This window comes from the organism of the source record quoted next, unplaced genomic scaffold (genome assembly GCF_019419815.1).
Source record: "Pyrus x bretschneideri cultivar Hongxiangsu unplaced genomic scaffold, Pyrus_bretschneideri_v1 Contig1, whole genome shotgun sequence".
In the NCBI taxonomy this organism is placed as follows: domain Eukaryota; kingdom Viridiplantae; phylum Streptophyta; class Magnoliopsida; order Rosales; family Rosaceae; genus Pyrus; species Pyrus x bretschneideri.
The window spans coordinates 15,581,337-15,642,284 of NW_025999390.1; the positions used below are offsets into that span (position 1 = coordinate 15,581,337).

The window sequence follows — 60,948 nt, forward strand, 5'->3', positions numbered from 1 at the left end:
TAAATCTATATATTGCTAACTTATGGGAACTTGTATTGATATTAACACGACTATGAGATCATTAAAGACCAACAGAAAATTAAGGAGGCAGTTGCATCTCTCTCTTTTTTCATTGGATAACTATTTTAATCTTGTCATTCATTCTCATTTTATTAGAAAGTTTTCAATACTTTACAACCCAACAAGAAGAAACTCTACATCTTTCTCCTTTCTAAACTTTTGGCCAAATGGGCAAATGGAAGCATTAGTTTTACACTTAACTTGTACGTCTTTATAGTTATATTGATAGAAATCGAACCCTTAATCTATCACATTGCTAACCTATGAGAGCTTGTATTGATGTTAGTACTGCATCTCCTTTTTTCCTTGGTTCACTAGTTTAAACTTGTTCAAGCTAATCGTATGTTATTTAAGAAGTCCAATACTTTACAAACCAACAAGAAGCAAGTTTACATATTTTATCCTTTTACACACAACTTTTCTTTTTTGATGAATTTTACCCAATATTTTGGCCAAATTGAAGCATTCTTTCTTGAATTCAACCAGTCCCAGTCCCTTTCTCAGTAATCCTTACTGACGTTGTACATGCCTATCTCTCTTCCTCCTCCGTCTCTCTCACATTTCAATTTTTACAGATTGCATAATATGTTTGATTTTGACAGTACTATCATCATGAGATTTCCTTTCCTTATCATGCATTTACATGGAGGGTTTAGGACTCTGAGCCTCTCTCTCTTTCTCTCTCTCTCTCTCCAATTAGCCAAAGCCAATAGGAGGAGAAGATAGTCAGTCTTGCAATTCTTTGGTGATCAACTTTTAGACTTGATTTACCAGTGAAGTTGTATATCTGTCCCCCTTGTTATCCAAAATTCTGAACTGCTTACCTAATAATTGACTGGCCTTAGTGTGCTGTGCATAGCCGCTGTGAGTACACTCCCTTTTCTTTCGGGTAATCATCTTCGGATGTCATTTTCTTCCCATATCTCTCTCAAGATACATCTCAATAATATCACCCCAGATCTCTCTCTCTCTCTCTCTCTCTCTCTCTCTCTCTCTAGACTGCCATAGTAAGTAGTCTCATTCTCTTTTTTATTCCTTTTTTTAAGTCTAAGACAAAGACTTGCAACTACAGTTCTAGACTAAACCCTAGCCACAAGTTTCTCTCTTAATTCATATTCTTGTCCTTGAAATATTCATTCATAATAAGGATCCATATATATACCAAAATTATATTGTACTCCAGTCTAAGTATCTGATGAATGGAGATTTAGATGTACAGTTAATAATCCAACAGTCAAGATTCAAACAAATATAGATGTATGTAGATGTATACACCGATGCATGTACACTACAAAATCCTATACAAATAAGTGCAATAGTGCATTTCATTTTAAATACCTTGTTTTTTTTTTTTTTTTTTACTATGTTGAATATATGCAAGCCAAGAAACTTGCTTAGTATGGTTAGAATCTCTCACTTATTATATGAATGCTATTTGCCTAGTAGCAGCCTGGCTAGGTACACAGGCTGCTACTGCATGCTAGAGCTTCTGAAGTTTGATGGCAGCTGAGCGCAGTTTACCTTTTCATGTGGTTTAATATGCTTTGTTTCTACAGAACACTAGGGTAGTAGGTATGGGACCATGAAAGCTAGAGTGGACCCCACGCATATATATATATATAATTGATTTGGCATTTAAATTGAGTATTTGTGGTTTTATTGGACCACAGCATCAGACACTGTTACGTTCAAACCTCTCTGTGTTGAGGTGTTTTCAATTTTCTTTTTTTTTAATTGAGAAATAAATATACGGTGGTAGTATTCGCATACTTTTTTTTTTTAATTTATTCATTCTAATTGAAAATTAAGATAAATGTGTGAAAAATAAATGAAGTATGTGGATAATACATTTTGTAATATAATGAGGTCTTGTGGTTTGACTAACTCTAAATGGTAGGAGGAGGACAAGAAATTTCAAAGTTTGAACTTGAGTCCCGGTTGATCGAGAAAAAATGAAAGAGCAGAATTAATGCCATATAGATTTTGTGGGGTAAACGTGTTAGATCTAACCCAACATACAATCAAATCATATCATATCATATGTATGTAGTATTAATGTATACAATCCTCAAATATATAAGGTTGAATAAACACCTCGATCGAGCCATATTATGGTAGGGTGAAAAGCTACATAAATCCCACGATTAGTGAAATTTTACTTTGTTGGAGGACCTCATGAGTTAAAATTACATTGATGACATTTGTTAATAAATTAAAAAAAAAAACATCTATGCACAGAATGTTTGGAAACAACTATAACGCTACATATATATATATATATATATATATTTATTTTTTTTTTTTGGGTCAAATTTTGTTAAATTAAATGTTAAATTAGTCACCGATGAAATTTGAACTCATAACGTCATGCAAAACTCAATACATTTTCACAATTGTGATAAAAAACTATTTGCATAAGGCGATAGTACTTGAGTAGTAATATAAACACCAATTTTTATGACAGTAAATGCAGTGTTTTCTGTGATTAATATTATAAAAGATAGTACATGCGTGTATTGGAAGTTAAAAAGAACGAAAAAGAAGCAGGGTATGTAAAATGGGAGGTGGATTGTCTCCCGTTCCATTTCCATACTCTTTCATGCTCTCTTGTGATGTATGATCACGGTTAAGCCATATCAATATTTTATATTAATTTTTTATAGAAATAATAAAACAAAAAATAATAGAATATAAAATGTTGACGTAGCTTAATCGCGACTACACAAATAGGAGGGCATGGAAAGAGTATGGAAATGGGAAGGCAGACAATCCATCTCCTGTAAAATGAGGGATTGATTGAAAATATGAGACAAAGTGAAAGACCAATAAAAAAGTCTCATTAGTATCAAATCTGTTATTTAAGATGGAAAAGAGGATAAATGGGTATATTTAATGGAAAAGGATACTCGTCGGATCCTTTTCCTGAGGATCTTAGGCATTCCATGATCGTGACTGTTCATCATACATTGTGCGATCATAAATTATTTCATTTTCCATATTTAATATTATGTGAATGGTTGACAAGAAGAAGAGATTTTTTAGTGTGCGGAAATACATCCCGCTTTACAAGGAGAGATTATTGAGAAACTTGAAGAAAAGAATTTCAACTTGTATTATAATACTTGTGTACCAAACCGTGTTCCCGGCACACTAAAAAAATTCTCACAGAAAGAGTTCTCTTGCGTATAGATAAACACATTGCAACCTTATTTATTCACAACAAAAAAGAGCTAGCCACATTAATTAGTGACCAGAATGCAAGTTTTTGTTGGATGCAAAATTTGGTGCAAGTTAGCGTCTCCAGTATCCATAAAATTTTCTTTTTAATAAAATTCTGAGAGTTTAACACTTCAAACTAGTCACCAAAGCTCCTCCCATATTTTCCAAGTAACGACTTTTTTAGAATGTTAATAACTCGTAAAATTATTTGCACCGCGTTGTAATGGAGATGAGAACTCGAAATCATGGCCGAAGGGAGTATGAAATATGAATAAAGGCATTCTTTGTAAATGTACAGAAGGAAAAAGTAAATACAAATTTACCATACCAACAGCGTCTGTAACGAAAAGAGAGAAGGAAAAAGTAAACCAACACCGATTTACCAATCTGCATTTCATTCTCGTCTCAACAATGCAAATATACGGCTGAAACCGGCCAGAAATTCTGGACGTTCAAATACTAGTAAACTTGAGCATGCATAAAGAAATCCGGTTCACAAACGTAAAACCGAGGAAGGATACAATACCACACTCAATAGATTGCAATCCAATTACTGGGACATATGAGCAGCAATATGCTACAACCAACCAGCTTCAAGTTGATTTATCCACTATATAGTACAACTCACCCATATGCTTTAAACTCACAAAGCCGATAGCGCTACGCGATGAGCCTTATAAGCTATAGAAAAACAATCCCAAGAGAACTGTGGTGGCATTCCAGCAAGTTGCATTTATGTCCACTGCCTTCGCCGCATGAGTCTGAACTTCCATCTATACTCAAACAGGCATATTGCTTTTGTTAAAGGATAAACCAAAGCACAGTTGACATGCCTAAAGTAGATGTAGAAAGATACAAATCCAATCAATATGTTTCCTATATCTCTTTCAGAAATTAAGTGCAAGAACCTTGACGAAAGGTTGGAAGGGGCCAACAGCAACACTTGTACTGGCAACGAAGTTAGCCATCATCAACTAGCTCTCAAAATTCACATTGGCCCTTCCCCGGTTCCACCTATTTCCGGATCCACGTCGACTCCATCCCGAGTCGCGGGGCGCTGAGTGGAACTCACGTCTGTCAGCAGATACCCTAATTTCGGAGTTACCCGCTCTTCTAATTGGCTGCCTCCTCATTCCACGTTCGCTCCTAGGTGAATGTAATCCAGTTTTCTTGTCCTGTTCAAAGGATAGTGGTTGAATACCCTGTAGATCAGGTTCTGGAACATAACCATTCGGCCGTTTGGTTTCATCCATTCTTCTAAATGTGATTGATATCCTACGATATACAATAACGAGCAGGTAAATATCCTGAAGACAAATAATTAATACAAGCAACCACAAAAAGACAAAATTATATTGCAGAGTTTTAACTCTTACCGTTTTGTAGGTACTGCAGGCACACAATGCTTAGCTACATCAGCCCCCTTTCCGTTTAAAACCAGAACAGATCTGCATGGAAAAATGCTGACTATTAAGTAAAACGGTTGATGCATATATCAAAATACATAGATGTAATGACAAACAATAGGTAGAATCTAAACAAGGGCAGAGAATGTGCAGGGACGAATCTGGATGGGATACTTACCCAACTGGCAAGGGAATGGCAAATGAACCTTCAAACTCGCCAGGACCAATGATCTTTAAGTTTGACCCAAAAACTATGTTGCACTCACTAAGAAAGGACACGGTGCAGAAAGGTCGAACAAAATCATGGTTGTCAACATGCGGAGGTATACAGTCCCCTTCATCATATATATTGACGATGCAACTATCAGGTACACAGGTCGGGGGAAGCACATGCCATTTTACCAGCCTCCTAATGATCACCTTAAAAAGATTAGGTATGGGATCAACAACATCATCGCGGAGGATACCAGGTGGATTACCATACTTATCCTGCAACCAACATAGCACAACAGATGCAAGTGCAACACATTAAAATCAGTAGGACATATAGTTCCTTGAGCAAAGTTCAGAAATTATGCCCACGAGAATAATAATGTAGCTGATTTCTACCAAATGTTAGTCAAATAATAAATTGAAATTAAATCTAAATGCCATAGCAAAAGGCATACCACTGCATAATTGTAGCAACAGCCAAACTGAATGGTTACTCGTCCCTTGCCCCTCATCCACTTTTGAGGTGCTGTATACGTACGTGCTGCAAGAATTCCAGAATAGGTTATCCAAAGTGGTATAATACCTATCCTAATAAGAAATAAATAAACATCAATACAATAGAATGCAACTAGAAAATCCAAAAACACTTTAGTAAGTTCCATGTAACAGAATTAACTCACATAAAAACAAGTTTGAGCTAAATAATAGATTTTGCATATTTTCAGTATAATAAAATATAACTTACAACTCAACAAGAAAAGACGGGGAATCTTAAAGTTGGCATATACATACCACTGAAAAGTTCTTTGGCAACTTACAACTAAACCGATTACAAAATAAATCTGAGGAACACAATAGATGTAAATTCATAAAAGAAAACCAAACACATTATGTGCATTCCAGACAACTTACATTCTAGCTAGGCAATAAAAGGGTTACCATAAAGCCTATGTCTCAAGTCATCGTAAATAGATAAACATGTTATTGGAAACATTACAGATATATATACCTCATGTATGTAAACAAGAAGAAATATCAACACGAAGATCCAGCACTGTATTGGCATTCCAAAAGCAAAGAACTAACCTTTTAATTCACCCTTCCAGCCCATCTCTTGAAGCTCATAAACATAATCAACAATCCTCTTCTGTTCCGCTGCACTGAAGATACCGGTGTGGAGCTCAAGGCCGTCGAGAATGTTAACGAATTTCCCATTAACCCTCTCCAAACAAATATAATCTTTCTTCCTCTTAACATTCATAAACCTAATGTGTTCCCTCTGCTCCCTGGACAATGTAGACTTTGTAATCCTCAACTCTCCAGTCGTGTCATTCACATTCACCACCCGCTTATTCAATTCACACTCTTCCTCTTCCTCCTCTTCCTCTTCCTCCAGCTCATCTTCCTGTGCCATATCGGCCCATGACATCCGATGGCTTGGAGTCTCTAATAAGGGGGATTCAGGACACAATCCACTTTTAGAAGCTTCAGGGTCGGGCTCCGATAGCCCCTGAGCTCCGTCTTTCCAACCTAGTGAACTTGTGTCATCATCATGATTATCTTCACCAATATCATTATCACTACGCACCTGCAACTCCTTGCTCTCCGGTTTCAAATCACTCGAATTCTCATCCGGGTTAACAGGTATCGAATCGCCACCAAGTTCTACAATTCCCATATCACAAAATCCCAATAAGGGTATGCCGAAACACAAATTCAAAATTCAAAATTCAATTTATCTGTGTACAGTACAGCATAAAGATAGAGACCTTTTTTACTTTCTACACACTTTCTAGCCCTAAATTTTCCCAGGAAACAAACAGAAAGTGAAAGAATTCGTACCTGGGCCGAGAGAGCGGACGCGATCGGTGAGTTTTGCGGAACAGAGCTGGCAGAGATCTCTGGTGAGAAAGGGGAGCCAGATGGAGAGAAACTCCGAGGCGATTTGGAGCTCCGAGGGATGATAACCGTCGAGGACCGGGTCGACCGGTTCGACCCGGTAGTTATCGGAGGTGTCGTCAGTCATGAACTTGTGGGGCTGGGTTGTTCCGGCGAGTTGACTCGGTGAGTGGATGTTTTTGCTTGGAGTCTATTTTTTCTGATGGATTTTTGCTTGGAGTTAAAAGACAGACAGAGGATATATAGCGGGTTGGACAAAACCTTTTTCTTTTTGTGACTATAAAACCTTCGGCAAGGGGTAGTAATTATGGTGAGGGTGGAGGGGTGGTTTTGGTATTTAAAGGGGTGGGGAAAAAGTTGGATCCATCCGGGTGGGATTTGGAATTTGAAATCCTCTGTGAGAATATTGGACACGTGTGGAGATCTGGCAGCCCCTGATCGGTGTTTAATCCTTCTAATTTATTTAATCTATTAATTAGGAAAAAAAAGATATGTAGAAGAAAATTAGATGAGAAACTCGTTCGTTTTTATCTTAGTGATTACTTGCAATGTTGTTTGATTAATTATACTAGTGATTACATATTATAATGTTTGATTAATTTGAAATGTCATGTATTTTGTTTTATAGAGTTTTATGGATTTTCATAGAGATGAATAGATGGATTTTGAGAGAGTTTACTTGGTTTTTATATGGATTTTAATGGAATTCTACGTGGATTTTAATGGAGCTTGTGAGACTTTTTTCAAGGATTCAAATAGAATTAGGTGGATTATCATGGAAAATTTTATTAACATGCATTTCTATTTTCAAATTTTCATTATTTGAAATGGTGATTCTGAGATGGTGGTGGCAATGATGGTAGTAGAAATGTCATGTGATCATTGTTGCTAAGATGGTGATAGTGGAAATGTTAAGGTATTTAAGATTGTGGTCGTAGAGGCGGCGGTCATGGTGTTGGTGTAAAAAGGTTGTTGCAGGAGGTTGTCAGATAGTGGTGATTGTTGTGACAGGTTTTGTGGTGGTGGTGATCGAGATGATGCTTATGCTAGTGGCATGGTGGCAACGATAGTGACAGTGGTAGCGGTAGGAGCAGTTGGGATGGTCATGGTAAGTGGTAGTGGCCATACGATGGTGAAAGTGATGGTAGTGGTAATTATTGTATTATGGTGGGTGCTGGAGTAGATCATTCTAAGTGGGAGAAATGAAATCCATCAAATTTTTAGGGTTAGGTTGGATTTGCAATGACCCAAAACTTACCATAAAAGCACAAAGTCTATCAAAATCCTTTTTTATTTAATTTTTTATAAAATCATTTAAAATCAGTGAAATTTTAAATACACGTGAATTTTTATAGACTCACCAAAAGATCATAATTAAATACTACAAGATTTTAGACTTTTAAAAGTCATAAACAATCTTTATTCAATACAGGGTGACTTTTATCTCCAAATGAGATGTCAAAATGTTTACATAAATGATAACACTAAAAAAAGATAGCCACTAATTGTTTCCAATCGAAATATCAAATCCTATGAGACATGACATGGATTGGAGCAAATGGGATTGCTGTCAAATTTGAGAGCAGCTTCAAATGTTTTTTAATTAATTATTAAATGTTTTTATTGATTTTTTATTAGTTTAATCATTTATTGTAATAAATATTGATTGTTGAACGTTCAATCTGTTCATATCCCTCTTTCTTTTTTGTTAATCAGCGATAGAGAACGAAGGCCTCCTGGGATTGCTTCTGAAGCTACGGAGAGGTAAAACAGGGGATCTGAAAGTCCATTAAACACCGTATACAAGCCACCCCTAAGTTTCTTTCTTAGTTGTTAAAATAAAAGTCATAACTCTTATCATAAATTACCACTCAGTATTACGGTTTGGTGGTATTCCTCTTCACTTGAAAATGAGAATTCAATTCTCGTGAATGACGAATTTGATACCAAATTAGGCTACCCATTATGTGGTTTAGCTGAACTCCTCCTTTATTTAGTATAAAAATATCGATGTACTAAAAAAAAAAAAAACTCATCATAAATTAATAAAAATACTAAAATACCTTAACATTTGCACAAATAATCCTAGTACCTTAAAATTCTTATAGCATTTTGCAAGTAACATGATCCATTGTTGTGTTCCTATCGCTTGCATTAAAACGAAATCAAAAGAATTTGTTAAGGCCCACTTGAAGTTGAAGCCCAACCAAACTATTCTTTAAGCAAATTGGAAGAAAATGAGTGAAAAGATAAAGAAAGTGATAAAAGCAACGTCCATCCACTCTCTCACTTGGAGTTGGCTGCACCTACAAACTTCAACAACAATGGACGCCAAACTCCTCCACCTCCTCAGCTCAACGCCAGCCTCCCCAACCCACCTCGCCCTCAAAAAATCTTCACTAACAAAACATAACCATATCTTCTCCCCCGCTGCTCGTCCCCGGCCTCTTAGAATCAGCACACTAGTTTACAACACCACTGGCAGTGATGGTGGTGGCAACACTAGCAGTCTGGACACTGACGGCAACAGCGTGGCAGCCCCAGATGCCACGGGAGTGCGGTTTAAAAAGAGGTCGAGAAGGCGGACGAAGCAGCAGCGAGAGGAGGGTGGTGAGAGGGACAGCGGACGGGTCATGAAGGCTCAAGCTAGTGCTGCTCCAAAGAAGTGGGAGGATATGAGCCTGGGAGAAAAGGCATTGGAGCTTTATGTGGGGGAGAAGGGTGCTTTGTTTTGGTTAAATAAGTTTGCTTATGCTTCAATTTACATAGTGATTGGGGCTTGGATTCTCTTCAGGTTTGTTGGACCAGCTCTTAACCTGTACCAGTTGGATGCACCTCCTCTCTCTCCCACTTCCATCCTCAAGGGTTCCTGACTGATTCAATCATTCTCTTCTCCCAGAGATTTTCTACTTCTCGTTTTGATTTCGATGATTTTATAGTAGACTTCGTTCACATACAATCTACAACTTCACGATTCTACGTACCAAATATTTATCGTTAGCGGTAGGGAAAGGTCTGTAGCTCAACTAGTCAAAAGCATTCCCCTACATCCGAGATTCTGGTGTCCAATTCCTCAACCACGATATTGTTTGTATTACGAAGAAAACATGCACCTTTATTGTTAGCATAAATTAGCACTCCTAGACAATCCAATGAAAAAATTCGAGGGAAAAAACATAGTTTCGAGCATGTAATATTACTGATCAATAAACCGTACACAGCCATGTTTTCTCTGTGACACGAAACTACGGAGCTGTAAATTACATTATTGCAGTGCAACGATTCAAAGTGAATATCAATATACTATCGGAATAATGTGAGATAACCCGGCGCTTATAGCAAAAGGTTCATCTTCACCTCAACATAGTACACAATGAAAGGCTAAATCAAAACTTGAATGAGCACCAAGCATACAACTTTATGAATTTGAATGGCTACATGGTGTTGACTGGCTGAGCGGTTGCATCTCTTTCAGTCTTGCACCTGCAGATAATAAGGGTTCCAACATTCAGAGCAAATTACTACGTATAACGCAGATCATTTACACGCCTCAACTCGGAGCATAATTGATGCACAAAATTTGAAATTATTGTTCCATCAGGATATATCAAGAAAGAGGTTTCACTGCTCCATCAGGATATATTCCATACCATATGGGAAAACAGTTTACTATGCCATTGGTAAAGTTGGGATTAAAACCCAAGGAAAAGGATGAAGTAACGAATGTTAAGCAAAAGAGGAATCAATGCTTAGTTTAGAAACTAACCTATTGCAGTTTAATCGAGATGCATAATTATGATTGTTGCAATTTGTGCACATCCAATCCCCATTACGCCATTGCTTTGCTCTGCGAAGTCAATAAAATATAAGCAAGAAAATCCTTATCAAAGAAGCTAATCTTACAATAGCTGATTTTGTGCTAAAAAATATAGGCTCATCATAAGTGACGTTTATAGGGGCCATATTTAATTAGGGATATTATCCACGTTTAAAAAGGTGTGGAAGCAAACTGAAAATGGTTAAATAAACATGAATAATACACTGCAAGAACAAATATGCATATAATAACAAAGACTCAAAGACCAAAACTGTTATCTAACCAACCGAATGTGGTACGTAAGCATGCATATGTAAAAGGAAAAGCTGATTCCAAACTCACCCTTTTCCAAGAAGTGTAGGTGTCATTGCTTGCTGTGTGAATGGCATGGGTACTTGCAAATTCGAAGCCACCCTGAGCTTACATTGGGATGATAAGGAGCGTAAGGTCCAGTTGCAGGGTTACCACTGATCCCTACCACTTGCTCAAATCCAGGATAGGATAGCTGCTGCCCAACTGTCTGCACATTTAGTGAAAAGAATAAGAGAATGAGGAGGAGAGGAAGAAAGCAAAGGATACTGTATGAAACAATATTATAAAGTTTTATAATCTAAAATTCCATAGAAAAGATAGATCATCCTTACATGTCCTACATTCAGTCTCTTGTTATCCCAGTCATGAACAAGCTCTTCGGATGCTAATCGCTTCATTCCAAGAGCTTTATATGAAAAAAGAGGAATGGAAATAAATGAGCATGAGTTACAATATGATACCAGTGCTTAATAATGGAACCCAATAACTGTAGCTCAGGTGCTTCTAAAACATAAATCCATCATACGACAATTGCAATGCTGATGAAGAAAGGGCATACATGGTGGAAAAGCATCGCATTTTTTGCACTGCAGATAAATCAAAGTTTGATCAGAAATCAACAGTTAGGTAAGGAAAACTCTTTGCTTCGAATGCTCATGTAGCATCATCATACCTGTGTTCGAGACGAATAATTATGGAAACCGCAACTGCATAACCAATCACCACTGCGCCATCCTTTTGGAACTGAAAGAAGCTGATTAGTAGAATTTGCATGTGGAAGTCCAGCATTATGGTTTCCACCTACAGGCCAAGTAGAAGCCGGCTGAACTCCAAACTTATCAGCCCCTGGTATAGACCAGTTCAGAGGAAGCGAATGTGGGGGAGCACCATTGCCCATCATCATCCTTTGGTCCCGTCCTCCTTGGGCCCTGGCAAAATAATGTGAATAAGTTGGGAGAGAAGCTCCGGGGATTGCAACCGCTGGCATTGCCGCTACCTCCTTTGGTTGCCCGCACTTTTTGCACTTTTCTCTTGATGCATAATTGTTGTTAGTGCAACCTATTGATCCATTGCCACACACACCCAACCCACAATCCAGCCAAGTACGCACACCAACAAGTCCACCCCACACCAAAATACCCATACAAGAAACAGAAACCACTCAACCTAATTGATAGCGAGTTGCTAACCATTTTTTTTTCAACTTGATAAAAAGATGAAAAGCAAAGAAAAATACAAGCTGCAATAACAATTATGCATTCACAGTGAATAAACAAGGTCAAGGAAATGTGTCATTAGGCTACGAATGTGCAAGAATGTGCAAGTAAGATACTCTTTCTGTAATTGAAATCGAAGGCACCCAAAGAAAAAAGATCGTATATTTGTTCAACTGGGAAATTAAACTTCAAAGTTGTACTTCATTCATTTCCTATATTCTTATACACCAAACAAAGCATGTACCCTAACTGCCATACTCAACCTCTCTCTCTATCAACAAAACCAATAAACGATTTGTAAAATGACCGTCTTTCCCTTTGAATCCAACTTACAGAAAGGCAACTGAAAATGGGTAATTGGAATGAACTGAGAAGACAGCACTCCCCAAGATTTAATTCTCAATTATAAACAAGAAAGAAGAGTGTGAGATGTTTTATGTCAATTAGGCTTATTACCGTCAATGCAAACTAAAAACTGAAAGAAAAATGGTTATCAACGGCCATAAGCTTCTAAGTTTCTAACCGTTAATGAATAATAAGAAAGGGGACTGTTTACATCTCTAGAAACACCAAACCCGTTGAAGTAACCATTATTATATGTGCAGTACAATTCAATCAAAACCCCCATATAAATACCCTTAAACCCTACAACTCCCAAAACCCATATCCATACATAACTCAAAATTAACCCTATTATAATTCTAGCAATCTTAGAGAGAGAAGGTTAGAGAGAGAGACAGAGAGGGGGTGTGAGGTCTAACCGGTGCAGATCCAATCGCCGATGCGAGGGAGCCACTTAGAGTCGGCGGGGGTTTTGGTGTCGACGAGAAGGCGAGGCTGCTTGCAGCGATTGCAGAAGGATCTGAAGGCGTAGTTTCTGTTCCTGCATCCACTGCACTCCCAATCCCCTTCTCTTCCTTCCGCCATTGTTTGATTAGACTACAGTTCTCACTCTTACTCCGCTCCTTCGTCTTCCGCCTATATATCTGTGTGTCTGCTAAGCTCGGAGGGTCGACGAGCAAGCAAGCGAGACGCAGGGATCGTACCAACTACGGAACTCTCGAGTTGCCGGGCGAGCTCATACCTCTCGCGCCCTTGTCCTGTTGACCTTGAAAAAAACAGGATAATATGGGCCGTCACTAGTTGATTAGGGTCGTGGCCCAATAGGCCCAGCACAAGTGTGATGTGTTTTTTTTTTTCTTTTTACCGCGCAACAAACAAAGCAAAAATCCTTCAAAGCAACGGACAAGCCGCCCCCTGCCCTTTTTGCAATTTATAAGGTTGTCCCGACGGTCATAACGGCATCATTCTCCGGCCACGTCTATCCACCTTCGACGCAGACACCCGGTCGCGATCGGCATCACACAATCTGTCTCTGAATCCATCAAATAAAACAAAAGACCGACTGTTTTTCCGCTGTTTTTTCTTCTTCTGGGTCGGAAATCACAATGGGAATAGGTATTTACGGATCAAAAGCTCGGATCTTGTAGAAAAATGGTTCGGAGAACTATCGCTTTGAATCGGATGTGAAACATGGAACTGAAAGCTGGGAAAGAAGCTGATTGCAGCACAGAGTCGAAGTCGAAGACGGAGAGATGGTGTTGGCGGTTACTTCTGTTATTAACCCTCTCTCTGCTAGCAGCAATGGTTTCACTTACTCTTGTACAGTATTTCAAGCACTGGAAATCAAGCAGGGGCTCGGGTCACCATGGCGCCATCGTACCAAAATACTCCGAAGCTCTTCAGATCTCCATGCAGTTCTTCGATGCCCAGAAATGTAACATAAACCCAATTCTACGTTTCTTGTTTTGCGGTCTTTTTGGGACTGCTTCTGGAAAGGCTAAAAGTGGTTTTCTGTCAACTAGAAGCACATTTCTGCTTATGTTTGTCAGAAAAACTTAAAAACGTTGTGCTTTCTGCAGAAACAGTCTCAATGATCCCTGGATTTGATTTGTAAGTTATAAACCAAACATGTTATGATCCTGTGTTACTTCTTCTTCTTGTTGCAGCTGGTAAGCTGGTGGATAACCCCATTCCGTGGCGAGGGGATTCGGGCCTCCAAGACGGGAGTGAGGAAGATTTGGATTTGTCAAAGGGACTGTATGATGCAGGTGATCTCATCAAGTTTGGCTTTCCCATGGCTTTCACTGCAACTGTGTTGTCTTGGGCGATTCTTGAATACGGAGACCGAATGAAAGCTGTGAAGCAGTTGGATCATGCCCATGACTCACTTAAGTGGATCACTGATTACCTAATCAATGCACATCCTTCTCCAAATGTGCTTTATGTTCAGGTTAGTTACATTATTTAGGTTGATTACTTCAAATTTTCAATGATATCCTATTAAACTCTTTGATACATGGATGGCAATGCTCAAGTTGTTAGACTGTGAATCGGGACAATTCATTAGATCGATTATTGTCTGAATTTGTGGTCTAGAACCAGTCTCGCAAATCGTAGCATAAAAACGTCTGTCTTGCAATATAAGTTTGTTTAGAGAACATTACTCCTAGTATCATGTTAGTACCTTGTTTGAATACACTAGGGTTGCTAAATCGTGAATGGGGACAATTCATTAGGTTTATTCTTGCCTTAATTTGATCGCATTCACAGTCAGGCATATAAGAGTGTGTCTTGCGATACAAGTTTCGTAAGAGAACATCATTTACTGAACGAATTTTGGTGACCTAGTAGTGCCCTAATCTCTCAGATTTTTCTTGCCTACAACTGATAGTATATAATTGTCTATCTCTATCATCATGTGATAAGATTGCTTTGTTCTTAATCTCTCTCTCTTTCTCTCAATTTTTTTTTGTTAATTTGTTAACTTTTATGTGATTGAAGGTGGGTGATCCCGAGTTGGATCACAGGTGTTGGCAGAGACCGGAAGTAATGACAGAGAAAAGGCCTCTGATTCAAATCAACACATCCTTCCCAGGAACAGATGTTGCAGCAGAAACTGCAGCTGCCATGGCATCGGCATCTCTGGTGTTCAGGAAAATCAACTCCTCTTACTCTAAGTTGCTCCTGACGCACGCCGAGCAGCTGTTTTCTTTTGCTGATACTTATAGAGGTGCTTATAGTGTCAGCATTCCCCAAGTGCAAATCTACTACAACTCTACAGGATATGGAGACGAACTCTTATGGGCAGCTACCTGGCTCTATCATGCAACTAAAGACCCAACCTACTTCAAATATGCAACCGAACAGAACGGGCCAGCGTTTGCAAATTGGGGAAGTCCGTCTTGGTTTAGCTGGGATGACAAGCATGCTGCAACTCAGGTAGATAGTATATAACAATGCTTTACCATTGTGTAGTTTATAGGCCAAGATTAACTATTGCAACTACGCATTTTTGTTGTTAACTATCCTGAAGATACGTTAAGCCCTTTTTGTTTAAGTAAAACAGGTTGTGAACCAGCATTTAGTTGCTTCTAATCATTTTTAAGTCATATACGCAGTTGCGAAAATTATTTGTCAAAAGTCTCTTGAAGAATACATACAATTTGTGTCATGTTGGAGCAGGTTCTGATGTCTAGGATAAGTTTCTTTGGCACAAAAGACATGTCATCTGCAGAGAACATTGATCTTCAGGAATACAGGGAAACCGCAGAGGTTTTCATGTGTTCACTTCTACCCGATTCCCCCATGGCGACATCCAGCAGAACATCCAGTAAGATTCGTTTTGCTGTCACTATTTCGCACGAATTAGCATCTTCGCACTCACTAATCTCATCACATATATTCATCATTGTTGCCTGACTATAAGAAACCCAAGTGCAGAACATGTTTGCTTATGCCTCATTATCTAATGGACAACAATCGTTTTTTTTTTCTTTTTTTTTCTTTGATATATGCTAATTGAATACACATGCACGTTACATCGTGTGTGCTAAGACTAAATTGATGAGTGCGTGTCATGCGATGTAGGCGGTCTGATTTGGGTGATAAAATGGAACTGTCTACAGTATGCTGTGGCTTCAGCATTTTTAGCCATTCTCTATAGTGACTACATGCTCACATCTAAAACCGAAATGCTGTATTGCGATGGAAAATCCTACAATCCTGTTGATCTTCGCAAGTTTGCCATCTCTCAGGTATTCGATGAGGCTAGTTCATCATTTATAAGTTGATTTTTCTTGCATGTTTTCGTCAAACTAAGGTAAATGCAAACAAAAACCCTTGCAGGCAGATTATGTGCTAGGCGAAAACCCAATGAGGATGAGCTACCTTGTAGGGTACGGAAGCAGCTACCCTCAATATGTTCACCACAGGGGAGCTTCAATTCCAGTGGATGCAGAAACCGGCTGCAGTGACGGGTTTAAGTGGCTGGACTCACCCAATCCCAACCCAAATGTAGCTGTTGGTGCCCTAGTTGGTGGCCCATTCATGAATGAGACCTACATTGATTCCAGGAACAATTCAATGCAAGGTGAGCCAAGCACTTACAATAGTGCCCTTATTGTGGCACTCCTATCAGGCTTAGTTACCACTTCTCCAGTGGCCAAGAGTTTCTCATAGACACACAAGATTTTGTGTGGCCCCTCTTGATGCGGGGCTCTAGGTGGTTGTTTCTTATGGTTACACTCAAGGCCGGCCCTTTTTTTGTATAATATGTAGCATGTAGGTTTGATTATATATGTTCGAGTGATATTGTAATATAGTTCAAACTAGGGGAGGAGATCCGAATTGGAGTGCAAAAGAAGGCACTGCTCTAGCCGGCCAACTTGGTTACGCCGGGTTTGCGCTCGTACGGTATCTTTTTAGTAATTCAGGGGGAGATATAGGTGATTGATCTCATGCTGGTTTTAGCTAGCAGGAACACCAGACTGGGATTTGCCCATTTCCCTGATGTGAAAATATTGAGTTGTGACTTGATTTATCATTGTTGTCAGATGTTCTCTTTGTAATTGTTGATTAAAAATTGTCACAAGAACGAATAATTCACTCAACACAATTTCACCCTCGTTCATTTTTTTCGAAGAGAGTTTTATTAATTTGAGTTCAACCCATTTTAGGCTACGCGCCTATTAATTATAGCCCTTCTTTTAAGAAAGGAATACCCTTTGATTCTAACATGAAAAATATGAAATTTGAGGATTTGGGTGTTTGTTTGATTTTGCGATTGCACCTAGGTCGAGCCCTAGATTGCTTACGTACCCCCTTGAGGGATCAAGTCACTCGTAGTTCTTTTGATATGGGTTTGGGGGTTTCAATGAGTGAATGACCCACTAAAAGGATTTTGGTGTTTGGTTTTGTTAGCTTTTGACGTTTCTAATCTTTGTATTATGTTAATCGTATTGAGAACAAACACAAGTTACAAATATATAGAGGAGTTTAAGTGAGTTGCAAACTATACTCAACACTCAAGAACCTATCCTAGATCTTCTTGAATCACGTTATGTAGCCGGTATGGGAGACATAACTAAACTCCTTGGATTAAGGAGATGACAACAAGATAAGACCCTTATACAAGTTGAGAAGTACCAAAAGAAAACAAACGGTTATTAACTAGGTAAAACACTAATAGGGTTGACACAAACCCTATTACCCAGATAATACCGAGAAACCCTAATCCAGAGAAACCCTAAATACCCAGAGGTCTTTCAATACTCCCCCTCAAGCTGGATCCAGAAGGTTGATGGATCCAAGCTTGCCGATAAGCCGTTAAAATTGAGGAGAGGCTAATGGTTTAGTGAATAGGTCTACGAGTTGATCGTAGCTCTTGACAAAATGAGTTTTGATAACCTGTGATTGTACTTGTGCACGAACATAGTGGCAGTCAACTTCAATGTGCTTGGTTTTCTCGTGAAAGACGGGGTTGGAAGCAATGTGCATGGCTGCCTGATTGTCACAGAAAAGATACATGGACTGAGGAGTGAAGACACCTAAGTTGCATAGTAGACCCTTAAGCCATATTAGTTCACATGCAGTATATGTCATGGCTTGATATTCAGCCTCAGTACTGGATCTTGCAACAACTGCTTGCTTTTTACTTTTTCAGGTAACAAGGTTGCCTCCCACAAATGTGCAATACCCCGTTGTAGACTTACGATCAATAGAGTTACCAGCCCAATCAGCATCACAATAACCTGTGATCTGAGTGCTCTCATTCTTCTTCATGATGATGCCACGACACACTGAACCTTTTAGGTACCGAAGTAGTCTTTTGACAAGATTAAAATGCTCCATAGTGGGAGAGTGCATAAATTGGCTAGCAATGCTTACTGAATAGGCTATGTTAGGCCTTGTAATAGTCAAGTATATCAGTTTACCAACAAGACGTTGATAATAGCTTATGTTTGGAAGTGGTTGCCCCTCCAAGCTAAGTTTGAGCTTTGTGTCAAGAGGTGTATGGATAGGTTTAGCATCACTCATGTTTGCTTCCTTGAGAAGGTCCAGAACATATTTCCGTTGGCTGAGAAAGAAACCCTTATGAAAGGTAGCCATTTCGATGCCAAGAAAATATTTGAGTATTCTAAGATCTTTGATTGCAAAACGTAGTTGTAGTGAATGCTTGAGCTCAATTATTTCATCATGGTTATCTCCTGTAATGATCAAATCATCTACATATACAAGGACGACCAATGTCCCAGCAATGCCAATGCGTACGAATAATAAGGAGTCTGCGTTGCTTCTTTTAAAACCAACAGTTGTGAGGACTGAACTGAGCTTGGTATACCAAGCTCTCGGTGACTGTTTAAGACCATAAATTGATTTGTGCAATCTGCACACAATATCAGGTTCATGACTTTGAGGATGACCTGGGGGTAACCTCATGTAGACTTCTTCTTCAAGCTCACCATGTAAAAAGGCGTTCTTTACATCCATTTGATACATAGGCCACCCTTTGTTAACAACAACTGAAATGAGTACTCTTACTGAGTTCATCTTTGCAACAGGAGCAAATGTTTCTTTGTAATCCACATCAAATGTTTAAGTAAAACCACGAGCCACTAATCTTGCCTTATGTCTTTTTATGGACCCATCTGAGTTGAATTTAACCTTGTATATCCACCTGCAACCTACTGTCTTCTTTCTCTTAGGCAGTGTCACAATGCTCCAGGTTTTATGTTAATCAAGAGCATGCAATTCATGTAGTATAGCTTGCTGCCAAACCTGTGATTGATTTGCTTCTTGAAATGACTAAGGCTCAACATGCTCAGATATATTACAAAGAAAAGCAGTGTGTTTAGGTGACAGTTTTTGATAAGACACGTAGTTGGACAGTGGATGCCTTGGCTTGTAAGTGACAAAGTCTTGCAGTCTTGCTGGAGGATGTCTTTCACGAATGGGGTTGCGTCGAGGCGCAGTAGAATGAGACTCGTATGAAGATTCCTCAGGAGCAATACTGTGGAGAGATTCATTTTCAACAGAAGTGTTAGTTTCATCACTTGAAGCTGGGTTGTCAATTTCAGCGAGGAAGTTTGTGTGATGTACATGCACCATTACATTAGGTTGAGTGACTTTAGTGACAAGGGTCTCAGTTATTGGCAATGGAAACAGATCCAAGCAATACTCCCCCTCACTTGTACTATCCAGAGATTTGTTGTAATAAGGGTTAGTTTCATGAAATCTAACATCCTTGGAAACAATTAATCTCTTAAGTTATGGATTGTAACATTTGTATCTTTTTTGTGTGGATGAGTAACCAAGGAAAATGCATTTGGTTGCCCTAGGGTCAAGTTTGTCTCGATGCAAGGACTGAACATGGACAAAACAAATGCATCCAAAGACCTTAAGGTGTGACAAGTCTACTTTTTTGTTTTTGACAATTTCCAATGGTGATTTGAACCCTTACACCCTACTAGGTAACCTGTTGATCAAGTAAGTTGCCGCCATAACACTTTGAGACCAAAAACGTTTAGGTACATTCATTTGGAACATCAATGACCTAGTTTTTTCAAGAAGATCTAGATTTTTTCTCTTGGCAATACCATTTTGTTGAGGTGTGCCAACACAACTAGTGTGATGCATAATGCCATTGTTGCTCAAATATTGAGTCATGACTTGGGACATGTATTCGGTGCCATTATCAGACCTTAGAGTTTTGATTTGAGAGGAAAAGTGATTTTTAACAAGACTATGAAAGTCTTTAAACACTTCCATCACTTGACTCTTTGATTTTAACAAATATAGCCAAGTTGCTCTTGAATAGTCATCAACAAACGTTATGAAATATTTGTAACCATCAAAAGACTCACTAGTTGGTCCCCATATAGCTGAGTGTACAAGTTCAAAAATATGAAAAACTCTAGACAAAGATGAACCGAGGGGTAGTTTAGTTGCCTTTGACATATGGCAAGTTTCACAATGAATTGGTTCTTTGCCTAAGTCAGGAAACAAGGTGGACAAAACATGTTGAGAAGGGTGAGCTAGTCGCTGGTGCCACAAAAAATGATCTTGAATGGAGGCATAGATGGATATAGACTTGGCTTGTAATCCACTGAGAGAGCTTTTTGAAATGTAATAGAGACCATCTAGGTAAAATCCCTCACCAATCTTCCTCTTGGTGACACGATCCTGAAAAATGACATTTTCTGGTGAAAAAATGGCTAAACAGTTTAAGGAATATGTGATTTGTCCCACTGAGAGAAGTTGGAATAGAAATGAAGGAAAATATAAGGCCATAGACTCTATTTGGTTTGATATCAAGTGAATTTTTCCCTTTCCTACAATCCTAGCACCTTCACCATCAGCTACAGACACACGTGATGATTTATGAAGTTTCTCAAATTTATGCAATTTTGACACTTGATTAGTCATATGATATGTGGCACCTGAATCTACAACCCAAAAGTCATGCAACTCATTAATTTTAAGAGCAGTTTTGAAAGCATTCACGATACCTTTCATGTCTTGTTGAGGTAAGCAATTAGCATCGGCTAGAAACCCTGCAAACTTGCTAAGCAATGCAATTGCACTTCCATCTTCATGGTCAACAGCTTATTCCTCCCTACCCTTCTTCTGATGGAGATAGGCTGCGAACTCATTTATAAGAGTAGCAGGATTTGCAGTGAACTGTTTGTATGGATCAGAACTGTTGAAAGATGAAGATGATGTAGTGTTGGCACGAGGATATGCTCGACTTGTCTTATGCGTAGTTTTATCCTTCATGAAATCCGGCTTGAGTTCTGGATGCAGGATCCAGCACTTATCTCTCACATGCCCAATGTTGTCACAGTGTAGGCACTTCAGATGAGGGTTTTTTCCTTTGTATCTTTTTTCATTTGTCAGATAAGCCCTAGCTTCAGTCACAATGGTTTTTGTACCACTGTTCATGACTTTTCTTCTTACTTACTCACATTGGATAGTTGCACAAATGCTAATGAATGATGGTAGCTCAGGATTCATGAGGATATGGCTTCTCAAATCCTCATATTCTGAGCTCAAGCTAGACAGCAATTGAAATATCTTATCTTCTTCAGCTCTTTTAAGAAGCACAGTGGGATCAGTGGTGTGAGGTCTATAGACATCCAGCTCATTCCACATGCTTCTCAGAGAACTAAGATGTTGAACAAAGGTTTTACCTTCTTATTAAATGTTGGAGATATCTTTCTTGAGTTGAAAGATGCGTGCATAATTGTTTTGATCACTATAAATCTCCTTCACAGTTGTCCAGAGAGTGAGAGATGACTCGAAATAACTGAAGATTTCAGCAATCTTCATTTCCATGGAATTAAGCAGCCATGACAGGACCAGTTGATCTTTACAAAGCCACCCTCCATATTAAGGAGAAGTAACTCTAAGAGCAGGATGACTGCCATCGATGAAACCAAGTTTGGATCTTCCACCAAGTGCAAGACTAACTGCTCTTGCCCACGTCAAATAATTAAACTCATTCAGTAAAACTGAACTAAGTCATTGATTTGGATTGATATCCATTTCAGAGATGTGAGCAGAAGGATAAGCAATGGTGCTTTCATCATCTGAATTCTCATCAGCCATATTCTTGCTGAAGGAAAATCACAACAAGTGAGATATACAAAGACAGGCTCAGAAGGATGCCTGCTCTGATACCATGTTGGCTTTTGAAGTTTCTAATCTTTGTATTATGTTAATCGTATTGAGAACAAACACAAGTTACAAATATATGGAGGAGTTTGAGTGAGTTGCAAACTACACTCAACACTCAAGAACCTATCCTAGATCTCCTTGAATCACGTTATGTAGCCGGCATGGGAAACATAACTAAGCTCCTTGGATTAAGGAGATGACAACAAGATAAGACCCTTATACAAGTTGAGAAGAACAAAAAGAAAACAAACGGCTATTAACTAGGTAAAACACTAATAGGGTTGACACAAACCCTATTACCAAGATAATACCAAGAAACCCTAATCCAGAGAAACCCTAAATACCCAGAGGTCTTTCAATAGGTTTATTTGGGTGAATTTGGTTGGATGAACTAGGATTCGATTTTGGATTTGTGGTGAATTTGGTCGAATGGACCAGGGATTTGATTTGGATTTGTGGTGAATTTGGCTGTGGTGAACCATGGATTCAATTTTGTATTTGGGCTTTGTGGTTGCGTCTAGATGTGGTACTAGACTGTCTGCGTATCCTTGATGGAATCAAATCGACGTAGTTCATTATATTTGGTATTTTGGTTTCAATTTGGTGCCTGGGCAGTTTCAATTCGTGCAGGCAAGGAGCATTTGATGCCTTGTGCAGTTTCAACTCGTACAGGCGAGGACTTTGAGCCATTGGAGCGGAACGCGCGGCTTCGTGCCATTTGGTTTTTGATACAACTTTGTGCCATTTGAGACTTGACTTGGTATTGTGTCATTTGAGACTTGTCGCGGCTTTGTACCATTTGGGGTTTGATGTGGCTTTGTGCCATTTGGTGTTTCATGCAGTTTCGTGCCATTTGATATTTGATATGGCTTCATGCCATTTGAAGTGGTTTTGTGTCGTTTGTAGCGGCTTTGTGCCATTTGTAATTTAAATCTGCTTTATGCCATTTGAAGTTTGACGTGGTTTTGTACCACTTTGTTGTCAAATGAAATTAACGGGTATATTTGTAATAAACCCACTAATATTTAGTTTTGGCATTTGACTTTGGCTTGGTGCCGCATCTTTTGTATCCACATTTTTAGCTTCATGAATAATTTTAACTTGATGGAAGCCATATCCAAAAAGCCTACGTAAGAGGTATTTTATTTTTCCTCTTCCCTTGCTGCTTCTTTCTCTTTGTTTGTCTTCTAATGCATGGATGAACATGTCTTCTTTTCTTTTGAGTTTTAAACTTGTTTCTTCCTTTTTTTGTGGGGAGGAATTTATTTGGAAGACATTTGCCCTTTTTTTTTTAAGGTTACCACGTGCATGATTTTGAGAAAAAAGGCCGTCTTTGCAGTCACAAATATGATTGGTGACGGTGCACTTTTTTTGCTTCAGATGGATATATATATAGCTTCAAAGTCATCAAGTTCTTTGTAACTTGCATTTGTTTCGTCTTATATACTGCGGCTTTAATTGCAACTTTAGATCATCTCCGATTCACCTCACGTGCTGGCTTTGGGTCGAGAGCAACCACATCATATTTTGGTATGTCTTTGTGATTTGCATGGACTCTCTCTTGCAAAGCTCAGGGGAATGGTCCAGAAGCGGTCCAAGGAATCCGATGGCGGCATTCTTCCTCAGCGTAGGTGAATTTTGAGGCCTTGGGGAATCGGCACTTTGACTTCGTGGGTTCCGTTCTGTGCGTTTTGCTACCCCATTCTGAGAGCTTGCAAGGGAGAGCGACAGCGAGCATGGCTTAAGAGATGACATCGTTGGAAGGTGAATGCCAATGTTTGGGCAAAGGCAATGAACTTGCAGGCCATTGAAGAAGGACCAGCCTGAACCATGGGTTTCTGTCGGTGTACACTGCAGCTGAGGTTAGTTGCTGCAGTAATGCAGCCACCTTGCCGCTGCCGTTTTGGGCTTGCTGCGTTTTGGTGGAGTATCCTGCAGAGAGAGAAAGATCTCTGGCCGGTCAAACAGTCCATCCAGAGAGCTTCTTTTCTTCACCTTTTTTTTCGGAGGAAGATGAGCAATGGCGGGTTGTTGTCGAGGTCCACGCCGAGAGGAAAGTGGTGTCCGTGGAGAAGAAGGATCCCGGGGTACATTTTTGTACTCCCGTTTGAGGTAGGCTCACCGACGAGCATTGTAGCAGGCGGAGGGGCCGGGCTTCAAAACAATGCCCCTTGTCAAAAGGGTGGGTTGTTCCGTTTGCCTGCTGTCAGTGGAGAGGCAGCGGCGGCGAAGGACATTTCCCGATCCCTTTTTTTCTTTCTTCGTTTTTCTTATAAGGGGAGTTAAAGGGGAAATGAAGATGCTTTGTTGCTCCTTGTTGCTGTTAAGAATAAGGTTGAGAATTTGACAGAAAAAATGACTTTGAGGCACATTAATACGTTTTCTTTAAAATGATATTTGCCCCCACTTTAATATGAGTTTGCTAACGGGTCTAAAACAAATCACTTTCAGGATACAACAAAGTTTGAAATTTTAGTTTAGCAAGAACTGAAATTCCCTTAAAATCTTCTAAAAGGAAACTGTATGATTTTGATGGAGAGAAAGAGGATAAGAAACTATTGTTTGAAGAATTGTATCTCTGATTATGAAGCCAACGTGGGCTATATATATTTTTTATATGGTACCAGTTGGACTTATTCCAAAGTGTGCATATAAAAGTCACATCCTTCAATTGAAAGTGTGTAAAGATCAAATTCATCTTTCCAGCATTCTTTCGTTTCCACCGAATGGATGCAAGTCTGCTGTCTTTTCATACATGTGCCTTTTGCCAAAGACACGGCACTGCAACCCATTAGTTGTGCTTTTTCACAAACGGCACTGTAGTCCATTAGTTGTGTTTTTTCAATCCAAGAGACACGACACTGCAGCCAATCTCTCATCATACACGCAAAGACTATTTGATGGAACATGCATCAACTCCCAAAGTTGTGGACGAGACATCATGGCAGCTACACATTTATACATACATAAATATATATATATATATATATTAATGAAATATACCAACTATCCTTCCCTGTTTCAATAATATATATATAGCTCATATACTTGGAAACATCTAACAATTCTCCTCTATCTCAAAATATATAAAACTAGAAATATTATAATGAATCAAGCTTTCTATCATTAACTTTAATCATACACATATGTTCATGCATACAAAAAGGTATCTCTCGATTTTAACCTTCAATTAGTGTAAGTATCTCAAGGTTCTTACAAATACAATAGTGACCTTTCCATACCTTAAACTATGTATTTATCAGTCAAAACCGGAAAATACTACACACATGATCATATTATAGCTTCCTAGGCGGCTACCTTGATCGTGTTTTAGAACATTGGTTCAAACAAAGGAATCACACCAAATGCTTATCAAATATGAATTCAGAATATCAAAAATAGCTTAAAAAGACGACATCGGCTCACTGGTTAGGCGCCGTCGCAGGTGGTTGTCGGGCGTCCCGACTCGCCAGAAAATTCAACTATCTCCAAAAATTACCAAATTTTAAAAAATGTAGAGCAAGTTAAGGGGAACAACTTTTATACCTAGGCCGAAATCCAATTCGGCCGGGAAAAGCCTCAAATCGCCATGAACCCATAGAAACCCTAGAATTTAGGTGTCCTCAATTTGACTCCTTAACAGCACCACCACCCCCAAACTTGTTTAGGCTTTATTCTAGGCCTCAAGAGAATGCTATAGGTGATGGTGATCAATGGAATTTATTTCAGATTCGGTAGATTGTCATCTATGAACTCGCGCACCCATTGGTGCGGTTTGCACAATTTCAAGGCCAATTTTCATCTAATTTATGGTGGAATAGGTAGAGGGAAAGTCATGGAATGTTTTTCAGGTGGTGAGGGGTTTTAATTCGTCGAAATTTGACCAGGAAATGGTTGGAGTTCATGGCCTCCGCCGATCGGGTCGCACGGGTCAAGAGACCCGGTTTTCCCCCCTTTTCTCTTTTTCTCATTTCCCTCCTTTTCCTTCCCTTTGATTGGTCCCTCTCTCTCCCTTTCTCTCATTCCCTTTCCATCACAGCTGTCTATCTCTTTCCTTTCTCTTTTTTTCTTCTCATATCAACTATCCACGTGGCATAATCTCAGTGCTGCAGAAAATCTAGAGTCTTCTAAAGGGGATTAAATTTACAAAAATATCCGTAACTTTAAATGCTAATAACTCATTCGTTATAACTCCGTTTCACGAATGGTTTTTGCTTACTCACTCATAGGATCATCCTCTATCCAAATATGTCAAGAAATCCGATAAAATATATAAAGATAAATATATAATTATGTTAAGCCAACTATGAGCATTTCTGGCTTTTCAACCTAACAATAAATTTCACAACATAATTTATAATAATTTCCGGCTTTTCTCCGCATATTCATATATTTAAATTTTCAGGGTATTACAAGTATGCACTAACATTCTGGAATAGGCTATATAAATTGTTCAGTGCTTATTCAAACCATTTATCAGTAACTTGTTATTACCCATTGAACTTTGGTCTAGTGATGTTCTAGGCAATGTTGGGCTACTATTACTGGTGAATTATAGTAAAGGTTTTCAGCCCCATTCCACTAGATGTACTTTGTACCATATCTCTCGAGAGTCCCTTCGTAAAAGGATCTGCCAAATTTTTATTTGACCTTACATAAGTTATGTTAACAACTCCTTGTGTTATTAACTGTATGACAAATTCATGTCTAAAGCTAATACGTCTAGATTTGCCATTATATACTTTGCTATAAGCTCTAGACAACGTAGCTTGATTATCGCAATACAAAGAAATAGATGGCATTGGTCCGCAACTCTTTGTTGAACAATAAATCTCTCAACCATTCTGCTTCTTTGCATGCGGCTGCTAATGCTATAAACTCAGATTCCATAGTGGAGTGTGATATAACAGTTTGTTTCTTTGATACCCAAGAAACAACACCTCCCCCAATAATGAATATTCATCCTGTTGTGGATTTATTATCGCTTGCGCTAGTAATCCAACTAGCATCTGAGTACCTTTCTAGTACTGCTAGAAATCTTGAATAAAATAGACCCAAATTAGTAGTCTTCTTAAGATAACCAAAAACTCTACAAATTGCTTTCCAATGTAAAGTGCTAAGGTTACTAGTGTATCTTGAAAGTTTACAAACAGCAAATGCTATATCTGGCCTTGTGCTATGCGAAGCATACATCAATCCTCCAATTGCACTAGCATACTTAAGCTGTGCAACTGATATGCCAGAATTTACTAGCATGTTGATCTTAGAGTCATAAGGGGTTAGTGCTTCTTTTATTTGCAAATGATTATGCTTTTGCAATATTTTTTCAATATAGTGTGACTCGCACAATGCAAAACACCCATCATGTCTGTTTACTTTAATCCCTAGGATAGTATCCACTTCATTTAAATCCTTCATTTTGAAATTTGAATTTAGATACATATAAGCATATGACAACACCGTATTCATTAGTGAATTTAGAATAAAGACACTTATCGACATTATTATTTCTAAAACCATTTGATAAAATGACAAAGTCAAAATTTTCATGCCATTGTTTTGGCGCTTGTTTTAGATCATATAGTGATTTCACTAATTTACAAACCTTCTTTTCATTACTAGGAAGAACAAATCCTTCCGGTTGCTCCTTATATATATCTTCATCCAAATCCCCATTTAAAAGGCTATTTTCACGTCCATTTGATGTACATATAGATTATATACAGATGCCAAAGTAAACGACACTCTAATAGAGGTAATTCTTGCAACTAGTGCATAGGTGTCAAGGTAGTTAGCTTCCTTTTTCTGTTTAAAACCTTTGGCTACCAATCGGGCTTTGAAGGTTTACAAAGAACCATCAATATTATTTTTCCTTCTAAACACCCACTTACAACCAATTGGTTTAGATTCATGTGGTAAGTCAACCAAAGTCCATGTTTGGTTGGATAACAATGAGTTCATCTCATCATCTATAGCTTCTTTCAAGAAAGCAGCATCTCTATAAGTCATTGCTTCTTTTAAAGTTACATGATCTCCTTCTACATTTAAAATGAAGGGTATTTTATGTAGAACCTTTTCTCTATTTCCTTCCACAAAAAATAAAATGGCTTCTGAAGATATAAAATTAGGACCTAAATTCTTTTCTTTTCTGACCCTTTGACTTTTCCTACTTTCTAGAACCTCTTCCGGTTCCTTTCTCTTTTTGGTGCCGGAAATTGAACTGGGATTTTCTTTCGACACTAATTGTTGATTATGTTCTTCAATTAAACTAGGACTAGGGTCATTATAGAATTTATCCTCAAGGAACTCTACATCTCTAGACTCAAGAATGACATTTGAGTTCACATCAAGCAATTTGTATGCTTTAAAGGTTTGGGCATATCCCACAAAAACACTTTTTATGCCTCTAGGACTTAATTTGGATCTTTTAAAAGGAAAAATACCCCCCAAACTCTTAAATATTCCAAATTTGGCTTTCTGCCTTTCCATACTTCATATGGTGACATGTGAGTTTTCTTAGAGGTAATATTGTTCTGTATATGGCAGGCTGCAAGAAGAGCTTCTGTAACATCCCACATCGCCCAGGGGAGTGGATCATGTAAGCCTTATATGTATATTTCCATCTCTACCTAGCACGAGGCCTTTTGGGAGCTCACTGGTTTCAAGTTCCATCGGAACTCCGAAGTTAAGTGAGTTCAGGTTAGAGCATTCTCAGGATGGGTGACCCACTGGGAAGTTCTCGTGTGAGTTCCTAGAAACAAAACCATGAGGGCGTGGTCGGGGCCCAAAGCGGACAATATTATGCTACGGTGGAGTTGAGCCCTGGATGTGGTGGGGGCCCGGGGCGAGATGTGACAGCTTCACCCCATAAATATGTAGGAACATTTGCACTTATGATCATTGAATTAATCATATCTGTGAGTGTCTTATTCTTTCTTTCTGCTAAGCCATTTTGTTGTGGAGTGTAAGGTGCAATTTTCTGATGACTGATTCCATGTTCTTCACAAAACAAAGAGAATTCGTTTGAAAAATATTCACCACCTCTATCACTCTGAAGGATTTTAATTTTCCTTTCCTTTTAGTTTTCAACCTCAGCCTTATATCGTTTGAAAAACTCAAAGGCTTCATCATTATTAAACATTAAATAAACATAAGTAAATCTAGAACAATCATCAATGAAAGTAATAAAATAGCGTTTTCCTCCTCTAGTTAAAACACTATTAAACTCACATATATCGGAATGGACTAAATTTAATATTTCAACATTTCTTTCTACTTTTTGAAAAGGTTTCTTTGTAATTTTAGTTAGTGTGCAGATTTCACAATTTTTAAATGAAACATCTGTTTAGACAAATATTTTAAAGATCTATAATTCAAATATGCTAAACGAGAATGCCATAAAGTAGAAGAAGAGTCAACAATATAAATAGAAGAATTCACTTTATTGATACTGAACATTTCATCAAATGAATAACCCTTGTCAACAAATACACCATTCTTTGACAGTATAAATTTGTCGGCTTCCAACACCACTTTAATACCACTTTTACACAGTAAATTTGCACATACAAAATTTTTCTTAATGTCTGGGACATGAAAAACATTTGTCAGAGTCATTGTTTTTCTAGAAGTGAATTGTAGTTCAACAATCCATTTTCCAAGAACCTTAGCATCATTGTGATTGCCCATTAGTACTTCTTGACCATCCTCTTCGGTTTTGTAGATCTTGAATTGTGCTCTATCATTGCAAACATGTATGGTAGCACCAGAATCAAGCCACCAGTCAGAAGATTTAACAGCTGCAGTCATGTTCAATTCAGTGATCATCCAATTTGCATTTTAGACACCATAGCAATTATATCTTCAGTATGAGTTTCCTCTACCATATTTGTTTTGTTTAATTTGGCGTCCTCATTTTTCTTGAACCTGCAATCACGAATAAAGTGGCATTTCTTTCCACAATGGTGGCAAGTTGCATTTTTCTCGCCACTATTGGTGCCAAAAGATGTATTTTTGAACTTTCCTAGGTTATTCACTTTCAAGTTCTTTTTGAACTTGCTATTGCTCATTTCAAAATAATTAGTCTTAGTGAAGTCTTGTGAGGAAAAATGTTTTTCTTGTTTCCGAGCTTCCTCTTCAATTTGGATCCCCTTCAAGAGATCTTGGAGACTTATATCTTTTGCCATATGCAAAAGCTTCTTTCTATAATTGTTCCAACCAGGGGGTAATTTTGACATGATAGCCCTTACTTGTAATGCATCCAGAACAATTATTTTGACTTCACGAAGCTTTGTGACCAAAAGTAATAAATCTTGAACTTGGTCCATAATGGATTTGCCATCAGTCATAGTGAATTCATAGAACTTAAACATGATAAATTTATCGATACCTTTGTTCTTCGATATATACTTTTCTTCAAGAGCATTCCAGAATTCCCTTGGAGATTGAGTTGTAGAAAATAAATTGTAGAGCCGATCCGACAAAGTATTCAAGATATGTCCTCTGCACATCAATTCATCGTCTTCACACTTATTTCTGTTAGCAATAATTTGTTTAGTATCTGTATCATTAGGTTCAAGAATTGGCTACAAATTTTGATCAAGAACATAGGCAATTTTCAGGGCTGTCAGCATCCAGTGTATTTTGGCATTCTAGCGCATGAAATTGGTTCCATCAAACTTGTCGAGTTTCCAGAAAGCACCGTTGTTCATTGCAGACAAAGCCATAGTTTCGGACATCTTCTCCATTGTGAATATCACTTTAAGATTGTTAGAATAAGGTTGAGAATTTAACAGAAAAATGACTTTGAGGCACGTTAATACGTTTTCCTTAAAGTGATATTTGCCCTCACTCTAATATGAGTTTGCTAACAGGTCTAAAGCAAATCACTTTCAGGATGCAACAAAATTTGGAATTTTAGTTTAGCAAGAACTGAAATTCCCTTAAAATATTCTAAAAGGAAACTGTATGATTTTGATGGAGAGAAAGAGGATAAGAAACTATTGTTTGAAGAATTGTATGTTTGATTATGTAGCCAACGTGGGCTATATATGGTTTATATGGTATCCATTGGACTTATTCCATAGTGTGCATAGAAAAGTCATATCCTTCAACTCCCAAAGACTGTTTGATGGAACATGCATCAACTCCCATCATACATGCAAAGACTATTTGATGGAACATGCATCAACTCCCAAAGTTGTGGACGAGACATCATGGCAGCTACACATTTATACATATATAAATATATATATATATATATATATTACTGAAATATATCAACAATCCTTCCCTATTTCAATAATATATATAACTCATATACTTGGAAACATCTAACAATTCTCCTCTATCTCAAAATATATAAAACTAGAAATATTATAATGAGTCAATCTTTCTAGCATTAACTTTAAGGGTAAATGACAAAAAACTACCTCAACTATTGGTCTCATGATACTTTCATACCTCATCCTTTTAAAATGACAATGTCATACCACATTTTACGAATTTGTGCCAATGTCATACCTCCGTCAGTTTTTCTGTTAATTTCTATGTTAAGTGCTGATGTGGCTAGAGGCGGGACCCACTCATTAATCCAACTGGACTAAAAAATTATTAAATATATTTTTAATAATTAAAAATTAAAAATAATTTTTTTTTAATATTAAATCTCTCTCTCTCTCTCGTTTCTCTTTCTTCTATACATCCCCAAAACCCCTTCCCACCCGTCCCCACAACCTTCCTCCACCACCCTTCCTCCACCACCCTCTCTATTTCCTTTCTCTCTCTCTTTCTCTCTCTTTATCTCGCCTCTCTCTTCTCTCTCTCTTTGGGCAAGTATGGGGGATCCACCCCTAACCTACCCAAAGTTTACTTCCTCCTCACTTCTCTCTCTCGCCGTGCCCAGAACCCCCCAAACCCAACTAAATTTTTTCATCTGCCCTCCTTTCTCGGATCTACCTGCAAACTCCGACCCGCTTCCCTTTCCTACTCCATTGCCCACCGCCAATCCGACGTCGTTGGCATTTCCGAAGCTGTCAAGGAGAAAGGGAAAGAGGGAGAACTGTCAAGGTCGGGGCCGACGAGGCTGCTGTTGCAGCATGAAAGGGAGAAATGGAGAGAGAATACAGGAGGAAAGATGATGGCGGATGAAAAAACCCAGGTGGGTTTGGGGGGTTCTGGGCACGACGAGAAAGAAGTGGGGAGGAATGAGACAATGGTGGAAAGGAGAGGGCAATGCAAGAGAGAGGGTGGTGAAGGAAGATTGGGCGAGGGGTACAGGTGGGAAGGGGTTTTGGGGATGCAGAGAAGAGGGAGGCGAGAGAGAAGGGGATGGAGAGAGAGGAAAGAGAGAGAGATTTAATACAAAAAAAATTATTTTTAATTTTTAATTATTAAAAATATATTTAATAATTTTTTAATCCCGTTGGATTAGTGAGTGGGCCCCGACTCTAGCTGCGTCAGCACTTAACAGAGAAATTAACAGAAAAACTGATGAAGGTATGACATTGATACGAATTCGTAAGATGAGGTATGACATTGTTATTTTAAAAAGATGAGGTATGAAAGTGTCTCGAGACCAATAGTTGAGGTAGTTTTGTGTAATTTACCCTAACTTTAATCATACACATATGTTCATTCATACAAAAAGGTATCTTTCGATTTTAACCTTCAATTAGTGTAAGTATCTCAAGGTTCTTACAAATACAATAGTGGCATTTCCATACCTTAAACTATAAATTTATTAGTCAAAACCATAAAATACTACACACATGATCATATTATAGCTTCCTTGGAGAAAATTTTGTATCTAATTAGCACTATTATGGCTATGTGTTACATCCTGGTTTCACAAACATTTACAAGAGAAAACCCAGAAAACCCAAAAAACCCTTAGTAGAAGTGGCACCCCTCCTTATATTTATATAGGTGAGGTTACTAGCATATGTTCCATCTATTCGAACATCTTAAATTATTATGCCTCATTAAGAATTTAAATTTCATCCTCTATATCATAGCAGTATGCACTGACATTCTAGAATAAGCTATATAAATTATTTAGTGCTTATTCAAACCACTTATCAGTAACTTGTTATTACCCATTGAACTTTGGTCTAGTGATGTTCTAGGCAAAGTTGGGTTACTATTACTAGTGACTTATAGTAAAGGGTTTCAGCCCCATTCCACTAGATGTACTTTGTACCATATCTCTCAAAAGTCCCTTTGTAAAAGGATCTGCCAAATTTTTATTTGACCTTACATAAGCTATGTTAACAACTCATTGTGTTATTAACTGTTTGACAAATTCATGTCTAAAGCTAATATGTCTAGATTTGCCATTATATACTTTGCTATAAGCTCTAGACAATGTAGCTTCATTATCACAATACAAAGAAATATATGGCATTGATTGTGGTAACAACTCTATGACGAACAATAGTTGCTGCCATGGGGAATTGGTGAACTTTACGAAGTCCCCACCTCCATTTTGCTTCTGGGTGCACCTGCAACTTCTGCAAAAATAGAGAAACAAAAGCCAAAGCCAAGAAAAGACCAAAAAGAGTTTATACCTTTGAGTATTTTGCTCATTTTTTCTTTTGGGTTTCTTTCCTCCTTGCCATGAATCCCTTTGTGCACCTTTTTTCTTTTTTTCATTTTTTATTATTTATTTATTTAATTAATTAATTAATTTTTTTTTTGGTTCTTGCTGTGCTCTGCCGTCCACTTCTCTACCTATTTTTCTTGATAAAGACAAGTCTTTTATAGACTTTCTCTTGACAGTCTGGATGAAAGAAAGTGGGTGTGGGTAGTGGAATTGGAACCACCTCGACCATCCGTTGCAGTTTTCAGAGATGAGAAGAGCCAACTCCTATTTCAGTTTTCTTTTTGCGTAATGCTATGGATACTAAATTTTTTAAATAAAATAATATGTCATCAATAAGAAATAAGCACGTTAAGCGACACTTAATTAATAATTCAATAATCTACAACCACATCATTTAATTTACAAATTTAATTTAAAAAATTTAATCTCCTTAACATTACTTTTTATTTTCGGCAACGTGGAGCAACTGCTCTTATTTTCTTGTTTAATTCATATTTTTTAAATGAATGAAGCAGATTTCTTTGGTTTTAATCTCCACCGTTAATCTTTATCGCCACTGTCATCTTCACTATCCTTGAATTAATGCAGGGACCATTTTCATCAATTTTTTTATTCATTTTGGTATACATTTTTTATCCTCAGCAGTAATATAGGCAGGTTTTTGGTTTGAAATGTTGGGTTCTTCTCATCGTGGTATAAGCATATTAAGCTCCACTCGTCGTTCCAGTCTTGCTAAGATTCTTAGTCATTTTTTATTGTTATCGGCTTGATAGGAGAAAAGTCATAAGAGGATATATACAAACGGCTAGAAAACATATCATCTCAATCTAATGTTAAAATGGCGACATGAAAAAAATTAATAATTTTTGCGAACAAATGCCAAAAATCGATACGGTCAATTATTTGCAAAGATCGGTTTTGACATTGATCGTATAAATGATTAGATTTTAGTATATGAATGACACAACGATGACGTAATAATGATAAAATGACGACATGATAAAACTAATAATTTTTGCGAACAAATGCCAAAAACTGATATTTCAGCTAATTGCCCCAAAAACAATGCAAGTTTTTAAAGAAGTCCAACATCCCAAAACAAACATTTTCTTCATCATAAATCAAACTTAAGAAGCATATCTCAACCTAGAGTTCGTTTGGAAGTACTTTTAAAATGACTAAAAGCGCTTTTAGAAAAAATATTTTTAGGTTGCAAAAGCACTTGAATGGCTTATTGCAAGAAGTATCAGTTTTAGGACTCATTTGCAGTTTTATTTAGGATTAATTTTAAAAATATTTTCATCGAAAACGCTTTTAGCTATTTTAAAAGTATTTCCGAACGAGCTTAAAATGTTATCTATACATCCCATGTAATGGATAAGAACTCTATCGATAGAACTTGTTCCAAAATAACTAACATAGCTTTGGGGCTTATTGCTCAAAAGTCATAAATCAAGGACCACTCAGACCTACCATAGTTCATTAAACTTATTTATTTTTTATACAGTGATATCGAAAGTGAGGGATCAGGCTAGATTGCACATCAAATCAACAAATTTTATTCATATTTTAAGTATTCTGATGTGCCTTATAAACTTTATCATAAAAATTAAGTTTGTAATTTTAAATGGTCAAGAAACATTTGAATCATATGATATTTAGTCGACTCTGTCTTCTTTGTAAGGTTCTAAACCCTACAATTGAATAGAAAAGAGAGGAAGATACCATGAGGTTCTAAGTTCGATTCGTCCTCTCTCAACATCACTTTCTAAGTTCGATTCGTCCTCTCTCAACATCACTTGCATAAAAGGCACAACATTTATTTTCAAAGCGGATCATAGATTTGATTTCTTCATCGCCCAATATCTCTTATATTTAAATTTTTTTTTGAAATGTCATATGAATTTATATATTTTTTTGAACTTGTCATATGAACTAAAATTTTAAGCGATTTGTCATATCAGTTTTTTGAAATCATTAATTTGTCATGCCATCTAACTCCGTTAAGTTTTTTTATTCAAAATAAGTCATGTAGAGTGTGCATGGCTTGTGTTCAGAATTATTTCGGCCTTTGAGACCTTTTCACAAGTTTTTTATTTTATTTTTATACATAGATATTTTTTAAACATGGAGTGGGAGAATAAATTGGTCTATGACTTTTGACCTCTTTTTCACAAATTCTCTACTTCTTTTTGGTACGAACCGAAAACTTTTGGTGGTAAAAAGAACATGCTAGCTTCGTTTCAAAAACTTATTGTCAACTACTAAGAAAGACATTAGGTTCACTAACATGAATTTTAACTAATTGCAAGCTTTGAGAATCAGCGAGGTCATTCATGTCTATAAAAAAAATGAAGTTGAAATGTTTGAAATAATCTTGAACAAGGGTGGGGATTTGAAATGTCCATAATAACTTTAAAAATAAGTCATAGGAAAGTCACATGACTTATTTTAGATGGATACCTTAATGAAATTAGAATGAGATGATAAATTAATAAAAAGTTGGTATGACAAACTGCTGAAAATTTTAATTCATATATCTATTATCTCTATTAATTAATGAAATCTTCTTTGTCAACCAAAATATGGTGAAAAGACTACTTAGTCTTTTATCACACAAAAAAAAAATGATGAGCAATAATGTAATTTCACAAGTCCAAATTTTACTATTTTTTATTGAAACTTCGCCTACAGATGATGTTAAAATGCTTTCAATATTAAAAAAAAATTAAATAAATAAACAAAAAACAAAAATCTCCCACTTCCCCCACGTTCTCTCTCTCCCGCTCTCATTCTCATTTTCTAAAAAAATGTGTTCATACACATAAAGTGTATAGACAAATGTCAGTGACAACACCCCTCTTAAAAAATGTAGAAGGTATGTGAATAGACATTTTTCATAAAATTTTCCCGTTTATATTTTGTTTATTTGAAAACAGAAGAAGAAAGGGGCAGACAGAAAAAAACCGGTGTGCTGGACGAAAACGAAAGGAAGACGGCACCCACCACCCACCCATCTGCTCCTCCTCCACTCCAACGTTCGTCGGAATCCCTCGCCGTTTCCTCGATTCCGAAGGTCCCTTCTCATCTCTCTCTCTCAACGGTTTGAATTTTGCTTTAATCGTTCATCGTTTCCTTCTCTTTGGTGCGTCCGATGCTAGAATTTCGTTTTATTTTTGGAGATTACGCGCCTTTCTCAGTTTGCTTTGTAAATTTGTTCAAAGTTTAGGTTTTTTGTTAAGATCGGATTGTGATTGTATGCGATTAGTTTGATGAACTGTAGAGCAAAAGTTTACAGAATTAGCTTCGAAATATGATAATTAGGGTTAAGCGTGATTTAAGTTTCTGTGCAAATTTATATATTTTAATTTTCACCTCCATTTCTCAGAATTTTTGAACTTGAAATATCCTTAGATTTATAATTCGTATTTTGGATCTTCTTTAATCTGTCTGTCGTCTAGATTTCTTCTGCGTAATGCTATCGAGTTGTAGTTGAGGGATGCATTTGCGTTGCTGGCCTGTTGTTGTTTGGTCATCTGATTGCATATATGAGTGATAGTGTAGCTTTCAGGGAAATACCTAAAAGTACTTGGGTGATGATCACCCATTTGTTCCGCTATTGGCGAACTAAAACATTTCTTACGTGTGTTAATATTTTTTCTCGAGGCATAGATGTAGCTCTATTCGACTTTTAAGTTTCGTTTAAGCAACCTATTAGGTTCTTTGTACTAGAGTGTATAACCTACGTTGCCTGAAGCTTGCAACGACTACATCATGCAGAATATCCCAGTTCTTTAGTGCTAGCATATGCAGCTTGGATTTAAGCCTTTTTCCGTGATTGAGCAGTTTGTAGTGGTGAATGTGTTTAATATGATTAACCTTAGATTTATTTTGATTTGGGTGCATTTCAACTGCATTGACCAGAGAACTATGCCAAATATCGCAAGATGGAAACTTCGTATATTTTTTTATGTTATCAAGCGTTTTTGAGTTACTAGGAACCTTGTTTTCTGCTTATAACTTTATTTAAGCTTCATAATATGTTATTCCTTTGAAGGGTCAATAGTCATTGTCGTATTAAATTTCAAAGTTTTCATTTTCGTAACTTTGAACAGGGGATGGCAGCAGAGGAAGATGTTGACTTGTCAACCTTGAAGTCTCAGCTGGGTCAAACACATGAACCGTGGAAGCAGGAGATAGAACAGCGCCATTCCCAAGTAGATGTATTACAAACAAAGCTTACGGAGGTAAAGCTTTGTATAGAGGGGTCAAAGGAAGATTCCAAAAAGGAACTGGAGATTCTTTGGCGGAGAGTTAAAACTACTGCAACGGTGTTAACATACTTGAAATCAAAATCAAGAGTAATGGCTGTTCCTCATTTAGCACATACATCATGTGGCATCAAACAATTAGAAGGGGTGGGCCTTGTTGATAAAAATGGTACACCATTGTCTGGTTGGTCTAGGAATGTTGATCTTACTTCCTTTGATAGTCCAGATGAAGAGACTTGGGTTGGGATTAGCAACCAGCATGGTCCTCTGGATGAACAAGATGCGGCTTATATTGGTGAACTACTTAAATCTGTTCAGATGGTTACGGATGTAATGGAAGCTCTTGTGAAGAGAGTTTTACTGGCAGAATCTGAAACTGCAATTGAGAAGGAGAAGGTGACTTTTGGTCAGGAAGAAATTAAAAAAAAGTCGGTTCAAATTGAGAACATGTCTGTGAAGCTAGAGGAGATGGAACACTTTGCACTAGGTACAAATGGTATTTTAAATGAAATGCGGCAGAGAGTTGAGGATTTGGTTGAAGAAACAACTAGGCAGAGGCTACGAGCTGCAGAAAATGAACAGGAGCTTTGCCGTGTCAAGCGGGACTTTGAGTCTCTGAAATCATATGTCAGCAGTCTTATAACTGTACGAGAAACTCTGCTTTCATCAGAGAAACAGTTTCAAACTATAGAGAGACTGTTTGAGCGGTGAGTATGTTTTCTTCTGCATTCAATACATATTCATTCATCTCAAGTGCTTCCACTTTTTATCATTTAGCTGGTTATGCCATATTCTTTGCTATCCTTGTTTTACTCTTGTTTGTCCTACAAATTATCATGGATTGAGTGCCCCATTATCATGGATTGAGTGCTTTGCTGGGCACTGTATTGCTTTTGTCATGGCAAGTGACATCAAACACGAACATGGTAGGTAGAACTTCTTGGTTTGATCAATTGAGGTGCTGAGTTTTTCTTTAAAACAATATGCCACTCTCTTGAAATAGGAACTTAGTCAATGGAAAAAGATTTTTACGTGGGTACTCTTTTATCCTTTAGTTAAGAAAGTGTTGGGCTTTTTCTTTGTTTTGTTTCATTTACATGGCCAAGGCACATAGAATATTACAGAAAAAATGTATTTGAAGTATTTATAATGCTAAATGATGTTTTTAAACATAACTATTTGAATTTCTTTTTCCATTTTTATGAGAACCTTCTTCTCATTAAAAAAAATAAAAAATAGAGATAATCTTGTCCTTATTCCTGTAGAAACATGAACGTGTCAGTCTTCAGTCTTCTACATATGTGCATGCGCAGGCATATGCACGTGTTTTCGTGTGTGCACAAGTTCTTATGTTTTTGAAGCAATCGTTGTAATATGGGTTATTCCTCTCTGGCAATTTGATCTCGGCCCTTTTCTGCAACCATCAACTCTAGGTAGAAATATTTGGTGCTTTATCATTCTGATGTTGCTTTGAAACAGGCTTGTTGCGAAAACAACACAGTTAGAGGGTGAGAAAGTCCAGAAAGAGACGGAAGCCCAGAAACTTATGGAAGAAAATGTGAAGCTGAGCGCTCTTCTTGACAAGAAAGAGGCCCAACTTCTGGCCATGAATGAACAATGCAAGGTGATGGCTTTGAGTGCCTCGAACATCTAATTTGCTGACACTCGCTTGGCCAGTGGCTTGCTTTGCAACACAGTTTGGATCAGTTCCACCTATCAACGTACCAGAGAGGCATGCATGAATGCGCGACTCCGGATTGCAATCTCTGTCCGAGACTCTTTCTTTCAATTGTAACATAGTGAAGAGCCCCTTGAACTCATTTTCTAGTTCTGCATTTACGCTGCAGTTGGACCGAACCCAGAACATCATACATTGATTGGAAAACAATCTCATTGTTAATCGCTTGCTGTATAGGTTTCATTTGAATGTTATTGGTGAATGATCTGCATTTTATCTGAACTCCGGCCACATTTTAAGTAGAAATGTTTTATATCAAGCATGGTGATTTAATCTATAATCTATAGGCTAAACGTGAAGTTTAATCGGCTCTTATATTCTCAGCATTTGTATTTGCTTCTAAACAGGCACCAGAGAAAGACTTCCACAATTTCCTAAAGTTATCATGCATCGCCATGCATTTAATTTTTTTACGAATGTTTTGTATTTCACATGATAGTGTTACCTTCCAACAGGATCCTCCCCAGATCCTTTTGGTGAGAATCTTGAAGATTTGTGAATCGTGTACGTATATCGTGCGGTTAGTTTTTATCAAGTATTATTTGTGTTTAATTTTAAATAAAAATATTTAAAATAATTTATGATCGCATAATGTACGATGAACGAACACGATTCACGGATTTTCGAAATTCTTACAAAGAGAATCCTGCGAGAATCCGGATTCATGTTACCTTGACTTTTTTGTATGGGGCCGTTGGGTTGTTGGGTTTTTATCCTTTTGCAGGATATCTTGAAAAATAATAAGGGATGCTACAATAGTTATTTTGTTTTTATTTATTTATTTTCAAAAAATCAAAACTCGTTCGTCAATTATTTACATTTTTTAAAAGCTATTCCTGTGAGTCATCAAAATTTGTCCATCGGTTTTCATTTATTTTAAAACACAAGACTTAGTTACTACTTAAAATGCGAGTTTTCAATTTTCATTTTGACAAAAATTAGGGTTACAAGTAAAATTAATTCACAATATAATGCAATTTATACCTAATTAAAGTTACTCCTTTCGTAAATGTGGAATTCATTCTTAATTTTTTTTTTTTAAGAAACGATAGTATCTTACTAAGAGAGAGGGGGTGACCTAGCCATAATTTGATTCAAATTCACATTTGGTCATAATCGAAGCTAAGACTTCTCACTTAGAAGTGAAATCATTAGACTGTTGTAATAAATGTCAACATATATTTTTTTTAAATAAAGAATTTTGGAAAAAAATAATTTGTTTTTTTCCCTCGGAAAAAACAAAAGGAAAACTTGGAAATACCGCTGAAAATAACAAAGGCAAACGAACTGAAACCCTAACCCCTCTTTACTCCTCCAATTTGCCCTTTCTGGAACCTAATTTCTCCAAGGGAATTGCAATACCAGATGGCAAATATTCCCAATTGAAAAACCCTTTCGTGCTTTTCCCGTCGAACTATTTGTTTCAATTCCTTTGTTTAAACTGAAAACACGACAACCTTGATATTTCCTCACAATGTCAGTGAGAAAAGCAGGTGAATCTGAACCGCCTCAGCCGGAGGAGGGTGGCAGCTCTGCCCAACTGTCGCAGCCAGTCCGAACTTCAAAGCCTGCGGAAGATGGCGACAAGAAGGTAGTGCATTTTTTCCTCTGTTCGTCTTAACATTTGGGTTCAAATTTTTTCTTTTAAATTTGTAAATTAGCTCAATAATGTAGTGGGTTTCTGGTGAATCACAACTTAGAGGCGGGAAATTTTGACTTTTTCTTCTTTTTTCATTACAAATTTGTAGTCTTTTGATATTATTTCTGTAATTAGTAGATTTTTTAGTTCATTGACTTTGAGGAAGCAACGGGAAGAATCTAAAGAGATATGCATTTGTTGGTTCCGTATATTTGAATGCCATTTACTTTTCATTTTAGACATAATTCCATAACATTTATGATGATTTTTCATTTCGGTTGTCATAGAGCACAAACAAGAGACTTAAGGATGTTGATATCTGTGTGCCGATAGTATACGGGACAGTTGCATTCTACCTCGGTAGGAAGGCCAGTGAGTAAGTATTTTCATTTAATTGGGTCTTTGAATAATTTCCAGTTTATGCCTTTTTGTATCTTTGAATAATTTCCGCATATGTTTTCCGTTTATTAGGTCTCAGTCCCATAAGTGGACTGTTTATGTTCGTGGGGCAACAAATGAGGACCTTGGTGTGGTGGTAAAGCGAGTTATATTTCAATTGCATCCTAGTTTCAATAACCCTATGAGAGTGATTGATTCTCCCCCATTTGAGTTAACGGAATGTGGTTGGGGTGAATTTGAAATTGCCATCAGTCTGTTCTTCCACAATGATGTCTGTGAGAGACAGTTAGACTTGTGAGTTGCGTATTCTGATATTGATTTCATCTACTTGAAAACATACGGATCATTAATTACCGGAGCTCATATCATGCAGGTATCACCATTTGAAGTTATATACTGAAGATGAATCTGGGCCCCAGTCAACCAAGAAACCTGTTGTTGTGGAGTCTTACAATGAAATAGTTTTCCCTGATCCCTTAGAGGCTTGTTTTGCTCGTCTGCAGAACCATCCAGCTGTAATAGTACCCCGTTTACCTGCTGGTTTTAACTTGCCTAATCCTGGTAAATTTATAGCTTTGATGGATTTTGAACCTTCACTTCTTATAATCCTTTGATTTTAAATGTTTATGTGGATTTTTTCAGTGTCAATTGATCAGAAGAATGACAAGGAACGGGGGGACACAAAAGATCATCCCCTTAGTCAGTGGTTCTTGAATTTTTCTGAGGCAGATGAGCTCTTAAAACTTGCAGCGGCTCGTCAAGAGGTTAGAATTAGTACCTATGTTCTCTTTCATTTTTTACTGGTCAATGTGGTCAATGCTCTTTTAGTTTTATTCCATTCGTCTAGTTGTAAAATGCTAATACTTTGGAACTAGTATACAATTTCTTTTTCCTCACACAAAACCCACACCCCACTCCACCCACCCCCCCCCAAAAAACAAAACAACCTAATAAGAATGGAAATACTGGCCTTTCTTCTACTGCTGTCTAAGATTAGTAGAGATTACGTTCTATTATTAGCTTCTATTGAGCTGGTTATGATGATCTGTTTCTCTTCCCTTACAGTGTATGTATATCCTCTCTAGGTCTGTCCATTGTGTTCAAGTCTGAGTCGTTATTGCTGGATGTCTTACATGTCCCGCACTATCTTGAATCCATTTTTAATCATCTCGGGTTTCACTTGTAGCTATGACCCTTTGCATGTACTGTTGCCCTTATCAATTCTTGCGACTTGTATTCCTCTTTCTTCTTACTTTTGGTCAAGTCTAATACCGGGTTATTGTTGAGTGTCCTGTGTTTTTCACTAAACAGAAAGCATATGATGAGTTTCATCTTGTAACTTTTATTTTATGGGCCTGGTTTCACGTGTAGGCATATGCCTAGTTCAATGTACCGAGTTGTTGCTCGTTTAGCTCTTCCTTTTGTGCCTGTTTGAATGGTCTGACTGCAGATTTCTATATTGGGATTTTTGGGAGAATAACATGTTTACATTGCCTTCAACTTGATAGGTCCAAGCCCACATTGTCAATGTGAGAAGAAAACTGAGTATGTTGGATGGGCCGCCCCAACTGTCAAAACCACCGTCAGGATATGAATATGCATGATCATGCTAGGTCATCCTTGAAGTTTCCTCGTCAGTGTAAAACACGGAAGATCAATGAATGGTTATTGATGTAAACATGTGTATCCACAGTTACGGTAAACTCCATGTTTTTTAAATCTCTCCTTTAGAGCTAACTGAAGGTTAGTATAGGAACAACAAAGGAGCATATCACTGAACACGAATTAGAAGTTTGCGTGCACGAACACATGAATGTAAAATATGTATGAATGCACTTATGCATATGTTGAAGTTACATGTATGTTTTGATTGGTCGATTTGTGAGTTTGACGTGAACTATCATAAGCCACTCGGTTTCTTTGTGTGTATGACATGAACTATCACAAGCCACTCGGTTTCTTTGCTCATTTTGTCATAGTAATTTTGATGTTTTTCAGTCTTACAAGCCGAGTTTACTTTCACTGAACGCAAGAGGTTCAATTTAAGCTCTCAACTAGAAGTTGAATACATGATTCGAACCGCTTCCAGTCATTTCACAGATTTTAGTTGCTGTTGCATCAAACATTCTAGTCATTTAAAGCAGCTTTAATCTGTTCAATAACTTCTGCTTATTCAGCGACAATGAATGTAATCGGATTAATCAAGTGTTCGAGTGGAACTCTGAATTCAAATGCAGAGAATTCTGACTTTCGATACAGTGATTTGCAATGCAATGTACAGTTTCTGTGTTGTTTTCCTCTCACGTCAGGTTCTTTAAACATGGCATTCACATGTCCATAAGTTGTTAGGTTTTGAACATCTACTGTAACACGAGCTCTCTCTCTCTCTCTCTCTCTCTCTCTCTCTCTCTCTCTCTCTCTGTTAATTGGCAATCATGGTCGTGCCTTCAGCTAAGATGATATGGTCTGTGGTACCTCCAGTATTCAATGCTGTACTCTCTATCCATATTCATCATATCCACAACATGGGTACCCGCATATGTTGGTACCACCTTACCACAACATGGGTAACCGCATATGTGACTAGGTCCTTTGGTATTGGAGGAACTCTTTGGTTCCTTGAGTTTTGCCATAATGAATTTATAACACCAAACTGGTATATGATATATTGATTGGAAAAATTCTTTCATACGAAGATGTATGTCGTACGAATACAGCCAAAACTGCTGGATCAGCATAATTGGTGTTCGTATGACAAATTTTCCTATCAATACATCATATACCAACTTTTAATTGGTTAGAGTGTTAGTATGTAGTGCGAGTAAGGGCGGCCATTTGCGTTCATGGGTTGGGTTCTTGTTAACACGTGTTCTGTACGAGCACGATTAGAGTCAATCCGAACATGACACGATTATTAAAGGTTAACAATTGACAGATGACACGATTATTAAAGGTACTACACAATTGACAGATGACACGATTATTAAAGGTATTACACGATTGACATTAACCCGTTTATTGTTCGTAAGTACAAAATTATCCATAAAATATAATATTTTCATCAAAGAAAAGAGTTAAGCTTATAGTCTCACCCCTCAATGGAAATGTCTTATCTTGTGATCTTCGGGTTATGTGAATCTACAGGTTAAAATGTTACATGGCTGTGAAAGTGTTAAAGCATGTCGCTTCCGGAACATGCAGATTGACTCGAAACACGAATTGTCTATTAATTGTGCTACACAGGTTGACACGATTATGAGATAAAACATATTAGTATGAACCGTTCATTTCATGTCATTTTGGAGTCTGGTTATCACGTCGTGTACAAACTTACCACTCCGCATACATATTCTCATACAGACAATCCTGCATCGATATGAAACATTGAAGAAAGGAAGACAGATGATCATGCCGGCTGAATTTTTGAGCCTTAGAACATGGGTTAATTAAATTCTCTCAAAAGTGAGTCAGAGAGACAGAGGGAGAGAGAGACTAGTACTGTAACAACTGGTGCTCATTTTATTAGGAACATGTGTCTTTAACTTACCAGCAGCTCCTTCTGCATACATCTTTGTATTTGTATGGTCTGGTTTTTCGCTTTTGGTTTTATCACAAAGGTAAACATGGGCAGTCTTAAATGGTGAGACATTTCCAGAACTCGTTGCGCATTTGGAACTCAAGTTGAACATGTGCACCTACAAATTATCTCTGTATATACATATGTGTGTGTGTGTAAATGAATTCATCTACAAAGTTTGATAATTTTATACGAATTTTAATTTTATTATTTTTGTTTATAAAAAATTATGGTTGTCAATGAGTTTCAGTGCCACAAGGCGGCAAGCAACACCAAAAGATGTGACTGAGAGAAGTTTGCCCACCGTTTTGGGGGCTTAGGGCAACTGGGCTGACCTTAACCTGTTGGGCATGGGAGTTTGGTATGTTGCTATTTCTGTTGCTTTGTGTACATGACAAGCATAGAAAAAACGGTGAGACAAATGTGCGTTCATTTGGTCCCCTATTGAGATCGACGAGATCCTAACATATTTCTGAATCATTGTAGCACTCGTCCTGAGTGCCGTAGGAAAATAAAGTTTATATTTTGATGACACTCAAGTCTTTACGTATTTAGTTAGCAACTATCATTTCTTAAGCCACACTATTGGGTCTTAAACAAAAGGCTTCTAACCATTTCACTCACATGTGGACACAATTTGTCCTTAAACGATAATATATAAACATCTATTTATAGACCGTTCAAGGACGAGAAATTGAAGTAGGATGTTGATTTGGTGGTGAAGAATATAAATATGAGACGAGCAGTAAACTTAGACGCTTTATGTTCTCAAACATTTGATATGGAGAACAACATATACTCAACCTGTTTAAACTTTAAACCTAACACCACCTTTTTATCTTATGGCCTTGTATCCAATGGAGTAATTGCATATATGCGTGATTACTTTGCTTGGTACCTAAGAAGAAAAAGGTAAATCCACACCATTATTTGGATTTGGACCACCTTTTGGAAAAAAGAATTCTGGTTCAGTTGCCAACCAAAAAATCTTTTGACCCTTTGTTCTTGAAGGATTTAATATTGTTTTTCAGTTAGCTGGGTTCTATTGCACTTAAAAACGAAGATTTTGCCTTTTATTCGTAATAGTCACTAAGTAACTAATTTAGGTTAAGAGTTGTACTCAACTTTGAGCTTAAGCGTCTGTATTTGATCAATAGTTGATAATTATTAATCGAGTTAACTATTTAGTTACCTTTTACTCTTTAAAAATCTTATTTCCGTAATTTTTTTTAATTGTTTTTGTATTTGTAAAGTACAAAATGAAAGTTGTTAAGGAAAGACGGCTTAAATTTTTGGATTGTATGATTTAGAAGAAGATTGACGTATTTACATATATATATTAGTCTAGTTGTATTCCTTTTCTTAAAACTAAAAGAGGCTGCATATTCAATCCTCCTTCCCACATTTATCAAACAAATTTGTTATGCGCAGTATGCACCATGGATGCCCATCATCTATTAAATAAATACAGTCACTTTATTTTTTGACCAAGAATTGGATGTACCCAAAATGTTTACCAAATAAAGGGACATCGCAATTTCTTTACCTTGTTGGTGCGACATGCAAAATAGTTTACTATAATAGAGAGTTGTTAGATCCATTCAGTGTCTTATTTTTTCATTTAAATTATAATTTCATCTACTATAAAATTTAAAAGATTGAAATGTCATTTCTTGACTCACTATTATTCTTAAAATAGCTTCTAGTATGCTATTTCCCCACACATTATAATTCGTAAAAAATTGAAATGATATTTCCCCATCAACGTAGTCTGATCTGCTGATAATCTATCAGCAATGAATGATCTCCTCCAAATGTTTTGCTGATCTATGATTATGCACTCCAATAAATGCCATCAATATCCAATCACCATTAGTTGCTAACTTCTTACTCTTTAATTGGAAGGGCGTCCATAATTTTTCGTTTCAAAATTCCTTCAATCATTGTTCTTTATATCTTTTTTGAGAATTTGTCTTACATATTATCCATTCTTGTTATTCTGTTTTAGTTCAGGATTGATTTATAATGGATGGAACACAAAATTGTCAAGTTTATAGAGGAAAGGGTTCATATAATTAAGAGCAAAGTAGTCATACGAGGTCTGAATTTTCTTTCTGCCAATATCGTTTGTATTTTATAAAAAGAAGGTTATGTGAGCATGCATTATGCAACTCCAATTTTAGCTACTGTATATGCTATATTTACATTATAAAAGTTCGAAACAACCAATAACTTTTACTTTATATAATATAATATTCTTGTCTGCATTGGTGACTATGAAACGAAACCTAATTGAAAGAATATGCGCCGTTAAGGTTGAGAGGAATACACGAGAGTTGAGTGTGACAGATCCTTCCATCGAGAAAAACTTTACAGATTTTTCTTCGGCCAATTCACTGTTCATGATAGGAAACTTCGAACAAACACATTCTCGAATTTTCCAAAGCTCATATATACAGCATGAGTAAAACTATTTGAACATCTGATCAAACTATTTCTCTAAAAGGGGACCTCAACCTCCAATTAATAATTAATATCCATTTTATAATCACTTTAGTTTTAGTAATACGGAGAGAAAACATATGGTAGAAAGGAGAGGGAGAAAGAATAGAAAAGGGTGGGAGGATGAAAAATAAAGAGAATGTATACTCTTAACTGCATTGAAGGATTTGAGAATCAAATAGAAGACGAAGAAGAAAAGAGAAATGAAATCTCTTGTATATTGAATACAATGAATGTCTCAAAGTTACAAATAAAAGTTAAAGAAAAATTCAAGTAACAAAGCACTGTATCTGGCTATTATAAACTTATTAACCAACCTATTGAGCTAGACCAATCTAATTCATTATAAATTAACCACTCACAAGTTAATGCTTGTCAATATGTCCACTCACAAGTTAATGCTTGTCAATATGTACAAAATAAAAACCTGAAAAGGAAAATCATATATTTTTTTAGATTTCACTTATGTAAAATTCCATTGTGGTTTATTGTTTTCCTCTGGCTTTCAATCTTCTTTCTTCCTTTTATCTTTATGCTATCTGAATTCTGAATTAGAAAGACAAACAACACAAAAAATAAAACAATTATCAAACAGATTTTAAACATTATTAGGAGTAACAGAATACTCGTATGAGTAGATACTAAACTAGTACATAGAGATAGAGAGAGGGGTCCCATGGTGTACATTTCGAGGGAAGCAAGGGTAGGCCAAGCCGCCCCAATGGGGTTGCTAGCAACCATGCATGCCCCTTGAACACTGTTTTCCCTAATTGACTTGTGGGTTGTTCTTTGCCCCCACATATCACATGGCCTTGTTTGCTCACAAAACCAGTTCCCTAATTCACTCCCTCCTCATATAAATACCTCCCCAGCCCTCCAATCTCCCCCATCAAATCATCTTACACACTTCCCCTCCTCTCTCATCTCTCTCTCTATACCCTCAACCCATTACACAATACTATTCAAACCTTTTACACAAACACAACAATGGCTATCAGCAAAAAATCAAACAAGCTACCTCAAACAGCAGCTTTGAAGCAAATTCTGAAGAGATACTCAAGCTTTGGGAAGAAAAATGTGTACAACAATGAAGGTGGCCTTCCGGACGATGTGCCAAAGGGGCATTTTGCTGTGTATGTCGGTGAAAACAGAAGCAGATATATTATCCCAATTTCATGGCTGGGGCATCCAGAGTTCCAAACTCTTCTCCAAAGAGCTGAGGAGGAGTTTGGATTTAACCACGACATGGGTTTAACTATTCCTTGCGAAGAAGTCGTTTTTCGCTCTCTAATCTACCAAATATATTGATTAATTGATCGTCGTCTGGGTGATAAAGAAAAGGAGGGGTTTTTCTTTTTTGCGTTTCTGCAGAATGTGCAACAGAAATGAAGCCTATTGCTAGCTGCGTCATTCTTTTTTCACGCATTATGCAAACCTTAGATTAATTTGTAATATAAATTGATGTATATGTCGTCGAAACTTGGTGGTTCTAATTGACAGTGATTTATTAACGTTAGTGATTGTATATTGATGATGCTTATGATCATATGTAAGGAGTTTTTCTTCAGTAAGACATTTAATGAAGGACTTCAAGGGGAGCTCCAAATCTCCCTTTTTAATTAATCTCTCTCTCTGTTCTGTCTCGTTTTGACTTCTATCTCTAGGTTTAGACAACTTCACTAGCGGAGCCAATGCGGGGGCATTGGCATCCCTTGATCCCAATAACCTTGTCAAGTTATCCTTTTGGAAATTTTATGAACCCGTATAGCAGCGCTGCAACAGCAGCATTGCGGCAGCACGCTGCCTTGTAAACTTATTCCAATAACCTTTTACTTGTAAACTTATCCTTTTCTAAACTTATCCCTAAAAAAGTAAAAAATAATTTTTAATTAACACCTTTTAATTTAACAAAGATACGTCGTCGTTTGCATAATGAGTTTTCTACATTGAAAGGAATTAGTAGCCTTGCACAAAAGTTGGCGGAGACAAAGAGGAACAGACAGTATCCCTTAGTGTACTTGCTAGTGAAATTAGCTTTGATTTTAACTCTTGCAACTGCTTCAGTTGAAAGAGTTTTCTCGGTGATGAAAATTATGAAGAATCCACATCTTAATAAGATGGGTGATTAATGATTGAATGATAGTTTGGTTGTGCACATTAAGAAAGATGTATTTGATTCTATTGATAATAATGTTGTGATACGATGTTTTCAAAATATGAGAACATGTCGTGGACAATTATAAATGAAAGTATGATGGATTTTTTAAAGCTATTTTTTGACCCCATTTCTTTAAATTCCTGGCTCTACCACTAAACACCTTAATTATCTTGCATTAGTAAGAAAAGTTGGAGTTCATGCAATAAACACTATGAAAGTTGACTGATATATCCTTCAAGAAAAATGCTAAGGAAACTCGCTCAAAAAGCAAGTCTCCCAGACTCGCTAGCCACATATGAATTGGCTTAACAAAGAAACTGTAACACGGGTCTACCATTAAATAATGAAAAAAGATAACCTGCAACAATAACTACGAGTTTTGAAGAAACCAAAACGTCAATCTGACTTCCAGACAAGCCCGACGAGCCGCGAGGGCCATCTTGAATTATAATTTTTACTGAGCAGCGGGTAGAATATTATGCAAACAACTTAAATACGCGGGCGACAGTCTTGTTACAATATAGTAAGTTATTCTGAGTGGATATCTTGAAATTATCCATCGTCATTATTTATTTTTGGCTCCCTACCTTCATATTTAATGGGTTTACAACTGACGTTAACATAATGTTTGGAATATAAGAAAAATAAGATCACATATAATCCTCAAAGTTTACAATTTAAAATTTTATAATAATGGTAATTAAGGTTAATTATAGTTAATAACACATAGTTACATTCTAATTACTGTAGCAAGATTGGTTTTTACACTCTGAAATTCATTTATTACACTGTCAATGTGAGATGCATGTTATGCATGAATATGATTACATACATAATCATCGTTTGGGTTAAATGACTCTAGTCCTTTTTAAAGGATACCGTACTTAGACTAACGCTTCAGTAAATAAACCAATAGAGAGAATAAATTAAAGGAGACGAAAAGTTATCTCAGAAAACTAAAATCAATGGAGAATAATGTATATATTCAACAAATTAATTTAAACCCCACGGAAGTTCACTTAATAACTAATAAACATTATGTCAAGCAAAATGTTAATCGTCAGGAAAGAAGACATAACAAAACCCAATTCCATAGCCATCGGTTCACTTTGGAGATAAAATGAAGTTGTTGGTTAGGGTTTGGGGTTTCAACTTATTAAGGTTTGTGTAAATGGCACGGATCATTTGTAGGTGAGAATGACCTATATATTATTTTTCGTGATCACACACTTACGGCTCGTTTTGAAGTGTTTTTTAAATAACTGAAAGCATTTTTTATGAAAGTATTTTTTGAATTCTAAAAACACTTAAAGTGCTTCCTAGAAGAAGCACCTAGTTATGTGATTCTTGTAAGAAGCACTTCAAGTGCTTTTTAAAGATCTAAATAATACAAACTTTGTACTTATTTGATAGTTGGAGACACCCACACGGCATCATTAATTATATTGTACAAAGTTGAAGTACCCACTTCATATAATTTGGGGGAAAAGGTTCCTCACCGGATCATTTTCCTAGGGATCCGTGGAATCTCGTAATCTCATCCGTTCATCGTATATCATACGGTCAGTTTTCGTTAGGTACTATTTATATTTAATTTTAAAATTTAAAATTTAAATGATTTCTAATCGCACGATGTACGATAAACGGATGAAATTATGGGATCCCTTGGATCCCCAGGAAAAGGATCCGGCGAGGATCCTTTTCATAATTTGTGGAAGTCACTAACTTAAGCAAATCCGTTGATCTCTACTATTTTTATTATGGTTCCTAACCCAAGTGCCAACCACAGAGCACTATCATGCTCCACAAATTCGATCTTCTTCAAAGGCCATGGAAAAAAGAAGATATTAAAAAGATACTCAACCAACATTAGTACAAAACCTAATCTGCTTAATGGTTAGCAGCTGTGACGCGCATGCTTAATCGGACTCCATTTTTGTACATTCAGAGGCACATGCAAGTGGGTCTCATTGTCCATTTTGAAGTTCTTGGTGGTTAGGAGACTCTTAATCATCCTTTAGTTAATCAATTGCATCGTTAATTAGACGTACGTACCCTAATTACGATCTTAATACATTAACGATGGATCGATTATTGCTATCTAGCTATCGTATAATACTTGGACGGTGCAAATTCCTTTTCATTTCCTTAATCTCCAAAATTCCAAAATAATTGCGTTTAGAGGCATATAACCTTATTTTGGTAGAAAGGGATTGGTAACTAACCTGACACTCTGCTATATATAATCAAGGAGACAAAGCTCACATGAGAGAGTGTTGTGATCAAAGAAAGACGCCATAATCTTTCACATCATCTTTTTCTAAACACCATTAGTTATTAGGATTCAAACTGGAACATAGCTATAGGTTCCCCTTAATTGATTATTAAGTTGATTGATCGATTTTGCTATTCCCCTTAATTGATTATTAAGTTGATTGATCCATTTTGCCATTCATATCAATCGGTTTTACCTTTTCCAGTTTAGTTCTTCTAAATAATCCCTTTTTGTGCACTTCAAATCATTTTGCTTACTATTACAACGTACATTGAAAAGAACCTCTCTGTACATTATTATCCACAATAAAATTATCAAAAAATGATCCGGACACACAAATGAAAAAGTGCATTCGGATTATTAACTTATTACTTAATCGTAACTAATAAAAAGTTTTAAGTCAATGAAAGTGTCACTCATCATGGTCTAGTGACAAGTTAACCAAGCTTGGGTAAAATGTACTACATGAACCCCTATAACCTACCTAATCTCATAACTAACCCTTCTAAATCTAAGACACAATTCGTCCCAATTAATATATTTGTGGCTAAATATGTGTGCTTCGTGTTCCAAAGGAATTTCAGCATCAGCTACAAAATTAACTTTTTTATATATAAAATTTATGAATTTGTGGCATGCAATTGCATACAACAATACGTAATTAAATTTGTTTTACAATCTTATTAAGATGATACACCAAATTAACACACTTGTCATTTGTCCGAATGGGTTTACAACATGCTTCATACATTTAACTAATTAAGCCCCTGGACTCCCTTCATGAATTAATGAATTGCCGGAGGATATCTTGTTCTTGCATTTAACTTTCCTTTCACTTAGGGTTTCATGCGCCCTACCAATACATAAAAATTGACAAATCATAGAGAACCCAACATTTTAGATCTTTACCAGCAAAACATTTAAGATTAATGAATGTGAGAGAAACTAAAATCCAACATATGGCTGAATTTGAATGGAATATATTAGTCAGCCACAAAAAATTTTCTGATACGAGTCTCTTTCTCTGATCTTGCGAAAACCACAGTGCTGCTGCGATCTTAATCTGAAATGGGGCTTTCCCACATAAATTTGGTTAATTTGAATGCAGGAAACAGATTGTGTTGGGAAAGTGGGACAGGTAGAGGTGGGTAGACATGGTGGGTTCATTTCTCTATTTGTGAAATTAGGGTTTTGATTTTTCAGCACCACACAACTGCCACAAACCAGTTTCGTATCTTTTCCCAAGTTCAGATGAGGTGGTGGAATATCAAGAATGTCTCCTGGAGCTCAAACTATACGTCTCCCAAGTTTGCTGGTTTTTGTCCCAATTATATATGTCACTTGGGGAATTAAAAGTCGTTAAAATTTAGATTTGTTCACAACATCACATGCGTTGTTTTCTTCCAAACGCGGGTTTCTGGATTGCTATGTGAAACCACAGAAATGGTTACGAGACTGGAAAAAAAATATATTAAAAAGTAAGAAATTCGATTAAAAAATGTGTTCTGGTTGTGTGTTTTGGACTCCCAGCCCCTATTATACCAAATAAATAATGATTTAGAGATGACAGTAACATCAAAATAAATTATTATTCATCAATTATTTGATAATTAATTAAGGATTTAAAAAATATGAAAAAGTTTGAATACTTATTAGAAATTTGACTTATACCAATTAAATGATTTCATATTTTGCCACAAGTCAATATATATATACACGCATTACCCTATTTTCATAAATAAGTTAATAGAGAAAATTCTCATCTCCAATTAAAAAGTCAATACAACTTACAAAAGATTGCTCTCTTTATTTTCTTTTGCTGATTCAACAATAACTATCAGAGGGAATTTGAGATAAACCACAGGACTCAACAATAATAGTTAGGTATCAAACTTATTGTTTTTGTGAGTTAAACTTGCAAGCAAAGAAGAATATCACTACTCTAATAACATATTTACTTGAAGTTGAAGAAATCATAAATCAGAATACATGAAAAAGAATAAGGATGAAAGGGAATATAAACCCTTTCTCTCGCTTATTCCTTGATTTTGATTAAACACGTGATCTTAATCGATACTAATTTCTTCCAATTCCATTTTTTTTACGTAAACATATGCCCTAAGAGGGGTTCGGACTAAAAATATTGGATTCACTTAATTCAAATGTTGAAAATATACGTTAAATCTGAAATTACTTATTTGTCCTTGTTCAACATTATACATTTGGGGGCAATTCCCTTGTGAAGCAAGCACCACGACAATAAAAACACCAATTTTTCATTAATCTCAAAAAAATGCCAAAAATCTACTCAGTGGTCGCCTACAAATACAAAATTTGAAAACTAACCCTATAGCCTGTGTCTCGGGTTCCCAACCGCCCCAAGTTTCAGTGTGCAAACTGTACAGAAATTAAAAATGGCGCTCCAAATTTTATAGGATTTTCACATCCTTAAGGTATTAACCCCATTAGGTTTCGCTCTCTTTGCAATACGGCCCCCAATAAGGTTACCGTTACCCCATTGAGGCGGCATGTTATGCTGGAATTTGCAATTAACGCCGTTACGGCATCCGTTGGAGCCCTTAAAGTACTTGCACTGTTTTGGCTTCTTTGGTTTCTTTCCTTCTGGTTTAAAGTTTCGTGCCATTTTCATGTCTTTCGAGAGATTAAATTTGTTACCACTTTGTTTTTGTGCAACAAAGGGGTACGGGATTCCTTGCTTTTCCGCTCCATGTTGCATGATGAGGTTCTTACAGTTGTTGATATTCTTCGCCGGAGGGAGCGGGGCTTCCCTGACGAGGAATGCCGGTGATGGAGCTCTGTTCGGATAAGTCATTGCACCGATGGTGGGTTGTGTTTGAATTTGATTTGGGACGGGCACGGGTGGTGATGGTACGGGTCGGTTCAACCCGGACATTTGAACACTACCTGATTGAAGAGGGATTGCATTCATAGTAGTTCCCAGTCCCACTGTACCTGCCATAGGGAACAAGTTTCCACCTGCAGTCGTTAGCATATCAGTTTTTGGAAGAGATGAGGGAACTGATGGAACTTTTGTCTTTGGCATGGGTGCAGTAAAGGAGTTGGTTGGTGCATCTCCTAGTTTGGCTGGTGATCCGGGTTCGTTAATCAATTTCTGGATCATTTTCGGGTCACTTAGAAGTTTAATGAGCAAATCAGTATCAATCAAACTTCCCTTCTCTGTGCTTTCGACGATTGCAGTCAATGCGACTGCAGCAGCAATCACATCCGCATTTTGGCTAGGTAAGTTTCCTAGCGATGGTTTATCATCGGCAATTTGCTGAGGAGACGTGGGCAGACCTTGGGGCAAGGCTGGTGGCTTACATTCTACATCGGAATCCAATTCCATATCAGATGATGGTAAATTCTGGGACTCTTCTTCAATTTCTTCAATTGGAATAAGGGGGGCAGATGGAGTGAGCCTATCGTCACAACGCTCAGCTTTTACATCCGCAGAAACAGAGGGGCTGTATAAAACATTAGAGCTGATCAGGTTCCCTTATGTAAAAGAACAAAAGACTGTGAAACATACGTCCAGATACAAGATAGAATGCTTACTTAGGGGGAATTGCAGAAAGACGAGGATAAACTGCTTCGAGCACTCTCGTCGCTCTCAACTTTTGAGCCTCGACTTCCTCACTTTCCTCACCTGCTGCCACTTGCCAGGCATCATTCACGACAAACTGTTCAAATAAAACAAACACAACACCATTGAAATGCATACCTCGACTCAGATTACAGACCATATATTCTCGTCGCATGCATACTTAAACAACAATTTAGAAAAGATCTAACGCCTACTCACCTTGGAAGGGCATTTCCATTGAATCTGACGGATGAGTGGCCGTTCCACTTTTGGTTGTCTCACAGGAACACAGCGTTCAAACCCGGGGGGAAAATCATGTTCTATAGGAGCTGAACGCGACATATATGACACCTTTGCTTGAAGATGATGTTGATATTTCACGCCAACGGCCACAGGACAATCTTCGGAAGAGAACAGCTTTACCTATCCGGCAGAAAAACATCGAGTCAGGTCACAACGAACAGATGAATTAAAACAATCAGTAGCATTTCCCACAAGATATTGGAAAGATAAACTTCGAGAATCAAATTTATACAACCAGAAAAAGCATCCGACTGCAGGAAAATGTTGAAACGACGGTTCAGCATTTCATTGTATGTCCTGCAAATTTCAAGACAGCCCAATCTTGGAATTCAAACAGCAAGGAAAAACAAGCCTGATCAAGAAAGTATACATGCTCTCACTGACCATTTTCGTTTACAGAGCACTCAAAACATTAGCAGAAGATAATTTGCATCCCCTACAACTCTTATGTAGATTAAGTAGTGAGCTATTACCTATTCAAAAGCCTAGACGTTAAATCACACCTCGTTATATATTACAAATTTATTCAAAATGAGTTAACCATCGCCCACCACGTGGACCACATGCATACAAACTCGCCACGGGGTTTACCATTCCACCCAAATTATAACATGTGGTGGGCGACAGGTTATTTGCTTCAGGATGAAGTATTAATAAATGTACCATTGGTGGATCGTAACACCATGTGATGGTATTACTCAAGTGTGTACAGATAGCCACGCGACGTCATAAATTGTACACATCATAACACTAAAACAGGATTTAAACCTGCTGATTCTTGTAAGATCTTAGTTAGTAATTCTGTTGACAAAAAAAATACAGAGAACAGCATTGCAGTTTCAGTAAGATCGTTCAACTGGTTTAAAGAACTTCATCGTGCACGATTTTGTTGCAACGAAATCAAACTTAATCCTAATGATTCATGGTATAATCCTATTGATACTTGTTCTAGATCCGTTGATTAATGCTATAACTCTGTTAATCCTTAACATAAACTCATTTTTTCTTTTTTCTTTTTCTTTTTCTTTTTTTTTTTACAATATTTTGGATATTTGGTCTTGATATTTTCATTAATCCAAGCTTTTGTCCAATATTGCAAATAAATTTCTTCTTTTTTGAGTTTCAATGAGTTTCTGATGATGATTTCAAATGAGTATCCAAATCCAATTAGAAAGATTAAAACAAGTAAAACGATAATTAAAAATTAATAACCAGAAGCAAAGCTTTAATCAACCATATCTTAAGAGTTTTAGTTTCGTTAATTAAATCTGGGAAAATAATAATCAAAGGGAAAGAACAAAACTGATCGATTGGGGTATTTTCTCAGCCGCCAAACAGAAAAAATCGAATCAAAAGAAAGAAGGAACAACTTTTCTGGGAAAAACGCAAGAAAAGGTTTCAGAAGAATCGGCGATTATACCTGACGAAGATCGGGTCCAGAAGCCCAAGATACCGAATTCGATTTCCTCGACCGCTTCAAATTCATTCTCATAATCTCAATTTACACAAAATTCTTCCTACAAATTTGTAAAATTACCGGTCCGATTTATACAAATTTTGGAAATTGAAACCCTAATTTTTGAAACCGGGAAGAAGATTAGAGGCGATGCGTCGTCGCTTCGAGTGTGGGTGGGTGTTGGTAACTTGGTGGTCTTATATGAATCGAATTGGGTGACTGGGTTTGGGGAGCGTCGGGAATCGACAGAGACAGCTAATTGGTTGTTTTGGGTTTTCCAAATTTTGTAAATTTCAATTATGACGTCATATTTGGTAAGACCCGCGAAAATGCGCTAATTCTTATCTGGCCTTTCATTTCATATGACCCTTTTGGGCAATTTATATAAAAATTTTCTTGAATTTTTAGTTAAAATAATTTTTGAGATTGATACTCCTCAGTTTAGTAATTGATAATAAAAAGAAGTGATTATTGAGTCTGACAAAAATCTATTTAAAAAGTGATCACACGGTTATTCACGTGACAATTTAATGAGGATATCGACAGATTTTTTACAAAAAAATCAAAATCATTTACAGTGGACAAACTCAAAGACTTCTTCTATTAATTCTCATTGTTAGGGACTAAAGTGAGTAATTATGCCAATCACAATAACTATTTTGGATAAAAAACCTTTTTTTTTTTTTCGGATTTTTATATTTCCTTGAGGGTTGGACAACTTGAAAATACATTAGTTTTGGAATTAGATGGTGTAATTTTTTTTATGCAAGCGATATTAGAGGATAAGAAGTTCGAATGTAGAATTGAATGCACGAGTACAGTTCTAATCATTTAAGTTACAAGTCTTTCACAAATTCGTATGATATTTGGTTAACCTAATCTCTTGAAAAGGTTAAAACACCTTTTGTCAAAATAGGTAAAACACATAACATCTTCCAAGTTTATTGAGAAGATAAAATACATTGTACCATCCTTTACTTTTAAGGAAATACCTCACCTTAACATATGTAATTATTTTCCTTAAATTATCTTTGTCCAAAGACACCACGTCGACAATTAAATATTTTGAGGTCTCGTGGCACCTTCGCAAGTCAAAGCATGCCGTGGTCGAAGGAGAAGGAAGCTGACATTCTACGTTGATGCGTAAGTAAAGAACGTGGAGAACACACCACACTCTTGAAGATTTTGACAACAACCTAATACTTGATTGACGGGGTATACAGTTGAGGGGGAGGGAGTCAAAGATGTAGACGCAGACCCGAGGTTTAGACACATTAATTAGATAAATGTGCTCTATTTTCTACACGTAATTTTGAATCTATTTCTCTGTAATTTAGATAAATTTATTATAATTATTTTATCTTTTTAATAAAAAAAATAATATAAAAAAAATGTCAACACTAACTTGTACATTCTTTCCATTTGCTTGATATTACTTTTGTAAGTCTACGATGGTTTGTTGAGTTGATAATAATTGTTCTCTTTGCTAAACCAAGACTTAGATCCGAGTCTCACTGCTGACAATCCATCTTGGTGGGTGATTTGTACAAACAAACAAAAAAAAACTAAAACCCCCTTTGTAAGTCCTCAGAAACTTGTGGTATACACTGTCCCTGGATGTGGATGGGGTAACCTTTCATCCCCTAAACTTTTCAGGAACAAGGGATATTATTTTTGTAAAACTTTGATGTTTTATGGTTTGGCTTTAGAACTTACAAGGGGGATTGAATTTTTGGCTTAGAACTTATGTTGGGGGGTTAAATATATTTTTATGGATCATACTTGTGTTTCCTTCTGGGGAATGCACATCTTTCGTTTTTTCCGAATAACGTATATTTAGTCTACAAATTTCTTAATCGGAATATTTAACTTCTTAATTTTCATTTGAAGATCATTTCTACCCAAAAGAAAAAAAAAACATTCACTCGGAGATGGAACAAATCGACAGTATTAGCACCAAATAACATACTCATGACAAACCGTCAATTTATATATATATATATATATATATATTTTAACGACTAAATGACCTTCAATTCAAATAATATTTTCGTAGGGATGATCTTCATACGAAGATTAAGAAATTAAATGGTTTCAATTATAAAGTTTAAACGGGAAAGATACCTTATTCGCAAAGATATGTGCGTTCCCCCAATAGGGAAAATGTAAGTATTATTCTATTTCCATTGTTGGACCATGAAGTGAGCTTTAGACGTGGGTGAGCTGAATGTGTTTGTCAATGTTAGGCGTTCATACTAGTTGTTCCTTTCTCCAATTGGTAGGTTTTTATAATTTAAGGACTGATTTTTTTGAAAAAAAATCAGTTTAGAGACCTAATTTTCACTCAGTTTAGAGACCTAATTTTCACTCAGGTGATAATTCAATGACTAAATTGCCAATTCATCCTAAAAAATGCATTGAGCTATAACCCTATGCCTTTATAGGGACAACTTACAGGAGATCGTACATCATCACGTGATGGTTTGTATAAAACAATAATTTGTAAATAAAAAATTTACACATGTTTATTCATTGGCATAAGATGGCACCATGACAATGTAATGATGTATCCATCATGTAAGTCTTTCTCTTTTCTGGAACCATATCTTAATTCGGCTTTGTTCCAAGAAATTGAGAAGATAAATCAGGACATAACCAATTTTTTATCGGAAATAAAAGCATATGTGAGTAATTTTACAAAACTTTTTTTGTACTTTATGCACATGATCATTCCAACATCTAAAGATTAAAGGAATAGAGGTTGTGTAAGAAGAGAAACTTACATGACACGAACATATGATCATTCTATCGATTTGTGTCAATAATACAAACATGTAGACAAAAAGATTACATATGTCTTTAAACATTGACACGGAACATCATATTGATTGTGTACCTGTGTCATGTAAGTTATTCTTGTGTGTAGAAGGAGAAATAGTTATGCATAAATTTGGTAAATACATTTTAAAAAGTGATGAATCATAAAATTGCTATATACTTTTTCAAAATTAAGAAAAAATCTGATATGTTCCTAATAAAAACGCTCCTACTTAAACACTTGCGAGTATAAGTGCTTCATACTCAAAACAATCCTAAAAATCCTAAGGCTTTCTCCAACCCAAGGGTAGGAAATCCCAAATTTTAGCCCTATATTTTCAATTGTTCATCTATATGTATGAGGTTAGACAGTTTTTTCCTCCAACAGTAAAGGGCCTATAATTCTTATTCCCAACTTTATAATTTGTTAAACTTTTGTAGTTCATT

At 36.8% G+C, this 60,948-nt stretch overlaps 8 protein-coding genes across 11 annotated transcripts; 5 read left to right on the forward strand and 3 right to left on the reverse strand.

Moving 5' to 3' along the window:
* Positions 1-3,736: 3,736 nt before the first annotated feature.
* On the reverse strand, positions 3,737-7,060 carry LOC103966708 (RNA demethylase ALKBH9B). Of its 3 annotated transcripts, XR_670216.3 has the most exons (7): positions 6,741-7,059; positions 5,985-6,563; positions 5,354-5,439; positions 4,864-5,174; positions 4,656-4,727; positions 4,188-4,554; positions 3,737-4,052 (listed from the first exon to the last, which is right to left on the reverse strand). XR_670216.3 is itself a non-coding variant. In XM_009379901.3 (6 exons), exons 1-6 carry the CDS (start codon positions 6,922-6,924, stop codon positions 4,254-4,256), a joined length of 1,533 nt encoding a protein of 510 aa, XP_009378176.2. In that variant the 5' UTR covers positions 6,925-7,059; the 3' UTR covers positions 3,737-4,253. The 3 variants fall into 3 exon arrangements, 2 of the variants coding, with proteins under 2 accessions (XP_009378176.2, XP_018507774.2); XM_009379901.3 differs by having other exon boundaries at positions 3,737-4,554; XM_018652258.2 differs by lacking the exons at positions 3,737-4,052; positions 4,188-4,554 and having other exon boundaries at positions 4,652-4,727; positions 6,741-7,060.
* Positions 7,061-9,041: 1,981 nt separating this feature from the next.
* Positions 9,042-9,680, forward strand: LOC103966710. Its single transcript, XM_009379904.3, has one exon. It carries the CDS (start codon positions 9,122-9,124, stop codon positions 9,668-9,670), a length of 549 nt encoding a protein of 182 aa, XP_009378179.2. The 5' UTR covers positions 9,042-9,121; the 3' UTR covers positions 9,671-9,680.
* A 278-nt stretch (positions 9,681-9,958) lies between these two features.
* On the reverse strand, positions 9,959-13,216 carry LOC103966709 (RNA-binding protein involved in heterochromatin assembly dri1). The gene is given in 8 exon segments (XM_009379903.3): positions 9,959-10,280; positions 10,564-10,644; positions 10,957-11,029; positions 11,032-11,134; positions 11,259-11,332; positions 11,486-11,513; positions 11,600-11,985; positions 12,905-13,216. Coding segments are annotated over 8 exon segments (960 nt in total). The 5' UTR covers positions 13,071-13,216; the 3' UTR covers positions 9,959-10,231.
* Positions 13,217-13,386: 170 nt separating this feature from the next.
* On the forward strand, positions 13,387-17,099 carry LOC103966711 (endoglucanase 2). The gene is made up of 6 exons (XM_009379905.3): positions 13,387-13,920; positions 14,153-14,436; positions 14,988-15,425; positions 15,669-15,816; positions 16,074-16,240; positions 16,332-17,099. Exons 1-6 carry the CDS (start codon positions 13,677-13,679, stop codon positions 16,662-16,664), a joined length of 1,614 nt encoding a protein of 537 aa, XP_009378180.1. The 5' UTR covers positions 13,387-13,676; the 3' UTR covers positions 16,665-17,099.
* Positions 17,100-36,669: 19,570 nt separating this feature from the next.
* Positions 36,670-39,993, forward strand: LOC103966712. The gene is made up of 3 exons (XM_009379907.3): positions 36,670-36,838; positions 37,878-38,740; positions 39,513-39,993. The coding sequence occupies exons 2-3, from the start codon at positions 37,881-37,883 to the stop codon at positions 39,685-39,687; spliced, it is 1,035 nt and encodes a 344-aa protein (XP_009378182.1). The 5' UTR covers positions 36,670-36,838; positions 37,878-37,880; the 3' UTR covers positions 39,688-39,993.
* Positions 39,994-41,030: 1,037 nt separating this feature from the next.
* On the forward strand, positions 41,031-43,777 carry LOC103966713 (transcription initiation factor TFIID subunit 14b). The gene is made up of 6 exons (XM_009379908.3): positions 41,031-41,362; positions 41,698-41,786; positions 41,882-42,103; positions 42,183-42,370; positions 42,452-42,573; positions 43,318-43,777. Exons 1-6 carry the CDS (start codon positions 41,246-41,248, stop codon positions 43,411-43,413), a joined length of 834 nt encoding a protein of 277 aa, XP_009378183.1. The 5' UTR covers positions 41,031-41,245; the 3' UTR covers positions 43,414-43,777.
* A 5,005-nt stretch (positions 43,778-48,782) lies between these two features.
* LOC103966715 (auxin-responsive protein SAUR50) lies at positions 48,783-49,511 on the forward strand. The gene has a single exon (XM_009379909.3). It carries the CDS (start codon positions 48,876-48,878, stop codon positions 49,194-49,196), a length of 321 nt encoding a protein of 106 aa, XP_009378184.1. The 5' UTR covers positions 48,783-48,875; the 3' UTR covers positions 49,197-49,511.
* A 5,066-nt stretch (positions 49,512-54,577) lies between these two features.
* On the reverse strand, positions 54,578-57,881 carry LOC103966716 (zinc finger CCCH domain-containing protein 6). 2 transcript variants are annotated; one of them, XM_048588738.1, is made up of 5 exons: positions 57,649-57,881; positions 56,464-56,525; positions 56,145-56,348; positions 55,898-56,022; positions 54,578-55,806 (listed from the first exon to the last, which is right to left on the reverse strand). In XM_048588738.1, exons 2-5 carry the CDS (start codon positions 56,473-56,475, stop codon positions 54,762-54,764), a joined length of 1,386 nt encoding a protein of 461 aa, XP_048444695.1. In that variant the 5' UTR covers positions 56,476-56,525; positions 57,649-57,881; the 3' UTR covers positions 54,578-54,761. The 2 variants fall into 2 exon arrangements, with proteins under 2 accessions (XP_048444695.1, XP_048444688.1); XM_048588731.1 differs by lacking the exon at positions 56,464-56,525 and having other exon boundaries at positions 57,649-57,879.
* Between the last annotated feature and the right edge of the window lie 3,067 nt (positions 57,882-60,948).

What these genes read in the sequence shown, in the direction of transcription:
- LOC103966710 (XM_009379904.3), top strand. Translation starts at nt 9,122, where the DNA reads ATGGACGCCAAACTCCTCCACCTCCTCAGCTCAACGCCAGCCTCCCCA.
- LOC103966708 (XM_009379901.3), bottom strand. Translation starts at nt 6,924, where the DNA reads ATGACTGACGACACCTCCGATAACTACCGGGTCGAACCGGTCGACCCG. An exon ending in CTGGAAGGGTGAATTAAAAG is followed by an intron (nt 5,440 to 5,984) that starts GTTAGTTCTTTG and finishes GAATTCTTGCAG; the next exon opens with CACGTACGTATACAGCACCT. An exon ending in GCCATTCCCTTGCCAGTTGG is followed by an intron (nt 4,728 to 4,863) that starts GTAAGTATCCCA and finishes TTTTCCATGCAG; the next exon opens with ATCTGTTCTGGTTTTAAACG.
- LOC103966715 (XM_009379909.3), top strand. Translation starts at nt 48,876, where the DNA reads ATGGCTATCAGCAAAAAATCAAACAAGCTACCTCAAACAGCAGCTTTG.
- LOC103966712 (XM_009379907.3), top strand. Translation starts at nt 37,881, where the DNA reads ATGGCAGCAGAGGAAGATGTTGACTTGTCAACCTTGAAGTCTCAGCTG. An exon ending in ATAGAGAGACTGTTTGAGCG is followed by an intron (nt 38,741 to 39,512) that starts GTGAGTATGTTT and finishes GCTTTGAAACAG; the next exon opens with GCTTGTTGCGAAAACAACAC.
- LOC103966716 (XM_048588731.1), bottom strand. Translation starts at nt 57,720, where the DNA reads ATGAGAATGAATTTGAAGCGGTCGAGGAAATCGAATTCGGTATCTTGG. An exon ending in AATGGAAATGCCCTTCCAAG is followed by an intron (nt 56,023 to 56,144) that starts GTGAGTAGGCGT and finishes TTATTTGAACAG; the next exon opens with TTTGTCGTGAATGATGCCTG. An exon ending in CTTTCTGCAATTCCCCCTAA is followed by an intron (nt 55,807 to 55,897) that starts GTAAGCATTCTA and finishes TGTTTTATACAG; the next exon opens with CCCCTCTGTTTCTGCGGATG.
- LOC103966713 (XM_009379908.3), top strand. Translation starts at nt 41,246, where the DNA reads ATGTCAGTGAGAAAAGCAGGTGAATCTGAACCGCCTCAGCCGGAGGAG. An exon ending in CGGAAGATGGCGACAAGAAG is followed by an intron (nt 41,363 to 41,697) that starts GTAGTGCATTTT and finishes CGGTTGTCATAG; the next exon opens with AGCACAAACAAGAGACTTAA. An exon ending in TTGCAGCGGCTCGTCAAGAG is followed by an intron (nt 42,574 to 43,317) that starts GTTAGAATTAGT and finishes TCAACTTGATAG; the next exon opens with GTCCAAGCCCACATTGTCAA.
- LOC103966711 (XM_009379905.3), top strand. Translation starts at nt 13,677, where the DNA reads ATGGAACTGAAAGCTGGGAAAGAAGCTGATTGCAGCACAGAGTCGAAG. An exon ending in CAAATGTGCTTTATGTTCAG is followed by an intron (nt 14,437 to 14,987) that starts GTTAGTTACATT and finishes ATGTGATTGAAG; the next exon opens with GTGGGTGATCCCGAGTTGGA. An exon ending in GACATCCAGCAGAACATCCA is followed by an intron (nt 15,817 to 16,073) that starts GTAAGATTCGTT and finishes CATGCGATGTAG; the next exon opens with GCGGTCTGATTTGGGTGATA.